This window comes from Pseudophryne corroboree, chromosome 4 (assembly GCF_028390025.1).
Source record: "Pseudophryne corroboree isolate aPseCor3 chromosome 4, aPseCor3.hap2, whole genome shotgun sequence".
Lineage (NCBI taxonomy): Eukaryota > Metazoa > Chordata > Amphibia > Anura > Myobatrachidae > Pseudophryne > Pseudophryne corroboree.
The window spans coordinates 887,688,596-887,760,684 of record NC_086447.1 but is presented as its reverse complement, the minus strand read 5'-3'; the positions used below and the strand labels follow the sequence as shown (position 1 = coordinate 887,760,684).

The window sequence follows — 72,089 nt, the reverse complement described above, 5'->3', positions numbered from 1 at the left end:
CATATCACTGACAACACTAAAATAACATCATAAAGGGGGTCATTCCAAGTTGATCACTAGCTGAAAATGTTCGCTGCGCAGCGATGGTGAAAAAAAGCCACTTCTACGCATGCGTATGCGGCGCAATGCACACACGCAACGTACTTTCACAACGGCTGATGTAGTTTTACACAAGGTCTAGTGAAGCTTTTCAGTTGCAATGGCCGCCGCAGAGTGATTGACAGGAAGAGGGCATTTCTGGGTGGCAACTGACCGTTTTCAGGGAGTGTTTGGAAAAACGCAGGCGTGCCAGGAAAAAGGCAGGCGTGGCTGGGCGAACGCAGGGCGTGTTTGTGACGTCAAATCCGGAACTGAATGGTCTGAAGTCATCGCAAGCGCTGAGTAGGTCTGGAGCTACTCTAAATCTGCACTTTTTTTTTGTAGCCATTCTACGATGGAAGCGATCACACTATTGCAAAGCTAATATATACTCCCAGAGGGCGGCGGCATAGCGTTTGCACGGCAGCGAAAAACTGCTAGCGAGTGATCAACTCGGAATGACCCCCAATAACCACACACCCACCCAATCCAACTACAAGTTACCCTCCAACTGTACCTTTATATCCGGTACAGTACCTTTTTTTATGGTCTGTGCCGGCAAAAAGGGCTTTGTACTGATTTTATGCTCACTAAGGGGGTCATTCCGAGTTGATCGCTAGCTGCTGTTGTTCGCAGCGCAGCGATCATGCAAAAAAACTGCATTTCTGCGCATGCGTATGGGCCGCAGTGCGCATGCGCGAAGTACTTTCACACAAAACGATGCAGTTTCAAACAAGGCCGAGTGAATCTTTGCAGTCGCTCTGATGATTGGTGAGTGATTGACATGAATGGGGCGTTTCTGGGAGGTAACTGACCATTTTCCAGACGTGTGCTAAAAAACGCAGGCGTGTCAGATGAGAACGCAGGCATGCCTGGGGAAACGGGGGAGTGGCTGGCCAAACGCAGGGCGTGTATGTGACGTCAAAACAGGAATTAAATAGTCTGAAGTGATCGCAAGGTAGGAGTAGGTCTGGAGCTACTCAGAACCTGCATGAAAATATTTTGGAGCAGTTCAGCGAACCTTTCGATCGCACTTCTGCTAAGCTAAGATACAAGATATAAGATGTCCCTTTTCCTAATTTGTACCGGTTTTTGAGTGTTCAATGTTGGAGGGTATGCACCCCCCACCCAACCTCACCCCATATACTTACCTCAGCAGGAAGAACTTGAAAGATCTCTAGTCTCTGCACAGTGTGTACATTAGAAAGCTCAGGACCACTGGAGAGGAGACAGCCCATGGGTGGAGAAAAGTGAAGAGACTTGGGGAGGATACTGTGATGCTAGTGTATTAGAATGCTTAATATTTGTAGACACTCCCTTAGTAGTATGTGTAAGCCTGAATCTTCAGTGATGGTCCCTGGGACCAGGGGGATGCTGGGAAGTGGGTGGTCCAGTGTGCAGTGTGCCTGGAGTTGGTGATAGAATAAAACAGCACAGCAGTGAACTCACATGTCTCTGTGTCCTTATGACTGGATTTACAAACATATGAAAAAAACATGGTGTCAGAAGAAGTTTAACTTGGACTGATAGTGCTCTCAGAGTGTGAAAGAATCCTGCAGCAGTCTGTAAGGCTGTGATAATCAGTGTCTGCAAAGCCTGCCGTGTGCCCCTCTCTTCAAATAGTGAGTAACCATGATAAACTGGCTCCTCCAACCGGCATGCTGATGTCTGGTAACTTGTCTGAAAACTGGAAAAGACTTAAGCAAAGGTTTAATATATATCTTGCTGCATGTGGAGCTGATACAGAGGCTGACAAAACTAAGGCATCAATTTTCCTCCATGTGATAAGAGAGGATGTGCTGGACATTTATAATAGTTTTCAGTTTGATGAGGGGCAGAATATGGTGCTATCTTCTATAATGCAAAAGTTTGAAGATAACTTTGTGCCAAGGAAAAATGTGACATATGAAAGATGTAAGTTTTTCACATGTGATCAGAAGTCTGGAGATGGATTTGATCATTATGTTACAGAGCTGCAATCACTCAGTAAAACCTGTGAGTTTGGTGATTTAAAGGGTTCACTGATTAGAGATCGTATTGTCTGTGGAATACCTGATAATAGACTCAGAGAGAGACTGCTGAGAGAGCAAGACCTAACACTTGACAAGGCAGTGATTATGTGTAGATCTGCAGAAATAACTAGATTTCAAGCCAAAATGTTACACAAGGAAGTTGATGCTGCTGTCCATGTAGTGCAGAAAACAGAGCCAAGCAAATCTCCATTCTCAAGAATGAAGCAGTCTAAGCCACAGTCTAACAAGGAAATGTGTAGTAGATGTGGAAATGCTCACAATCCTAAAATGTGCTCGGCTTATGGTAAAACCTGCATGAAATGTGGTAGACTTAATTACTTTGCCAAATGCTGTAAAATGAAAAGAGAAACCAAAGTGCATGCTATTAAACAGAGGAATTCTTTGTGGATTGCATTGAACTTTGCAGTGCAGATAAGAAAGAATGGATTGTCCCTTTAACTGTTAACAAGATTGTCATTCCCTTTAAGCTTGATACTGGCGCGCAGGTGAATTTAATATTGTTTCAAGACTATAAGACTTTTAGAGTAAAACCTAAAATTCATCCAGCCAAAGTGAAAGTTACAGGGTACACTGGGGAGGAAACTTCTGTGAAAGGTACATGCTTAGTGACACTGAAATATAAGGGACAACAGTTTAAAACAGCTCTATTGATTGTGGATAAAAATGTGCAACCGATTCTAGGATTAAGTTCCTGTGAGAAACTAAGCTTGCTAAAGAAAGTTTTTATGGTGACATCACAAGTAGAAGATGACTGCAAATCGATGTTTACAGAATACAGAGACTTGTTTGAAGGTCTAGGTTGTTTGCCTGGAGAGCATAAAATAAATATAGACACGCAAGTTTCTTCAGTGATACACCCCTGTAGAAAAGTGCCATTTGCGCTGAGAGAAAAACTGAAACAAGAGTTAAATTGTATGGAAGCCTTGGGTGTGATACAGAAAGCTGATGAGCCTACTGAATGGGTAAGCTCCTTAGTAATTGTTGAAAAGAAAAATGGACAACTCAGAATATGTCTAGACGCCAGAGATGAAATCATGTCGCAATTTGCGGGAGCAAAATGGTTCAGTAAATTGGACGCATCATCAGGATTCTGGCAAATGAAGCTAGATGAGTCCAGCTCAAAGCTTTGCACATTTAATACACCAGAAGGTAGATACTGATTTCTTCGACTACCATATAGAATATTGTCTGCTCCAGAAGTATAACACAAAAAGATACACATGATTTTTGAACATATTCCAGGTATTGAAACATTGGGGTAAATTTACTAAGGTGAGAGATTTTTAGAACGGGTGATGTTGCCCATAGCAACCAATCAGATTATAGCTATTATCTGCTAGAAGCAGCTAGATAAATGGTAAGTAGAATCTGATTGGTTGCCATGGGCAACATCACCAGTTCTATAAATCGCCCACCTTAGTAAATTTACCCCATTGATGGATGAATGGGGATCTACAAAGGAAGAACATGATTCTAGATTGAGACAGGTAATGGAACTTGTCAAGAAAGCGAATCTAAAGCTAAACAAGGACAAATGTGAATTTGGCGTGAATACACTTAAGCTTTATGGGTGACGTGGTCTCGGATCAAGGTGTAAAACCAGACCCAAGGAAAATATCAGCCATAGTGAACATGGAATGTCCTAACAACAAAGACGACGTCAGGAGATTCCTAGGAATGATTACTTACTTAGGAAAGTTTATTTCTTAACTCTCTGAACGAACAGCCTCTCTTAGATGGTTGTTGGACAAAGATAACGAGTGGATGTGGTCACATGAACAAGAAGAAAGTTGGCAAAACTCGAAACAGATCATTACAGAGCAACCAGTGCTAAAATTCTTTGATCCTGCGAAAAGAATAAGAGTTTCAGTAGATGCTTCACAATTTGGCCTAGGCTCAGTGCTGTTACAAGAACATGAGGATACATGGCATTATGCATCAAGAGCACTGACAAGTGCTGAAACAAGGTATACTCAGATAGAAAAAGAACTTCTAGCGATCACATATGCATGTGAGCGATTTCATCAGTTTGTGTATGGTCAAACATTTACAGTGGAAACTGACCACAAGCCAATGGTAGCTATCATGACTAAATCATTACATGACTGTCCCATTAGAATTCAATGAATGCTTATCAGACTACAGAAATATGATGTACACTTGCTGTACTGTCCCGGCAAATACATGTACATTGCTGATACACTTTCTCGTGCTGTTGACAAAAGTGAAGGTTCCAAAAGTCTGATGGATGAAGAGATAGAAGCCTATGTTAATTTGATCGTAGCTTCTCTACCAGTGTCTCTTGCAAGACAAGAACAGATTAGGAAAGAAACTGAGACAGATGACACAATGAAAGGGTTGAAAGATATCATTCTGAAAGGTTGGCCAGCAGAAAAACATGCATGCCCGCTGTCTATCCATGATTATTGGATGTACCGCAGTGACCTTACAGTTGTTGATGGTATTATTTACAAAGGCAATAGGTTTGTCATACCTGCACAACTAAGAAAAACTATGCTGTGCTAGATACATCAAGGCCACTTAGGAGAAGAAAAATGTAAGTGGAGAGTGCGTGACACTATGTATTGGCCAAGAATGAACCAAGACATATCACAGACTACAGCTACATGTGAATTATGTCTTACGTATAGACCAAAACAACAAGTCGAGCCACTGAGTCCTCACACAGTGCCAGAGAGACCGTACCAGAAAGTTGGCGCAGATTTGTTTGATTGTAATGGGAAAACGTACATTGTTGTGACTGATTATTACTCTAACTACCTTGAGGTGAAGACACTACATACAACTACTAGTAAAGCCATAATCAATTGCATGAACTCAATCTTTGCAAGGCATGGTGTTCCTATGGAAGTGTTCACTGACAATGGTCCTTAGTTTTCCAGTGCTGAATTTAGACAATTTGCTGATGAGTGGGAATTTGTCCATACTATGTCAAGTTCCCACTATCCATACTCAAATGGGTTGGTGGAAAGTTCAGTAAAAACTGTAAAGAAAGCAATTGTTAGACCTCTTCTTAAAAAATCTAATTTAGATCCCGACTGCATGACCAACTTTAGACCGGTATCAAACCTTCCTTTTCTAGGAAAGGTTATTGAGAAAGTGGTTGCAAATCATCTGGAAACCTGCCTGACAACCCATGATATCTATGATCCATTCCAATCAGGATTCAGGAGAAGACATAGCACTGATACAGCCCTGGTGTGTGTGTTAAATGATCTTCTGATGGCAAGAGACAGAGGTGACTGTTCAATATTAATCCTTCTGGATCTCTCTGCAGCATTTGATACCGTGGACCATGGGCTTCTGATTGAGCATCTGATACATTTTTGTGGACTGGATGGCACAGTCATAAATTGGTTCAAATCATTTCTCACAGGCAGGTCACAGAGAGTATCATCTGGATTATACTCATCACCACCAGTGCCATTGCCATGTGGTGTCCCACAAGGTTTTATACTATCCCCCATGCTTTTTGCAGTATACATGCTCCCTCTGGGTGAAATAATCAGGCGCCATGGGCTAGTCTACCACTGCTATGCAGATGATACACAACTGTACTTGTCCTTTGCTCCGGGCACTGATAACCCAATAGCAACCCTAAATGGCTGTCTAGTTGAACTCCAGGAGTGGATGAGTGCTAGTTGGCTGCGACTGAACCCAGATAAAACAGAAGTCCTTATGATAGGACCACAGCATCAAAGGACAAGACTGCAGCATAGCCAACCAACTGGATTTACACTCAGGGATTCGGAATTGCAAACCACTGATCGTGTGCGGAATCTTGGCACTGTCCTGGATGGTGGCTTGACATATAAACATCAGATATCAGCAACAATCGAATCCTCATTCTTTCACCTGAGGAACATAGCCAGAATCAAGCACTTAATTCCCTCAGATGATCTGCCAAAAGTCATCCACGCATTTGTATCATCTCGATTAGACTAATGTAATGCCCTCTACCTTGGTCTCCCAGCAAAAGAAGTGCACCGCTTACAGCTGGTGTAAAACACAGCTGCTAGGCTGTTAACCAACCAGCCCCATTCTAGCCACATAACACCCATACTCTACTCCTTTCACTGGCTGCCTGTAAGATGGCGAATCATCTTCAAGATTGGCTTACTGAGTTTCAAAGCACTACATGACCAGGGCCCAAGGTACCTGAAGCAGATACTGACCCCATACTTCCCCACTCGATTACTGCGATCTGTAGATGACGGACTTTTAGCAGTAGCTAGAATCTCCCGTAATTCATCTGGGGGTCGAGCTTTTAGTCATGCGGCTCCGACTCTATGGAACGTACTTCCAAGCACAGTGCATCTGTATCTGTTAAGCGCCTTGAGTCCTATTGGAGAAAGAGCGCTATATAAATAAAATAATAATAATTATTATTATTAAGAGCCTCATGAAAAAAGCTCAAGAAGGTAAAGAAGATTTCTACAAAAGTCTTTTAATCTACCGCAGTACACCTTTACAGAATGGACTTTCTCCTGCACAAATGCTAATGAGGAGGATTAGAGCAAATCTCCCGATACATGATGAACTGCTTAATACACATCACTCAGCGTTAGTCAGACTGAGTAAGGAACGTCAACAGGCGAAACAGAAACTGTTCCATGACAGGCGAACAAAAAGCTTATCTGATCTAAAATCGGGTGACCAAGTCCATCTCAGAGATCACGAGAAAGGTATTTGGGTGCAGAAAGGTATTGTGCAAGCACAAGTAGCACTAAGATATTATACTATACGTACAGAGCGTGGAACGGAAGTAAGAAGAAATCGGGTGGATTTAAGATCTCAACCTAACCATAATGAAGACAACATGACTGAAGAATACCCTTCATCTGACATGTATGATGATCCTGATAATGGTGAACCAACCACGATGGTAGAAAGGTCCAACATGGTCGATGAAACACAGACTGTGTATGAAAGACCCAAAAGGGAAATACACAGACCTGAGAGACTTGAAACGTATTAGATGATGTTCTAAATATGACGTTGTTAATTGTTGCATTGAAGCGTACAGGGCTTACCTTTAAAGAAAAGAGGATGTGATGTTAGTGTATTAGAATGCTTAATATTTGTAGACACTCCCTTACTAACATGTGTAAGCCTGAATCTTCAGTGATGGTCCCTGGGACCAGGGGATGCTGGGAAGTGGGTGGTCCAGTGTGCAGTGTGTCTGGAGTTGGTGATGGAATAAAACAGCACAGCAGTGAACTCACATGTCTCTGTGTCCTTATGACTGGATTTACAAACATATGAACAAAACAGAGACTGAGCAAGGATAGTGAATGTCACAACTGAGGGCCTGAGCTGACGGGAGGCAGCCTCAGTTGTAGGGGCTGAGATGTAACGGAACCTGGGAGGTTGTATCAGACCCCTAGACATGTAAGTAACATGTAGAATAACTGCCCGAAGGCGTGACCACGACAACCAGGATAAAAGTCAATGATGTTTATTATGACAAACTCCGTAACACAGCAGCAGTAAAAGGAAACATAAAAGTCAACAGAGGATAAATACAATTCCTGGGTACTACAGGGTGGCAAGGGCCACAGGCACTGGTAGTGTGAGACAGTTCTTATAATCTTCTAGTTGGAAAGTCCTTACCAGGCCTGACTGTAGCAATGGAGAGAACCCAGGATCGTACCAGCTGGTGTTCCAGGAAAGGCTGGGCTGCTGAAGATAAAACGGCTGCTGTGGATACTGGCTGGAACCAGACTGTTGTTGGTACGGAGTGGATACTGGCTGGAACCAGTTAAATAATAAACGAACTTGAGAGCGATGAAATAATAATGAGGTTTGGAGTTTGAGAGCGGTGAAATAATAATACCGGTGGAGAGTGGTAAACTGCAGAAAGGACACCGGCCCTTTAAGAGAAGCTGTACACTGCTGGAAGCTGGGCTGGAAGCAGGTGATTGTTGTAGCTGTGGTGAAATAATAATACCGGTGGAGAGTGGTAAACTGCAGAAAGGACACCGGCCCTTTAAGAGAAGCTGTACACTGCTGGAAGCTGGGCTGGAAGCAGGTGATTGTTGTAGCTGTGGTGAAATAATAATACCGGTGGAGAGTGGTAAACTGCAGAAAGGACACCGGCCCTTTAAGAGAAGCTGTACACTGCTGGAAGCTGGGCTGGAAGCAGGTGATTGTTGTAGCTGGAAACAGGTGAGTCCAGAATGGATCGGAGAGTCAGGCTACACCGCAGATGGAATGCTGGTGCGGGTCTCTATAGCAGAAATCTGGAGACAGGAGCTGGAACCTGGAAGACAACCACAGGAGAGAGACAAACTGGAACTAGGTTAGACAACCAAAGCACTGACGCCTTCCTTGCTCAGGCACAGCTTACTTATACCTGCAGCAAGGAAGGGGTTGGCTAGGCAATTATGCAAATCAACAATACAGACAGCAGATTGGTGGAAATGATCAGATGACAAAATCCAAGATGGCTGCGCCCATGCAGACACTTGGAGGGAAGTTTGGTTTGTAATCCATGTGAGAATTGAAACAGTAATGGCGACGCCGGCCACAGGAGACAGGAGACGCCAGACTGACAAGCGCACATTTAACCACACGGGCACAGCGGAGGCCGCGGCTGATGAAATCACCACTCTGACATTCTGCATGTGGAAACTCAGGAACAGCGGGATCCGGTCCTGGAACGCTGAGCCAGCCTTAGGAGGCATCTGAAGGGTAAGTAATGGCGTCCAGATACCTGGATCGTGACAGCACCCCCCCCTTTAGGAGTGGCCCAAGGACACTTCTTAGGCTTTAAAGGAAACTTTGCGTGGAAATTTCGGACCAAGGCAGGAGCATGGACGTCCGAGGCATTGGTCCAAGAGCGTTCTTCAGGACCATAGCCCTTCCAGTCAATGAGGTATTGTAACTGACCGTAACGGAAACGTGAGTCCAAAATCTTGGCCACCTCGTACTCGACTCCCCGTTGAGTCTGAACTTTGGGAGCTGGAGGAAGTGCGGAATGAAACCGATTCAGGATCAGCGGTTTCAACAAAGAAACATGAAATGTCCTGGGTATTTTCAAAAAGGATGGTAACTGTAACCTGTAGGCAACAGGATTGATGACTTGTTCAATCTTGAAGGGTCCGATGTAGCGAGGTGCAAATTTCATGCTGGGAACTCTCAACCTCAAATTCTTCGTGGACAGCCACACACGATCACCCACCTTGAGAGCAGGAACCGCTCTACGCTTCCTATCGGCAAACTTCTTATACCTGAATGAGGCTTTAAGCAGGGCTGCGCGGACGTTCCTCCAGTTATTTGAAAACTGACGCAAGGTGACATCCACTGCTGGAACAGAAGTTGCGGGAAGCGGTTGGAATTCTGGGACTTTAGGGTGGAATCCATAATTAATGAAGAATGGTGTAGAAGAAGATGAGGAATGGTATTGATTGTTGTGGCTGAACTCGGCCCAAGGAAGGAGTTGAACCCAGTCATCTTGAGAGGAAGACACATATATACGGAGGAAGGCCTCCAAGTCCTGATTCACCCTCTCGGTTTGACCATTGGTCTGAGGATGGTAAGCCGTGGAAAACTTTAACTTGACTTGGAGGGCTTGACACAAACTTCGCCAAAATTTGGCTACAAATTGTACTCCACGATCCGAGATGATCTCTTCAGGAAGACCGTGAAGTCGGAAGATCTCTTGTATAAACACTTGAGCCAACTTGGAAGCTGACGGAAGACCGGTGAGAGGGATGAAATGTGCCATCTTGGTGAACCGGTCAACTACCACCCAGATGGTATTAAACTTGTTGCAGATAGGTAGATCGGAAACAAAGTCCATCGACAAATGGGTCCATGGTCGACGGGGAACAGATAATGGAACCAGTTGCCCCGCAGGCGACTGGCGGGAGACTTTGTGTTGGGCACACTTTGGGCAGGAGGCAATAAATTCCATAACGTCCTTCTTCAGAGTTGGCCACCAGTAGGACCTAGAAATAAATTCAAGGGTTTTCTGAATGCCTGTATGTCCAGCAAAACGGGAAGCATGGGCCCAATGCATGAGCTTCTTCCTTAGAACTGGCTTAACAAAACTTTTCCCTGGTGGAGGCGTAGAGTCCATCCCTACCGTGGAGAATGCCAACGGATTAATAATAGGATGCTTGTCTGCAGACTCGGACTCATTTTCTTGCTCCCATGAGCGGGAAAGGGCATCGGCCTTACGATTCTGAGAACCCGGACAGAACTGAAGTTTAAAGTCAAACCTAGAGAAGAAAAGTGCCCATCTGGCCTGACGAGGATTCAGACATTGTGCGCCTTTGAGATATAAAAGATTTTTGTGGTCGGTAAGTATGGTGATTGAGTGGGAAGCACCCTCCAACAGGTATCTCCACTCCTCCAGAGCGAGCTTGATGGCTAGCAACTCCTGATCGCCAATGGCATAGTTGCGCTCAGCTGGGGAGAACTTCCGGGAGAAGAAACTGCAAGGATGTAGATGTCCATCTTTGGCCCTCTGGGATAACACTGCTCCTACTCCAACGGAGGAGGCATCTACCTCTAAGATAAAAGGAGAGTCGGTGTCGGGCTGTTTCAGAACTGGTGCAGAGATGAACCGTTGCTTCAGAAGGTGAAAGGCCTGTGTAGCTTCCTCAGACCACTTGGACGGATTAGCACCTTTCTTGGTTAATGCAGTGATAGGCGCCACAATGGTGGAAAAGTCTCGTATAAATTTTCTATAATAATTGGCGAACCCTAAGAACCTCTGGACCCCTTTGAGGCTTAAGGGTATAGGCCAATTCTGGATTGCTTGGAGTTTCTCAGGATCCATCTCTAGTCCGGAACCGGACACAATGTAACCTAGAAACGGAATGGTTTTAACTTCAAACACACACTTCTCCAATTTACAATAGAGGTGATTGACACGGAGACGGGAAAGAACCTCTTTTACCCAGAAACGATGATCTTCGAGATTATTAGCAAAGATGAGGATGTCGTCTAGATAAACCACGACATGGCGGTACAAGATGTCCCTGAAGATCTCATTCACGAAGTGCTGGAAGACTGCTGGAGCGTTGCTCAATCCGAAGGGCATGACGAGGTACTCATAATGTCCATCACGGGTGTTAAAGGCGGTCTTCCACTCGTCACCCTCACGGATTCGGATGAGATTGTAGGCACCCCTCAAGTCCAGCTTTGTGAAAATGGTTGCACCACTAACTCTATCAAAGAGCTCGGTAATCAGGGGTAAAGGGTATCGGTTCTTGACGGTAATGTCGTTCAGACCTCTGTAGTCGATGCACGGACGCAGACCACCGTCTTTCTTCTTAGCGAAGAAGAAGCCTGCGCCGGCTGGAGAAGAAGATGGTCGGATGAAACCCTTCGCCAGGTTCTCTTTGATGTACTCTTCCATGGAGTGTGTCTCAGGCAGAGACAACGGATAAGTTCGGCCTCGCGGTGGAACCTTCCCTGGAATGAGGTCGATTGGGCAGTCCCATTCTCTATGAGGAGGAAGGATATCAGCAGAGGCTTTACTGAACACGTCCGTGAAGTCTTGATATGGAAGAGGCGGAACATCAGATGACCTGGGGAAGGAAGAACAAACAGGAAGAACTTTGGCTAAACAAGTCTCAGCACAGGAGGGACCCCATGCCAGTATTTGCGTAGTCGTCCAGTCAATTGATGGGTTGTGGAGACGGAGCCATGGAAGGCCTAAAACCACTGGATGTGTGGCTCTTGGAATCACTAAAAAAGAAATATACTCAGAATGAAGAACTCCCACTCTCAGACGAACTGGAGGAGTCCTTAAGGAAATGACTGCGTCAAAAATCTTGCTGCCATCCACGGCAGTCAAAGAGATGGACGAGGACAGTCTCTCGGTGGGTAGGGACCACCGTTTAACATAAGCTTCGGTTATGAAATTCCCAGCTGCTCCAGAATCAAGGAGGGCAATGACGTTCCTGTAACGTTGAGCAATTTGGAGCGACACTGGGAGGTTACAGTCATGAGGAGATGGAGAGGAGATCATTACTCCTAGCCGGCCCTCTCCTTGGCGAGCTAGGATCTGGAGTTTCCCGGACGTTTGGGACAGGCATTGATAGTGTGCGACGGAGCTGCACAGTAGAGACAGAGAGACTCAGAGAGACGTCTTCGGCACTCAGCGGGAGATAGACGGGAACGACTAATTTGCATAGGCTCATCCTTGGATGGAGATGGTTGACGAGGAGGAGGAGCAGAAGATTTAGGAGTAGATGATCTTCCTCGCTCGGTTGCTCTCTCTCTGAAACGTAGATCAACCTTCGTGCAAAGAGAAATTAGCTCATCCAACTTAGAGGGCAAGTCTCTGGTAGCTAACTCATCCTTGATGCGTTCTGATAAGCCATGTCAGAATGCAGCATACAGGGCCTCGTCGTTCCATGCCAGTTCGGATGCCAGGATTTTAAACTGTATAAGATACTGTCCCACAGTACGTGTTCCCTGGCGTAAACGAAGAATCTCAGATGAAGCAGATGTTATCCGGCCTGGCTCGTCGAAGATGCGCCTGAATGTAGCTACAAAGTCAGTATAGGAGGATAGCAGGGGATCAGACTTCTCCCATAAAGGTGATGCCCAGTCAAGGGCTGAGCCACTGAGAAGGGAGATGATATAGGCAATTTTGGTACGGTCACTGAAGAAATTGCCAGGTAGAAGCTCAAAGTGGATTTCACATTGATTGAGAAATCCCCTGCAGAACCTTGGAGATCCATCAAATTTTGCTGGCGTTGGAAGATGAAGATGTGGACTGGAAATGGGTAAGGTGGGTGGGGTTACAGCTGGTGTCACTGTAGTGGATGCACCGGACGTGCCAGGTCCACGGAGGGTCGTTTGAATCCCATCCAGCCGTGTAGAGAGATCCTGGAGACAGCAGATGATGTGGCCTTGTGCAGCCTCCTGATGTTCAAGTCGGGCTGCCAGTTCTTGCATCGGCCTGGCTGCTTGATCCTGGTCTCCGGCTGGATTCATTAGGTCAGTGCTTACTGTCACAACTAAGGGCCTGAGCTGACGGGAGGCAGCCTCAGTTGTAGGGGCTGAGATGTAACGGAACCTGGGAGGTTGTATCAGACCCCTAGACATGTAAGTAACATGTAGAATAACTGCCCGAAGGCGTGACCACGACAACCAGGATAAAAGTCAATGATGTTTATTATGACAAACTCCGTAACACAGCAGCAGTAAAAGGAAACATAAAAGTCAACAGAGGATAAATACAATTCCTGGGTACTACAGGGTGGCAAGGGCCACAGGCACTGGTAGTGTGAGACAGTTCTTATAATCTTCTAGTTGGAAAGTCCTTACCAGGCCTGACTGTAGCAATGGAGAGAACCCAGGATCGTACCAGCTGGTGTTCCAGGAAAGGCTGGGCTGCTGAAGATAAAACGGCTGCTGTGGATACTGGCTGGAACCAGACTGTTGTTGGTACGGAGTGGATACTGGCTGGAACCAGTTAAATAATAAACGAACTTGAGAGCGATGAAATAATAATGAGGTTGGAGTTTGAGAGCGGTGAAATAATAATACCGGTGGAGAGTGGTAAACTGCAGAAAGGACACCGGCCCTTTAAGAGAAGCTGTACACTGCTGGAAGCTGAGCTGGAAGCAGGTGATTGTTGTAGCTGTGGTGAAATAATAATACCGGTGGAGAGTGGTAAACTGCAGAAAGGACACCGGCCCTTTAAGAGAAGCTGTACACTGCTGGAAGCTGGGCTGGAAGCAGGTGATTGTTGTAGCTGTGGTGAAATAATAATACCGGTGGAGAGTGGTAAACTGCAGAAAGGACACCGGCCCTTTAAGAGAAGCTGTACACTGCTGGAAGCTGGGCTGGAAGCAGGTGATTGTTGTAGCTGGAAACAGGTGAGTCCAGAATGGATCGGAGAGTCAGGCTACACCGCAGATGGAATGCTGGTGCGGGTCTCTATAGCAGAAGTCTGGAGACAGGAGCTGGAACCTGGAAGACAACCACAGGAGAGAGACAAACTGGAACTAGGTTAGACAACCAAAGCACTGACGCCTTCCTTGCTCAGGCACAGCTTACTTATACCTGCAGCAAGGAAGGGGTTGGCTAGGCAATTATGCAAATCAACAATACAGACAGCAGATTGGTGGAAATGATCAGATGACAAAATCCAAGATGGCTGCGCCCATGCAGACACTTGGAGGGAAGTTTGGTTTGTAATCCATGTGAGAATTGAAACAGTAATGGCGACGCCGGCCACAGGAGACAGGAGACGCCAGACTGACAAGCGCACATTTAACCACGCGGGCACAGCGGAGGCCGCGGCTGATGAAATCACCACTCTGACATTCTGCATGTGGAAACTCAGGAACAGCGGGATCCGGTCCTGGAACGCTGAGCCAGCCTTAGGAGGCATCTGAAGGGTAAGTAATGGCGTCCAGATACCCGGATCGTGACAGTGAACTGGTATAGGAGGGAAGGGGGCGGAACCTCAGGTCAAGGAGGCTAGAGATAAGTTAAAGATGAGAGTAGGCGGAGCCTCGGGGGAGAAGGAGCAGAGCATCGGTATGGGCTGAGAGAGTGATTGCCATCGGGAGGGGGCAGGGTGGTCTAGTCTCTCACAGCCAGCACACAGTGTACACTGACACGGAGCACCAGGCCAGCCAGTCAGCTACAGCTGTGGCACGGTATGAAAGAGGGACCCTGTACGAGAGCAGCATCTGCCCAATGCCAGTATGTCCCCTGCGCTCACCCGGCACAGTGCGGTACCACTGGTTCTACATCCGCAGCCCCTTGCCAGAAACATCTGTGGGCGGGCCCTCCAGTCTGTATGGATGAATTGTGATTTCTTTATGCTGCCGGCGCCGCTGCCTCTAATATAGTGTGAAAGGTGCAGCGCAGCCGGCAGCAGCAGTCATGTAGTACAGCAGCAGAGCAGGGAGAGCACATCTCCATTCCGGCGCATCCCTGAGCAGGTAGCGCCGGCTCTGAGTTCTAGCTATCATTTATCTAGTACAGTCTATAAAATCATAGCTAAAAGCTGGTTACTATGGGCAACTTCTCCATATGTCCTCCTTAGGAGGTTTGATACATCTCTCCCTTATTGGTTGATTTATTAACATTATTAAGACTAAGGGTACTGTATTTTCACATCCTTTTCACATTATTTTAGTATCACTTAAATGTAGTAAAGGGCTTTTGGAGCAGTTTTTGTGGAAAACTGCTCCGAACCCTTTCATTTACTCTCTTTAGTAACCAGATCACATTTCTCATACTTATAATGGGAATGAAGAGCACGTGCGAATAGCGCAAGCGAGCGTAAAATTCTAGGCTGTTAGGATTGCATGGGCTTTACACAATGTTTAGGTTACTTAACAGTTAATAGGCTTGGGAGGGTTGGTCTTAATTAGAATAGTGGGAGTGTAGGGAGGAGCTAGCAGACATTTTGTGTGAGACAGGATATGCTTTCGGCCTCTTTTTCTCAGGATTTTCAAGCAGAAGGACCTCTGCTCCTGTGAGTTCCTCTTTTAATTAATTACTTATCTCCAAAATCCTTTTTCTCCACTCATCTTTATTCTTTCACTTATTCCTATCTATTCTTTAGCCTCTTTATTATCTCTTCTTTCTTTTATTCCCTCACTATCCCCCTTTTTTCATTCTTCTCCTCATGGCCGCTCGCCCACGCAGACGGGCGCACCCCCCTGCTCGCTACCTAGTCCCAGGGTCTGGTGCGGCGTCAGCGGTATCTTCCGCGCTGGGCCACCGCCAGTCCCTCAGCCCTGCCCTGCTAACTGCAGCCGCATCCGCACCCGCGGATGCTTCCCCTGGCGGCTACTTCCACCGGAGGTCCCGCGGCGCACTCGCGTGGGCTCCGGCGGATCGCTGCTACAGGCGGCGCTTCTTCCTCCCCAGCCCCCTCAGCCGCGCAGGGCATGCGGGACGGAACGGTGGCGCGGGCGCGCGGCCTGACACAGGGGGATACTACCCCTGGGGGTGCTGGGACTGCCTCCAGGCGCAGAGGCACACGCAGCACCACCCGGACACTGGCCGCAGGTGGGGGGCAAGGCGGGTCCACTGAGGGGAATAATTTGTCAGCCTCCAGGGGCTCGTCTCCCCCCACTACTGTTCAACCCATTCCCGCTGATAGGCCCCTACGGGAACGCGGGAGGCATCCGGCAGCGGCACGTGCGCTCTTCTTGCCACGCGGCCCCCGGGCACGGTGTGCCGGGAGGCGCGGTGCTGCTGCGCCCAGCCTGGGGGAGAACGCATTGTTGTATGCTCGCCCTGCATTAGGTGCCCTCCGTCCGGTTGGCAGCCCCCTCGCGGTTGTTGCCCGGTCCCGGGTGGGCACTGGGCGCAGTACGAGAAGCACAGCTTCAGGTACTGCGCATCCAGCTGGTGCTGCGGGGCCTTTGGCCGCCGCCACACCTGTGACCAGCAGCGGGGTCCTCCCTATTGCTCCTGCGACAGTGGCCGCTCCTGCAGACGGGGACACGGCTGTTTCTGCACTGCTGGTATCGGTTATAGGGATTCTTACTCCCCTGTTGACAGCTCGGTCATCATCAAGTGGCTCGGCGGGCCAGTTCGGTGACTTGCGGTCTGCACTCACCCCACTGGTCGCTCAGCTGATGTCGTTATGCGCCGCTCCCCCTTCTGTGGCAGGTCAGCAGCCGCTTGTTTCTACTGGGCCCGGTGTGCAGGCGCCTGCACTTAACCACTTGCCAGGCTCTTCCCTGGCACTTTCTGTTCCCTCTCCTCTTGCAGATCCGGTGGATATGCCGGAGAGTGATTCCAGCGACAGCGACCAGTCTTCTGCATCGGCTGCCACGAGACGGGCCTCCCAGGCATCCCCGTCCGGTGAGGCTAATGGTAATGGCGTTTTGGGTCAGCAGGGTGCCGGGGCTGGGACTGCGAGGGGCAAAGATCAGGCGAAGGTTGCCAAGGGTAAATGCCATAGGCACGGGCATTCCCACAAGCGCAGTAAGCGATCGCGCCACCGAAGGCATGGTAGAAGTAGCAGCAGTCCGGAAGAGGGCAGCCCCAGCGACGTCGTGCGTTGCCCGTATACCAAGGTTATGCGGGGTCTCCGCCCACTCATACGGGATCGTATCAATAGCGGGTCTTACGTGGATGTCTTCGCATTAACATCCAAGTCCCGCAAGGCTTTGTTGGCGGCCAAGAAAAAGAGTGTGATAGGTGAGGACGCATATCGGTCCTATGTTAACTGGCTCAAGGGGTTCTACACTCGCCCGGAAGAGGCCATGAACATCGTGCGCTACCTGCACATGATTCATGGTCTATTCCTCTCTAACAGGCCTCTCACCTGGCTTCGGTATGACACCGAGTTCAGGCGTAAACAGCACGGTCTCCATTTCCTGGCTTTCGGTGTCAAAGATGTGGAAGTATGGCTTGAGGTTACGGAGGGCTCCCTCAAGCTTCCGGAAGCCTCTACGGCCCAGCCCGTTAGCACGTCCACTAGGGGCTCCTTTCGGGCCACCGCGGGACGAGGGTCCAAAGGTCGTTGTTTTGCCTTTAACAAAGGCAATTGCGGATCTGGGTCCAAATGTCGCTTCCGGCACAGCTGCCTACGCTGCGGAGCCTCCCACCCGGCTAAGGAATGTCCCAAGCCTGCCGGTGCGGGTCCGGGTGGCAGATCCACCGGCGTTACTAGTGATAAATAAAGCTCCCTCCCCTGTCCGGCTGGACACCATGCGCAAATGGCTTACTTGGTACCCACTTCGCCCTCAGGCCCAATTTTTTGCTGGAAGGTTTTACCGAGGGATTTCGCCTCCCCATTAGCAGCGAGGTCCCTTACTCAGCTCCTCGGAACTTGCGCTCGGCCAGAGAGCTTCCCCTCGTTCTGCAACGTAAAGTGGCCAAGAAAGTGCAGCTGGGACGCATGGCCGGCCCCTTTGCGGCACCTCCTTTGCCGAATTTGGTTTTATCCCCAGTTGGAGTGGTCCCTAAGAAAACCCCTGGCAAATTTAGGCTAATCCAGCACCTGTCCTACCCCCATGGCGCGTCTGCTAACGATGCGATCCCCGAGGCGATATCCTCGGTTACGTATCAATCGTTTGATGACGCTTTGAAATTAGTCCGGGCAGCGGGCCCCCATGCGTTATTGGGTAAAGTTGATGTGGAATCTGCATTTCGTCTTTTGCCATTGCACCCTGATTCGTTTCGTTTCATGGGCTTTAGGCTGGACGACGGTTTTTACATCGACAAATTCCTACCCATGTGTTGCTCAGTCTCCTGTGCTTTTTTCTAGGCTTTTAGTTAATTTCTCCATTGGTGCGTTTGCGCTGGGACGGGGGAACCGGGAGTCGCACATTATCTGGACGATTTCCTGTGCATCGGGCCTTCCGGCTCGGACAGGTGTGCTCGGCTGCTCTTCTCCTTGAAAGCACTTTTTTCCGAGTTCGGGGTACCTATCGCTCCGGATAACTGTGAGGGTACTTGCACCCGCCTCTCGTATCTAGGCATCGAACTGGATACGGAGGCGGGATGCTGTCGATTCCCCTTAGACAATGTTGCCAAGCTGCGTGTGTGTATTGAGCGGGCATTGGCGGGGGGCAAGGTTACTTTGCGCCAGTGCCAATCCCTTCTCGGCCTTTTCAATTTTGCATGCAGGGTCATTCCCATGGGTAGAATTTTTTGTCGCAAATTGGAGCGGGCGACGGCTGGCGCTCGTAAGCCGCATCACTTCATTAGATTGTCATCCGAGATTTGCAGGGACCTGCGAGTTTGGGATGTCTTTCTGCATGAGTTTAATGGCATAGACATTTGGCTGTCTGATGCAGTCCACAGTCCAGGTATCCAGTTGTTCACCGACGCGTCGGGTTCCTGGGGATACGGTGCGTCCCTCGATGGTACTTGGTCCGCTGCCCCTTGGCCGGTCTGCTGGTTCCGGCAGGGCTTAACCCGCAACCTTTTGTTGCTGGAACTGTTTCCCATTGTCGTTGCATTGAAGCTGTGGGGGGAGCGGATCAAAGACCAGCACGTAGTCTTCTGGTGTGACAATCTGGGCGTGGTTCAGGCGATCAATGGGCAGCGATCTTCCTTGCTTCCAGTTCTTCGCTTGTTGGCCCGCCTGGTCTTGCTCTGTTTGCGTCTGAATGTTCACTTCGTTGCGTGGCACGTCCCAGGGGTTGACAACAGCATTGCCGATGCTCTCTCCAGACAACAGTGGGCTCGGTTTCGCGCGTTGGCCCTTGCTGCAGCGCTTACAGGTGACATATGCCCTTCTCATTGCTGGCAGGTTATATGGCTGGGATAACGGCTTTGGCCAGACAGTCGGTGGCTCCAGCCACGCTGGTGAAATATCGGGCGGCGTTCCATTGATGGGAGTCATTCATTGCGCACAGGCGAAACGAAGGTAAGCCTTCCTTTTGACTACTGTTGGCTTTTGTCTGGCGTCTGTACGAAGCTGGAAGGTCGCGCGCTGTTGTCAACCAGATGCTGGCAGTTATCTCCTTTTTTCTGTGCTTACAGGGTAGCCATGATTTCACTAAAAGCTTTTTGGTGAGACGCTGTTTGCAGGGCTGGGCTCGTGACTCCCCGGTGTCTGTGGACAACAGGCGTCCTATATCGGTTGCGCTGCTGGGTCGCCTGATGGAGGTCTTACCATCCGTTTGCGATTCTCAGTATGAGGTGTTGCTTTTCCGGCTTGCCTTTGCTATGGCTTTTTACGGAGCCTTTCGAATTGGTGGCACCTTCCAAGTCCGCGGCCCCTCCTTTGCTTGAGTCCCAGGTGTGGCTGTCGGATGCGTTAATGTGCAAATGAAGCCGTTCTAAGACGGATCAGTTGGGGCGTGGGCATTGGATTACCTTGCCCGCCTGCCCCAACACTAGCATCTGCCCCGTAACCTTGGCACGCGTGTATGGTGACTCCCGGCCACGTGGTGGCGGAGCGTGGCTTGTCCACCTCGATGGGTCACCTTTGACGTTATACCAATTCCGGTGGGTATTTAAGCAATGCATCCTTGCGTTGGGATTGTCGCCATCACTGTATGGTACACATTCCTTTTGTATTGGTGCTGCGACAACAGCCGCCTCATTGGGTTTTTCTGAGACTGAGATTAAAGCGCTTGGTCGATGGAAATCCAATGCTTACAAGCGCTGTGTCAGGTGATTCAATTGTCCAGTTTACGGCAGGCCTTCTTCTGGTTTGCCTCAAATTTTTCTTGTTCTCCTTGGTTTCTTTTTAGTTCACTCGTGGGCCGACGGGATGGCGTGCCGGCGGGTCGGTGTTGGGGGGCCCTCGCCATCCGCTACATTTTTGGCGGGCTGCGGGGGTACCTTGGCTCTGACTCGTTGGCCCGTCTTTTCGTCTCTCCTCGACTGGACTTGACCTGTAGCCTTTTTTGGCCACTCGTCACCGTTGGATTTTGCCCTGTTTTTCTCCTGAGATCACAGAGGATGCTATTGGCCTGCGCCCTCTGCGGCAGGTTTTGCAGGTTTTCACTTCGGGACAGGTCGTTCCCCTCCCCTCCCTGCCCCTTACTCGTTATTAGGACGCCCATTTCAGTGGACCTGATGGCGTCTCTTTTTGTTGATGAGGGCATTTGTTTAGGTTGGAAGGTAGTTCCCTAGTTCTTTATAGGTCAGTTTTAGTTAGTTATTGTTAGTCAGGGTATGGTGGCGGCACCGGCTCCTTACAGGCCGGTGTGTGGCGGGAAAGAACATCAGTTACAGTGGCTATTGCGCAGCTGTTTGTGGGTGCGCTCTTTGCCCAATACATCGTATACTCTGGCCCTCCTTACCGGGGGTCATTGGGGCTCGGCTGTCTGGCCGGCCCTATTATGGTGTATTGGGGAGAGAGTTGGAAACTCAGCACTTATTGGCGTAAGCCAATGAGATAAAGAAGTCATGTCGTGGACATGCGTAGCAGCAATAAGTCGTAAGGTCACTGTTGGTCTGGCCGTTCTTTCTTATTGCCACCATACTTAGTTTAAATATATCATAATAAATAACGGTTGACTGATTTTAATGGCATTTCAGTGGTCTGTGTCGTTATTTCTCTGTGTAATTTATTTCTAGATAAGTTAAGTTAGTTCACAGTCATTTGTAAGGTTATTGTGTAATGATGTCATGCGGTCCGACATGAGATGATAGAAGCTTTAATGCCATCTGACCAAATCTAAAAATGTTAAAAAAAAATACAGCAGCGAGCCCTGTGATAATAACGCTATCCTGAGACAGCGTTTTCAGAGGGCTCACTGCGATCCTGCCTCCCACAGACAGAGACAGCTGTGCGGGGAGCCGGCAGTGTGATCAGCTCTGTGTGACTGAGTGACGCCCCCTGCTGCATTACCATATTACAGCTGTCGCTGCTGCTTCCATGTAACTGGCAGCGATAGCACCTCCAACCCCATCTCAATCAGGCCCATTAAGCGCAGAACCTCTCTATGGGCGGGATGTACTATCCTTTGCCCCCGCGTTAAGTGCTGTTTTCTCTCCGTTCACACTCACCGCTCCGATGCTCGCCGCTTCCCCTTAACTCCCCCGTCTGCTTTCTTATTTCCTTCTCCCTCCTCTTCACCGCCGCGGCCACGAAGTTCTACTATCGCAGCGCTCCCCCTCACTCACCTTTTTTTTGGGGGGGGGCATGCGCACATAGCCTTTCTGTACGGATCCTGGAGGCTTCCTGCGCCGCAGCTGCAGCTTCCGGCCTTGCGCATGCGCCAACCCCCATGGGGAGCGAGAGGAGAACTCCGTGGCTGCGGCGGTGAAGAGGAGGGAGAGGGAAATAAGAAAGCAGTCGGGGGAGTTAAGGGGAACCGGCGAGCAGCGGAGCGTGAGTGTGAACGGAGAGAAAACAGCACTTAACGCGGGGGCAAAGGATAGTACAACCCACCCTATACCTTGTATTGTGTTCACTTTTCTTGGTAGAAAGGTATTTTAGTGTCCACATACTCAGCTGTTTCTATCATGTGTTTATTACATACTTGCCTGATCTCCCAGAAGCTGCGGGAGGCTCCCGGTTTTTGGGGGTAACCCCCGCTCCCCCGCAAGAGTAGACAAGTCTCCCGCATCCTGCTCACACCCTAGTGATTCAGGCAGGATGGAGAGATAATCTCCCCTATTCGTGGGTCCGTCGGGTGGGGAAGGATTTAAAATGACACAAATCGTGACATTTTAGCCCTGCACCGAATCGCAGCATTTTCCGATGTGGGGGCGGGGCTTGATGATGTCACAGTCTGTCCTTTCTGCCCCCCCACCCCACCCCCTCCCGGAGAGTAGAAATCTAATGTAGGCAAGTATGGTTTATTATATTATTTTATTTTTATTATTCATGAATATTTCTGGCCTCTTATGATCATTCATTAGCACCTGAACGCATCAGTGTTTGACTATTTCTCTAGCAAAGTCAATGAAATGACAGGAACTTGGCTACAATAGGAACCTACCCCACTTTATCTCTCTGAGAGGTTCTGCACATCTCGTTGTACTGTATGTGCGTCGCTATCACACGTCTGGCACACGTGGCTTTACGAATAGCAGTGACTTGATCCGAACGGTGGATTCTAGGTGGTGGGTGCTGGACTGATTGTCTTCCCTCACGTCTCGGTATGAAGTCTGGAACCCAAGTCATCACATCCAAACCACACAGAGCTTATCGCAGGCAAGCAAAATCCCTCACTGGAAAAGCGAGCGTCTGGCCTCTGGTCATTATTTGTTCTGGAGGGGAGATAATCACACAGTATAACATGACAAGTAAAACAAAGTGCTTAAAATTCCCAAGTGAGTGAGATAAACTGTTTATTTCTGTTTTATTTCGGATTTGACAATTTTTATTGCACAATAATACCCTACTAATAGCCTGCGCAGCTGCCAGAGAGAATTTTTTATAGTGAAGAGTTTAAACCGCAGAGCAAGCTGGAAACCGGCCTAATGAAACTGGCTCTCTTTTAACCCTCTAGAACAAGGTGACACGTAGTGGTGCCACTGATTGGGCTGCAGTTCTAGTTCCACATCCACAGACTTAAGCTGGGTTCCGGCGGCACGGCTGAAGGATCAATGGGCCTAATTCAGACCTGATCGCAGCAGCAAATTTGTTAGAAAATGGACAAAACAATGGGGGGAATTCAGACCAGATCGCTAGGCTGCGTTGTCTCACAGCCTGCAATCATATCCGAACTGCGCATGCGTATGCACCGCAATTCGTAGACAGATGGCAACAACGGGGATCGCCGCCCGGCGATGGGATTCTGCAAGGAATCCGATCGCACAGGCGTATGCAAGGAGAGGGTGTTTGTGGGTGGCAATTGACCGTTTTCAGGGAGTGGTTGCAAAACCGCAGGCGCGTCCAAGCGTTTGCAGGGAGGGATCCTGATGTCAATTCCGGTCCCGGACAGGCTGAAGTGATCGCAGCAGCTGAGTAAGTCCTGGGCTGTGCAGAGACTGCACAAGATCTGTTTGTATAGCTCGGCTACACATGCGATCGCATACTTGCACAGCTAAAATACCCTCCCCCTGTAGGCGGCGACTATCTGGTCGCAGCAGTGCAAAAAACGCCTGCTAGCGATCAGGTCTGAATTAGGCCCAATGTGCACTGCAGGGGGGGGGGGGGGCAGATATAACATGGGCAGAGAGAGTTAGATTTGGGTGGGTTATATTGTTTCTGTGCAGGGTAAATACTGGCCGCTTCATTTTTACACTGCAATTTAGATTTCAGTTTGAACACACCCCATCCAAATTACCCCCCCCCCCCCCCCCCCCCCCCCCGCTGCAGTGCACATGGGGGGTTATTTTGTAGAGATGAGCGCCGGAAATTTTTCGGGTTTTGTGTTTTGGTTTTGGGTTCGGTTCCGCGGCCGTGTTTTGGGTTCGAACGCGTATTGGCAAAACCTCACCGAATTTTTTTTGTCGGATTCGGGTGTGTTTTGGATTCGGGTGTTTTTTTTTTAAAAACACTAAAAAACAGCTTAAATCATAGAATTTGGGGGTCATTTTGATCCCAAAGTATTATTAACCTCAAAAACCATAATTTACACTCATTTTCAGTCCATTCTGAATACCTCACACCTCACAATATTATTTTTAGTCCTAAAATTTGCACCTAGGTCGCTGGATGACTAAGCTGGGCGACCCTAGTGGCCGACACAAACACCGGGCCCATCTAGGAGTGGCACTGCAGTGTCACGCAGGATGTCCCTTCCAAAAAACCCTCCCCAAACAGCACATGACGCAAAGAAAAAAAGAGGCGCAATGAGGTAGCTGACTGTGTGAGTAAGATAAGCGACCCTAGTGGCCGACACAAACACCGGGCCCATCTAGGAGTGGCACTGCAGTGTCACGCAGGATGTCCCTTCCAAAAAACCCTCCCCAAACAGCACATGACGCAAAGAAAAAAAGAGGCGCAATGAGGTAGCTGACTGTGTGAGTAAGATAAGCGACCCTAGTGGCCGACACAAACACCGGGCCCATCTAGGAGTGGCACTGCAGTGTCACGCAGGATGTCCCTTCCAAAAAACCCTCCCCAAACAGCACATGACGCAAAGAAAAATTAAAGAAAAAAGAGGTGCAAGATGGAATTGTCCTTGGGCCCTCCCACCCACCCTTATGTTGTATAAACAGGACATGCACACTTTAACCAACCCATCATTTCAGTGACAGGGTCTGCCACACGACTGTGACTGATATGACGGGTTGGTTTGGACCCCCACCAAAAAAGAAGCAATTAATCTCTCCTTGCACAAACTGGCTCTACAGAGGCAAGATGTCCACCTCATCATCATCCTCCGATATATCACCGTGTACATCCCCCTCCTCACAGATTATCAATTCGTCCCCACTGGAATCCACCATCTCAGCTCCCTGTGTACTTTGTGGAGGCAATTGCTGCTGGTCAATGTCTCCGCGGAGGAATTGATTATAATTCATTTTAATGAACATCATCTTCTCCACATTTTCTGGATGTAACCTCGTACGCCGATTGCTGACAAGGTGAGCGGCGGCACTAAACACTCTTTCGGAGTACACACTTGTGGGAGGGCAACTTAGGTAGAATAAAGCCAGTTTGTGCAAGGGCCTCCAAATTGCCTCTTTTTCCTGCCAGTATAAGTACGGACTGTGTGACGTGCCTACTTGGATGCGGTCACTCATATAATCCTCCACCATTCTTTCAATGGTGAGAGAATCATATGCAGTGACAGTAGACGACATGTCCGTAATTGTTGTCAGGTCCTTCAGTCCGGACCAGATGTCAGCATCAGCAGTCGCTCCAGACTGCCCTGCATCACCGCCAGCGGGTGGGCTCGGAATTCTGAGCCTTTTCCTCGCACCCCCAGTTGCGGGAGAATGTGAAGGAGGAGATGTTGACAGGTCGCGTTCCGCTTGACTTGACAATTTTCTCACCAGCAGGTCTTTCAACCCCAGCAGACTTGTGTCTGCCGGAAAGAGAGATCCAAGGTAGGTTTTAAATCTAGGATCGAGCACGGTGGCCAAAATGTAGTGCTCTGATTTCAACAGATTGACCACCCGTGAATCCTGGTTAAGCGAATTAAGGGCTTCATCCACAAGTCCCACATGCCTAGCGGAATCGCTCCGTGTTAGCTCCTCCTTCAATGTCTCCAGCTTCTTCTGCAAAAGCCTGATGAGGGGAATGACCTGACTCAGGCTGGCAGTGTCTGAACTGACTTCACGTGTGGCAAGTTCAAAGGGCATCAGAACCTTGCACAACGTTGAAATCATTCTCCACTGCGCTTGAGACAGGTGCATTCCACCTCCTATATCGTGGTCAGATGTATAGGCTTGAATGGCCTTTTGCTGCTCCTCCAACCTCTGAAGCATATAGAGGGTTGAATTCCACCTCGTTACCACTTCTTGCTTCAGATGATGGCAGGGCAGGTTCAGGCGTTTTTGGTGTTGCTCCAGTCTTCTGTACGTGGTGCCTGTACGCCGAAAGTGTCCCGCAATTCTTCTGGCCACCGACAGCATTTCTTGCACGCCCCTGTCGTTTTTTAAAAAATTCTGCACCACCAAATTCAAGGTATGTGCAAAACATGGGACGTGCTGGAATTTGCCCATATTTAATGCACACACAATATTGCTGGCGTTGTCCGATGCCACAAATCCACAGGAGAGTCCAATTGGGGTAAGCCATTCCGCGATGATCTTCCTCAGTTGCCGTAAGAGGTTTTCAGCTGTGTGCGTATTCTGGAAACCGGTGATACAAAGCGTAGCCTGCCTAGGAAAGAGTTGGCGTTTGCGAGATCCTGCTACTGGTGCCGCTGCTGCTGTTCTTGCGGCGGGAGTCCATACATCTACCCAGTGGGCTGTCACAGTCATATAGTCCTGACCCTGCCCTGCTCCACTTGTCCACATGTCCGTGGTTAAGTGGACATTGGGTACAGCTGCATTTTTTAGGACACTGGTGACTCTTTTTCTGAGGTCTGTGTACATTTTCGGTATCGCCTGCCTAGAGAAATGGAACCTAGATGGTATTTGGTACCGGGGACACAGTACCTCCAACAAGTCTCTAATTGGCTCTGCAGTAATGATGGATACCGGAACCACGTTTCTCACCACCCAGGATGCCAAGGCCTCAGTTATCCGCTTTGCAGTAGGATGACTGCTGTGATATTTCATCTTCCTCGCAAAGGACTGTTGAACAGTCAATTGCTTACTGGAAGTAGTACAAGTGGGCTTACGACTTCCCCTCTGGGATGACCATCGACTCCCAGCAGCAACAACAGCAGCGCCAGCAGCAGTAGGCGTTACACGCAAGGATGCATCGGAGGAATCCCAGGCAGGAGAGGAATCGTCAGAATTGCCAGTGACATGGCCTGTAGGACTATTGGCATTCCTGGGGAAGGAGGAAATTGACACTGAGGGAGTTGGTGGGGTGGTTTGCGGGAGCTTGGTTACAAGAGGAAGGGATTTACTGGTCAGTGGACTGCTTCCGCTGTCACCCAAAGTTTTTGTACTTGTCACTGACTTATTATGAATGCGCTGCAGGTGACGTATAAGGGAGGATGTTCCGAGGTGGTTAACGTCCTTACCCCTACTTATTACAGCTTGACAAAGGCAACACACGGCTTGACACCTGTTGTCCGCATTTCTGTTGAAATACCTCCACACCGAAGAGCTGATTTTTTTGGTATTTTCACCAGGCATGTCAACGGCCATATTCCTCCCACGGACAACAGGTGTCTCCCCGGGTGCCTGACTTAAACAAACCACCTCACCATCAGAATCCTCCTGGTCAATTTCCTCCCCAGCGCCAGCAACACCCATATCCTCCTCATCCTGGTGTACTTCAACACTGACATCTTCAATCTGACTATCAGGAACTGGACTGCGGGTGCTCCTTCCAGCACTTGCAGGGGGCGTGCAAATGGTGGAAGGCGCATGCTCTTCACGTCCAGTGTTGGGAAGGTCAGGCATCGCAACCGACACAATTGGACTCTCCTTGTGGATTTGGGATTTCGAAGAACGCACAGTTCTTTGCTGTGCTTTTTCCAGCTTGAGTCTTTTCATTTTTCTAGCGAGAGGCTGAGTGCTTCCATCCTCATGTGAAGCTGAACCACTAGCCATGAACATAGGCCAGGGCCTCAGCCGTTCCTTGCCACTCCGTGTGGTAAATGGCATATTGGCAAGTTTACGCTTCTCCTCCGACAATTTTATTTTAGGTTTTGGAGTCCTTTTTTACTGATATTTGGTGTTTTGGATTTGACATGCTCTGTACTATGACATTGGGCATCGGCCTTGGCAGACGACGTTGCTGGCATTTCATCGTCTCGGCCATGACTAGTGGCAGCAGCTTCAGCACGAGGTGGAAGTGGATCTTGATCTTTCCCTAATTTTGGAACCTCAACATTTTTGTTCTCCATATTTTAATAGGCACAACTAAAAGGCACCTCAGGTAAACAATGGAGATGGATGGATACTAGTATACAATTATGGATGGACTGCCGAGTGCCGACACAGAGGTAGCTACAGCCGTGGACTACCGTACTGTACTGTGTCTGCTGCTAATATAGACTGGATGATAATGAGATGTAGTATGTATAAAGAAGGAAAAAAAAACCACGGGTAGGTGGTATACAATTATGGATGGACTGCCGAGTGCCGACACAGAGGTAGCTACAGCCGTGGACTACCGTACTGTACTGTGTCTGCTACTAATATAGACTGGATGATAATGAGATGTAGTATGTATAAAGAAGAAAGAAAAAAAAACCACGGGTAGGTGGTATACAATTATGGACGGACTGCCGAGTGCCGACACAGAGGTAGCTACAGCCGTGGACTACCGTACTGTACTGTGTCTGCTGCTAATATAGACTGGTTGATAATGAGATGTAGTATGTATAAAGAAGAAAGAAAAAAAAACCACGGGTAGGTGGTATACAATTATGGATGGACTGCCGAGTGCCGACACAGAGGTAGCTACAGCCGTGGACTACCGTACTGTACTGTGTCTGCTGCTAATATAGACTGGATGATAATGAGATGTAGTATGTATAAAGAAGAAAGAAAAAAAAACCACGGGTAGGTGGTATACAATTATGGACGGACTGCCGAGTGCCGACACAGAGGTAGCTACAGCCGTGGACTACCGTACTGTACTGTGTCTGCTGCTAATATAGACTGGATGATAATGAGATGTAGTATGTATAAAGAAGAAAGAAAAAAAACCACGGGTAGGTGGTATACAATTATGGATGGACTGCCGAGTGCCGACACAGAGGTAGCTACAGCCGTGGACTACCGTACTGTACTGTGTCTGCTGCTAATATAGACTGGATGATAATGAGATGTAGTATGTATAAAGAAGGGAAAAAAACCACGGGTAGGTGGTATACAATTATGGATGGACTGCCGAGTGCCGACACAGAGGTAGCTACAGCCGTGGACTACCGTACTGTACTGTGTCTGCTGCTAATATAGACTGGTTGATAATGAGATGTAGTATGTATAAAGAAGAAAGAAAAAAAACCACGGGTAGGTGGTATACAATTATGGACGGACTGCCGAGTGCCGACACAGAGGTAGCTACAGCCGTGGACTACCGTACTGTACTGTGTCTGCTGCTAATATAGACTGGATGATAATGAGATGTAGTATGTATAAAGAAGAAAAAAAAAACCACGGGTAGGTGGTATACAATTATGGATGGACTGCCGAGTGCCGACACAGAAGTAGCTACAGCCGTGGACTACCGTACTGTACTGTGTCTGCTGCTAATATAGACTGGATGATAATGAGATGTAGTATTTATAAAGAAGAAAGAAAAAAAAAACATGGGTAGGTGGTATACAATTATGGACGGACTGCCGAGTGCCGACACAGAGGTAGCTACAGCCGTGGACTACCGTACTGTACTGTGTCTGCTGCTAATATAGACTGGTTGATAATGAGATGTAGTATGTATAAAGAGGAAAGAAAAAAAAACCACGGGTAGGTGGAATACAATTATGGATGGACTGCCGAGTGCTGACACAGAGGTAGCTACAGCTGTGGACTACCGTACTGTACTGTGTCTGCTGCTAATATAGACTGGATGATAATGAGATGTAGTATGTATAAAGAAGGAAAAAAAAACACGGGTAGGTGGTATACAATTATGGATGGACTGCCGAGTGCCGACACAGAGGTAGCTACAGCCGTGGACTACCGTACTGTACTGTGTCTGCTGCTAATATAGACTGGATGATAATGAGATGTAGTATGTATAAAGAAGAAAGAAAAAAAAAACCACGGGTAGGTGGTATACAATTATGGATGGACTGCCGAGTGCCGACACAGAGGTAGCTACAGCCGTGAACTACCGTACTGTGTCTGCTGGACAGGTATATATTATATAATGACGGACCTGCTGGACACTGTCTGTCAGCAGAATGAGTTTTTTATAGAATAAAAAAACACCACACAAGTCACACGACGAGTGTTTAACTTTTTCAGGCAATCACAATATAGTATACTATACTGGTGGTCAGTGTGGTCAGGTCACTGGTCAGTCACACTGGCAGTGGCACTCCTGCAGCAAAAGTGTGCACTGTTTAATTTTAATAATATGTACTCCTGGCTCCTGCTATAACCTATAACTGCTCCCCAGTCTCCCCCACAATTAAGCTGTGTGAGCACAGTCAGATATTATACATAGATGATGCAGCACACTGGGCTGAGCACAGATATGGTATGTGACTGAGTCACTGTGTATCGTTTTTTTCAGGCAGAGAACGGATTATATTAAATAAAACTGCACTGGTGGTCACTGGTCAGTGGTCAGTCACTAGTAAACTCTGCACTCTCTAGTACTCCTAAGCTCCAGTAAATCAAGTGTCTCTGTCTCAATCTCACTCTCTCTCTTCTAATCTAAATGGAGAGGACGCCAGCCACGTCCTCTCCCTATCAATCTCAATGCACGTGTGAAAATGGCGGCGACGCGCGGCTCCTTATATAGAATCCGAGTCTCGCGATAGAATCCGAGCCTCGCGAGAATCCGACAGCGTCATGATGACGTTCGGGCGCGCTCGGGTTAACCGAGCAAGGCGGGAAGATCCGAGTCGCTCGGATCCGTGTAAAAAAAGCTGAAGTTCGGGCGGGTTCGGATTCCGAGGAACCGAACCCGCTCATCTCTACTGTATTACTGACCGGACGCCTGGGTTAATCAAGGGTGCCACTGCCACCGGCTTTCAAACTCCTGGCTCCACCTCCATGTACAAAAACAGCGTGATGTGATGTGATTACGACATGCTGCTCGCACGTCCACCCGCCACACCTGCCACATGCCCACCTCTCTCCTTCTATGCTATGCCAATGCCAGCCACTGATGAGGATCAGTTTACAGCCAGCGTTCATCTTAGGAAGACAAATTCAATACTGGCAGGCGATTGACAGCAGCTTTGACACGTCACTTGTTTTTCCAGCCGCAGCAGTACTAGTCTGCGACTGTCAGTGTCAGTGAGTGACTGACTTGTAAGTAAGCTGCTGCAGCTTGCAGGGGAAAGAGAGGGGGAGCCAGACCAGGCTGAGGAGGAGCAGTGTAATTGCAGTGAGTGCCGTCAGGGGTGACAATGTATCTGCTTTATTAGGATTGGTACAAGGGAGGATATTTTATATTGTGTTGACCGTCAATAGATGGTGCTAGACACGCCCCAAAAGGCGGTGCTAGACACACCCCTCCGGCGGTGCACCCCCTAATAAAATGTGCTGCGCACACCTGTGCACGTATCGGTTCTTCGCTGCGGAGCGAACGGGTTGGAACTGCGGCTGCGCGGTGCCCGCATTGCACACACTCGTCATTGCCCAGCACCGGCAGTCACCAGACAATGACGCCAGGACCGAAGAAAGCGATTGCAGGACCAATCGCAAGAAGATTGACAGCGGGAAGGAGGATCGGGGCATCTACTCACCGTTTCACGGGCGTGGTAAGACGAACAGAGGCGTGTCCAGGTGTTTGGAAGGCATCACAGCCGGGACCTTCATTGCTGGATCGGTCGTACTGAGTAAGTAGCTGCAGGGCTGGTCTTGTTCTGCACAAAACTTTTTAGCATAGCAGGGCTGCACAAGCGATCGCAGCCCTGCTATGCTAAAATACACCCCCCAGGAGCATGGGGTCATTAAAGATATTTTCAGATCTGCCTGCAGTGTAGGCAGATCATAAGACGCGACGAATGACCCTCGGGGGCGCGCAATAGTCCATACACACTGGATAATGTGCACAATATGTCGATCTGATCTGTGGATGTGTACCCAGTTTTACACATAGGGGATAATTCTGAGTTGATCGCATCAGGAACTTTGTTAGCAGTTGGGCAAAACCATGTGCACTGCAGGGGAGGCAGATCTAACATGTGCAGAGAGACCTAGATTTGGGTTGGTTATTGTTTCTGTGCAGGGTAAATACTGGCTGCTTTATCTTTACACTGCAATTTAGATTGCAGATTGAACACACCCCACCTAAATCTAACTCTCTCTGCACATGTTACATCTGCCCCCCCTGCAGTGCACATGGTTTTGCCCAACTGCTAACAAAGATCCTGCTGCGATCAACTCAGAATTACCCCCCATAGTGTGCCCAAATAGTAATATAGGCCCTATTCAGGTTCACACGCAAATGTTCTGAAATTGCTATTTGGCAATTTCAGCACTTCTGCGCATACGCACACACCGCTGCGCACATGTGCAAGGTCCTAAACTGCGATCTGTAAGACCTGGAGGAGGGCGGGAACAGAGCGTTGTCGTTGTATTTTGTGGGCGTCGACACTCTGTACTATGGGCGCGGTTCAGACAGCGGAGGCGCATCTGGTCCGTTGGAGGGGCAGACTGTGGCGGCTGCAACCCAAAAGATGGCCGCCCTCTGACTGCCTACGCAAGCAGGGGACTACCTTAATCAGGCAAGTGAGTCGCTTATACATTGCAGTGTATACGCATGCGCAGTTTGGACCTGATCGCCCGCTGTGCGAAAATGCAGCTTTAGCGATCAGGTCTGAATTACCCCCAAATGAGAGTGCGGCGAGGCACCGGTGCTTGCATGGACCAGCACAACAGAAGATTTTGAAGGTCATTCCGAGTTGATCGCTAGCTGCAGTTCGTGTTAAAAACGGCTAATCTGCGCATGCGTAGGCACCGCAATGTGCACGCGCATCGTACGGGTACAAAGTCCATTGCGGTTTTGCACTGGTTCTAGCAATGATTCCAATCGCACAGACGGCCGCAAGGTGATTGACAGAAAGAGGGCGTTTCTGGGTATCAACTGACCGTTTTCAGGGAGTGCTTAGAAAAACACAAGCACGTCGGGGAAAACTCAGGCGTGGCTGGGCGTTCGCTGGGAGGGTGTGTGACGTCAAAAAGCCGCCCCTCTGTCATTAGAATCAACGCACACAAAGAGTAACTACAAGGCTGGTCTTGTTTTGCACAAAAAGATTTTGCAGGCGCTCTGCTGCACAGGCGTTCGTACACTCGCCATTGGGCGGCGACAATGCGTTTGCACGGCTGTTCAAAACTGCTAGCGAGCGAACAACTCAGAATGACCCCCCTTCATGTATAACTCTATACAGCTATCCTGCTAACCTAGGGGATGCTTCATACATTCTCCCCATGCCGCTGAGATGAGATGATGACTTAGCATTCTTATTGGTGGAAATGAAATGTAAACTGCAGGTGACTCACGTTATTTTGAATTCATTCGTAAATTGATCTGAGTTGTATAAATTGCAGTTATGGGTGAATGGGAGAAAGTAGCTGTAATTACTCCTCAGATCTCATTCCATAATAGCTCCGTAGCAGGACAGTGTAATTGCTGCACTTACTGATGGCTCCTGTAATGACACAAGTACAGCAACACTGATGAATGAGCTCCTTGTTGCTCACGCCTAGAGGACTGCACGCTGTCCTGACAGACGGCTCCTGTACTACAGTGCTGTAATACTACATGACCCAGTGTGCTGGCTGCCAGCGACTGCTGGGATAGGTCATTTCACAGCACAGCTGGGTGAGAGCCATAGGTTGCCTACCTCTGCTGCGTGAGAGCCATGGGCTGACTACCTCTGCTGTGTGAGAGCCATGGGCTGACTACCTCTGCTGTGTGAGAGCCATGGGCTGACTACCTCTGCTGGGTGAGAGCCATAGGTTTCCTCCCTCTGCTGTGTGAGAGCCATGGGTTACACATCTCTTCTGTGTGAGAGACATGGGCTAGCTACCTTTGCTGTGTGAGAGACATAAGTTCCTACCTCTGGTGTGTGAGAACCATGAGTTGCCTACATCTGCTGTGTGAGAGCCATGGGCAGCCTACTTCTGTTGTGTGAGAGCCATGGGCAGCCTACTTCTGCTGGTTGAGAGACATGGGCGACCTACCTCTGCTAGGTGAGAACCATAGGTCACATACCTCTGTTGGGTGAGAACATGGGTTTCCTGCCTCTGCTGTGTGAGAGACATGGGTTGATACCTCTGCTGTGTCAGAGACATGGGTTGATACCTCTGCTGTGTCAGAGACATGGGTTGATACCTCTGCTGTGTCAGAGACATGGGCTGCGTACCTCTGCTGTATGAGAGTGACATGGGCTACCTACCTCTGCTGGGTGAGAGCCATGGGCTGCCCACATCTCCAGGTTGAGAGCCATGGGCTGCATACCTCTGCAGGTTGAGAGACATGAGCTGCCTACCTCTGCTGGGTGACAGCCATGGGCTTCCTACCTTTGCTGAGTGAGAGACATGGGTTGCGTACCTCTGCTGGCTGAGAGACATGGGTTTCCTACCTCTGCTGGGTGACAGATATGGGCTGCCTACCTTTGCTGGGTGAGAGCCATGGGCTGCCTACCTTTGCTGAGTGAGAGACATGGGTTGCCTACCTCTGCTGGCTGAGAGACATGGGTTGCCTACCTCCGCTGGGTGATGGCCATGGGCTGCCTACCTTTGCTGAGTGAGAGACATGGGTTGCCTACCTCTGCTGGCTGAGAGACATGGGTTGCCTACCTCCGCTGGGTGATGGCCATGTGCTGCCTACCTTTGCTGAGTGAGAGACATGAGTTGCCTACCTCTGCTGTGTGGGAGACATGGGCCAGGGTGTAATGGGAGTCAAGTTTGAGCAAAGTTTGTGAAATGTCAGATTTTGCTGCAAAAGTTGTACATTTTGCAAACTAGGTCAATGTCATAGCGTCCGAGTACATGAAAAGTTGGATGTTTTCTACCAAGAATAAGAGCAATTGGTTAAAAGTCAGATCCAGATGTTTTCCCCATGCTAAACATACAAGTCGGCCAATGTAATGGAGTCTCACACAAAGTAGCTCCACCAATTCGGACATATACTGAGCTGTTTTGTTTTTTGGGTGAGTTTTATACAGTATGTCAGTGTTGGAAATCAATTACAAGTAGAGATGTGCGATGGGCACTTTTCGTGTTCTGTGTATTGGTTTTTGGTTCTAATTCCCCGCTCGTGTTCTGGATCTGTATTGATTTTGACAAAACCAACCTTTCGTGTTTTGGTTTTGGATCTGGATGATTTTTTTAAAAACCATAAAAACAGCTTAAAATACAGAATGTGGGTATACTGTAAATTTGATCCTACAGTATTATTTACCTTGATAACATTCATTTCTACTCATTTCCAGTCTATTCTGAACACCTCACAACTCACAATATTGTTTTTAGGCCACATGGTTGCACCGAGGTGGCTGTATGACTAAGCTAAGCGACACAAGTGTGCGGCACAAACACCTGACCCATCTAGGAGTGGCACTGCAGTGGCAGGCAGGATGACACTATTCAAAAACTAGGCCCCAAACAGCACATCATGCAAAGAAGAAAAAGAAGTGCAATGAGGTGGCTGTATGACTAAGCTAAGCGACACCAGTGTGTGGCACAAACACCTGGCCCATCTAGTAGTGGCACTGCAGTGGCAGGCAGGATGGCACTTAAAAAAAGTAGGCCCCAAACAGCACATGATGCAAAGAAAAAGAGATGCAAAGACTAAGCTAAGCGACACAAGTGTGCAGCACAAACAACATGGGACGTGCTGGAATTTGCACAGATGTAATACACAAACAATATTGGTGGCACAGGAGAGCGTACCCCTAAACCACACACACACACAGACACACACGGCAAAGCCTGTAAAATTAATTTGAATAAAAATCACCCTTTTATTTGGAGCTATTATAATAATATGCAGCACAGGCGAGTGTACCCCTACACCACATAGGGCAAACCCTGTAAAAATTATTTGGATAATAACATAAGTAATGTATATAACCCTTTTATATGGAGTAAATAATATACAGCACCACCACTAGACTTATGGAATATCAAGACAGCACCACTGGACTGGACTTATACGGCAGTACCCCTGGACTTATACGGCAATACCACTGGACTTATACGGCAGTACCACTGGACTTATACGGCAGTAACCCTAGACTTATACGGCAGTACCCCTGGACTTATAAGGCAGTACCCTTGGACTTGTACGGCAGTGTCAGACATGATGGCACTTAAAATAACTAGTCCCCAAACAGCAAATGATGCACAGAAGAAAAAGAGGTGCAGGATGGAATTGTCCTTGGGCCCTCCCATCCACCCTTATGTTGTATAAACAGGACATGCACACCTTAACAAACCAATAATTTCAGCGACAAAAAGAAGCAATCAATCTCTCCTTGCACAAACTGGCTCTACAGAGGCAAGATATTGACCTCATCCTCATCCTCCGATTCCTCACCCCTTTCAGTGTGTACATCCTCCTCCTCACAGAGTATTCATTTGTCCCCACTGGAATCAACCATCACAGGTCCCTGTGTACTTTCTGAAGGCAATTGCTGGTCAAGGTCTTCCTGGAGGAATATATAATTAATTTTGATGAACATCATCTTCTCCACATTTTGTGGATGTAACCTCCTACGCCGATCACTGAAAAGGTTACCGGCGGCACTAAACACTCTTTCGGAGTACACACAGGAGGAGGGGCAACTTAGGTAAAATAAAGCCAGTTTGTGCAAGGGCCTCCAAATTGCCTCTTTTTCCTGCCAGTATACATACGGACTGTCTGACATGCCTAATTGGATGCTTTCACTCATATAATCCTCCAACATTCTTTCAATGGTGACAGAATCATATGCAGTGACAGTAGACATGTCAATAATCGTTGGCAGGTCCTTCAGTCCGGACAAGATGTCAGCACTCACTCCTAACTGCCCTGCATCACCGCCAGTGGGTGGGCTAGGAAATCTTATTCTTTTCCTCGCAGACCCAGTTGTGGGAGAAAATGAAGGAGGAGCTGTTGACGGGTCACGTTCCGCTTGAGTTGACAATTTTCTCACCAGCAGGTCTTTGAACTTCTGCAGACTTGTGTCTGCAGGAAAGAGAGATACAACGTAGGCTTTAAACCTAGGATCGTGCACGGTGGCCAAAATGTAGTGCTCTGATTTCAACAGATTGACCACCCTTGACTCCTGGCAAAGCGAATGAAGGGCTCCATCCACAAGTCCCACCTACTTAGCGGAATCACTCCGTATTAGCTCCTCCTTCAGTTTCTCCAGCTGCTTCTGCAAAAGCCTGATCAGGGGAATGACCTGACTCAAGCTGGCAGTGTCTTAAATGATTTCACATGTGGCAAGTTTGAAGGGTTGCAGAACCTTGCACAAGACAGAAATCATTCTCCACTTGAGTCAGGTGCATTCCCCCTCCTTTGCCTATATTGTAGGTGAATGCATAGGCTTGAATTGCCTTTTGCTGCTCCTCCATCCTCTGAAGCATATAGAGTGTTGAATTCCACCTCGTTACCACCTCTTGCTTCAGATGATGGCAGGGCAGATTCAGTAGTGTTTGCTGGTGCTCCAGTCTTCGGCACATAGTGGCTCGGCACATAGTGGCTGAATGTCAAAAGTGGCCCGCAATTTTTTGGGCCACCAACAACATCTCCTGCATGCCCGTTATTTTTCCAAAAATGAATTGTATGTGCAAAACATGGGACGTGCTGGAATTTGCCCATATGTAATGCACACACAATATTGGTGGCGTTGCCCGATATTACAAATCCCCAAGAGATTCTAAGTGGGGTAAGCCATTATGCGATGATGTCCCTCAGTTTCTGTAAGTGGTTGTCAGCAGTGTGCCTCTTACAGAAAGCGGTGATACATAGCGTAGCCTGCCTAGGATCGAGTTGGCGTTTGCGAGATGCTGCTACTGGTGCCGCTGCTGTTGTTGCTGCGGGAGGCAATACATCTACCCAGTGGGCTGCCACAGCATATAGGCCCTCATTCCGAGTTGTTCGCTCGGTAAATTTCATCGCATCGCAGCGATTTTCCGCTTAGTGTGCATGCGCAATGTCCGCACTGCGACTGCGCCAAGTAATTTTGCTATGAAGGTAGTATTTTTACTCACGGCTTTTTCTTCGCTCCGGCGATCGTAGTGTGATTGACAGGAAATGGGTGTTTCTGGGCGGAAACAGGCCGTTTTATGGGCGTGTGGGAAAAAACGCTACCGTTTCCGGAAAAAACGCGGGAGTGGCTGGAGAAACGGAGGAGTGTCTGGGCGAACGCTGGGTGTGTTTGTGACGTCAAACCAGGAATGACAAGCACTGAACTGATCGCAGATGCCGAGTAAGTCTGAAGCTACTCTGAAACTGCTAAGAAGTTTGTAATCGCAATATTGCGAATCTTTCGTTCGCAATTTTAAGAAGCTAAGATTCACTCCCAGTAGGCGGCGGCTTAGCGTGAGCAACTCTGCTAAAATCGCCTTGCGAGCGAACAACTCGGAATGACCACCATAGTCCTTAGTCTGCCCTGTTCCACTTGTCCACATGTCCGTGGTTAAGTGGACAGTGGGTACAACTACATTTTTTAGGACACTGAGGACACTTTTTCTGATGTCTCTGTACATTCTCTGTATCGCCTGCCTAATGAAGTGGAACCCAGATGGGATTTGGTACCGGAGGGACACTACCTCCATCAATTCTCTAAGTCCCATTGAACTAATGGCGGACACCGGATGCTAACACCAAAATAGCTGTCAAGGCCTCAGATATCCACTTTGCAACAGGATGACTGCTGTCATATTTCATCTTCCTCACAAAGGACTGTTGGACAGTCAATTGCTTACTGGAAGTAGTACAAGTGGGCTTACGACTTCCTCTCTGGGATGACGATCGACTCCCAGCAGCAACAACAGCAGCAGCAGCAGCAGTAAGCGTACCACTCAAGGATCCTCCGGAGGAATCCCGGTTAGGAGAGGACTCCTCAGTCTTGCCAGTGACATAACCTGCAGGACTACTGACTACTGATGAATGCGCAGCAGGTGACGTATAAGGGAGGATGTTCCTAGGTGGTAAATGTCCTTACCTCTACTTATTACGGATTGACAGAGGCAATACACGGCTTGACACCTGTTGTCCGGATTTGTGGAGAAATAATTCCACACTGAAGAAGTGGCTTTTTTGGTATTTTGCCCAGGCATCACAATGGGCTTATTCATCCCACAGACAACCACTGTCTCCCCGGGTGCCTGACTTAAACAAACCACATCACAATCAGAATCCTCATCGTCAACTTCCTCCTCAGCGCCAGCAACACCCATATCCTCATCCTGGTGTACTTCAACAGTGACATCTTCAATTTGAATATCAGAAACTGGACTGTGGGTGCTACTTCCAGCACTTGCAGAGGGCGTGCAAATGGTGAAAGGAGCCACCTTTTCCCATCCAGTGTTGGGAAGGTCAGGCATCGCAACCGCCAACACACTTGGACTCTCCTTGGGGATTTGTGATACCATCTTAGAATGCACAGTTCTTTGCTGTGCTTTTTCCAGCTTAACTTATTTCATTTTTCTCGTGAGAGGATGAGGGCTTCCATCGTCATGTGAAGTTGAACCACTAGTCATGAACATAGGCCAGGGCCTTAGCCGTTCCTTGCCACTCCGTGTCGTAAATGGCATATTGGCAAGTTTATGTTTCTCCTCATACCATTTAAATTTATTTTTTTAGGTCTTTTTACTGAACCTTGGCTTTTTGGATTTTACATGCCCCCTACTATCACATTGGGCATCGGCGTTGGCAAACGACGTTGATGGCATTTCATCGTCTATGTCGTGACTAGTGGCAGCAGCTTCAGCACTAGGAGGAAGTGGTTCTTGATCTTTCACTATTTTTCCTCCAAATTTTTGTTCTCCATTATTTTTCTGGAGTTATATAACACAATATGCGGCACAGGACAGCGTACCCCTACACCACACAGGGCAAACCCTGTAAAAATTATTTGGATTCAGTATTAATAACCCCTTTATTTGGAGTATATAATATACAGCACAGGACAGAACAACTGGACTTATACAGCAATACCACTGGACTGGATTTATACGGCAGTATCACTGGACTTATACGCCAGTATCACTGGAATTTTACGGCAGTATCACTGAAATTATACGGCAGTATCACTGGAATTGTACGGCAGCACCACTGGACTTATATGGCAGTACCACTGGACTGGATTTATATGGCAGTATCCCTGGATTTATACGCCAGTACCACTGGAATTATAAGGCAGTATAACTGGAATTATACGGCACTACCACTGGACTTATACGGCAGTACCGCTGGACTGGATTTATATGGCAGTACCACTGGATATATACGGCAGTACCACTGGACATATACGGCAGTGTCACTGGAATTATATGGCAGTACCACTACCACTGGACATATATGGCAGTATCACTGGACTGGATTTATACGCCAGTACTACTGGATTTATACGCCAGTACTACTGGATTTATACAGAAGAACCACTGGACATATATGGCAGTATCACTGGAATTATATTGAAGTACCTCTGGACATATACGGTAGTATCACTGGACTGGATTTATACGGCAGTACCACAAGACATATTTGGCAGCACCACTGGACATATATGGCAGTATCATTGGACATATACGGCAGTATCACTGGACTGGATTTATATGGCAGTACCACTGGATTTATATGGCAGCATCACTGGACTTATAAGGCAGTATCACTGGACTGGATTTATACGGCAGTACCACAGGACATATACGGCTGTACCACTAGATATATATGGCAGTATCACTGAACATATACGCCAGTACTCCCGGAATTATAAGGCAGTATCACTGGACTTATACGGCAGTATCACTGAAATTATATGGCAGTACCACTGGAATTATACGGCAATACTACTGGATTTATATGGCAGTATCGCTGGACTGTTTTTATACGGCAGTATCAATTGACTTATACACCAGTACCACTAAAATTATATGGCAGTATCACTGGATTTATACGGCAGTATCACTGGACTGGATTTATACGCCAGTACCACTGGATTTATATGGCAGTACCACTGGACATATACAGCAGTATCACTGGAATTATATGGCAGTACCACTGGACATATACGGCAGTATCAATGGACTGGATTTATACGGCAGAACCACTGGATTTATACGGTAGTATCATTGGACTTATAGGGCAGTATCCCTGGACTGGATTTATACGGCAGTACCACTGGACATATTCGGCAGTACCACTGGGCATATTCAGCAGTATCACTGGACATATACGGCAGTATCACTGGACTGGATTTATACGCCAGTACCACTGGATTTATTCGGCAGTACCACTGGACATATAGTTTCACTGGAATTATATAGCCGTACCACTGGACATATACGGCATTATCACTGGATTTATACGGCAGTACCACTGGACATATACGGTAGGATCACTGGATTTATATGGCAGTATCACTGGACTGGCTTTATACGCCATTAGCACTGGATTTATATGGCAGTATCACTGGACTTATACGGCAGTATCACTGTACATATACAGCAGTATCACTGGACATATATGGCAGTATAACTGGACTGGATTTATATGCCAGTACCACTGGATTTATACAGCAGTACCACTGGACATATACGGCAGTTGCACTGGAATTATATGGCAGTAACACTGGATATATACAACAGTATCACTGTATTTATACAGCAGTACCACTGGACATAAACGGCAGGATCACTGGACTTATACAGCAGTATCACAGGACTGTATTTATACGCCAGCACCACTGGACTTATATGGCAGTACCACTGGACATATACGGCAGTATCACTGGACTGGATTTATACGCCAGTAGCACTGGATTTATACGGCAGTATCATTGGACTTATAGTGCAGTATCACTGGACTGGATTTATACGGCAGTACCAGTGGACATATACGGCAGTATCACTGGACATATAGGGCAGTATCACTGGACTGGATTTATACAGCAGTATCACTGGAATTATACGGCAGTACCACTGGACATATACAGCAGTTTCACTGGAATTATATGGCAGTATTACTGGACATATACGGCATTATCACTGGATTTATACGGCAGTACCACTGAACGTATACGGCAGGATCACTGGATTTATACGGCAGTATCACTGGACTGGATTTATACGCCATTACCACTGGATTTATATGGCAGTATCACTGGACGTATACGGCAGTGTCACTGGACTGGATTTATATGCCAGTACCACTGGATTTATACAGCAGTACCACTGGACATATACGGCAGTTTCACTGGAATTATATGGCAGTACCACTGGACATATACAACAGTATCACTGGATTTATACGGCAGTACCACTGGACATATACAGCAGGATCACTGGACTTATACAGCAGTATCACTGGACTGTATTTATACGCCAGCACCACTGGACTTATACGGCAGTACCACTGGACATATACGCCAGTATCATTGGACTGGATTTATACGCCAGTACCACTGGATTTATACGGCAGTATCATTGGACCTATAGGGCAGTATCACCTGACTGGATTTATACGGCAGTATCACTGGACATATACGGCAGTATCACTGGACATATAGGGCAGTATCACTGGACTGGATTTATACAGCATTATCACTGGAATTATACGGCAGTACCACTGGACATATACAGCAGTTTCACAGCAGTGATAATGCCGTATTACTGGACATATACGCCATTATCACTGGATTTATACGGCAGTACCACTGGACATATACGGCAGTATCACTGGATTTATACGGCAGTACCACTGGACATATACGGCAGTATCACTGGACTTATACGGCAGTACCACTGGACTTATACAGCAGCACAGGGACACCACCACTGGGCTGATGCAGGACAACACAGCACCACTGCAATGGACTGGACTTATACAGCAGCATTGGACATATGGCAGCAGAGGACACAACCACTGTGACTGGACTGATGCGGCATAAGACACTACAATGGACTGAGCAGCACAAGACAGCTCTGGAATTGCCACCCCTCTGTCCCTCCTGCACAGACACTGAGTACGGAGACATGTCCTCTCGCTACACTCTCCAATTCTGGAGTGAAAATGGCGGCGACGCACGGCTCCTTATATGGAATCCAAAACCTGCAAGAATCCAACAGCGGGATGATGACGTTTCGCCTCGTTCTGGTTTCCGAGTCAGGCGGGAAAACCCAAGCCGGGCTCGGATAGTGAAGTTAGGGGGGGGGGTTCGCTTCTCAGAGAACCGAACTCACTCATCTCTAATTACAAGTATACAGTTACAGCACATTGACAAAAAAATAAACATTTTTAAAATGATTTCTAACCTTAAAATCAAACAAAAATACTTTGATCTTTCTAAATAGTCTGTATATGGTACATGTCATTTTTGCACATTTCCTCCCATAAAATGGATGCAATAGGACACACAGGCAGATCCTTCTGATTAAAATAATATGCAGCATGCCTATATTCTGTGTGTATCTGCATACTAAATGTTATGCTACAGTGTATTCCAGCCAAACACTGTAACATAATTTGGTATGCTGATACAGCTGCAATTACACACACAATATAGCCACACATATCATTTTATTTCAGGTGTGAGATGCTTCAATCATAGGACTTTTGGGTGCCACTGGGTGACTTTCTCCTGTGCAACTGTTATACCTAAAGACAAATACGCTTGGTCTGAAAAAGTTGGATGCTTCCTGGTCTAAATCCAGCCAGAAGTCGGATTCGATTTGCAATTGGAGCTCAAAGGATGCACACTATTACACTGGCTGAGTTCCCAGAAAAGTCATACATTATTTATAATATCCAACTTTTTCCCAGACGGTAAACTCCCATGACATCCCAGCTTTGTGTTGCCTACCTCTGCTAGGTGAGACATGGATTACATACTGTACCTTTGCTATGTAAGAGACATGGGTTGATGTGAGAGACATGGGTTGCCTACCTCTGCTGTGTGAGAGACATGGGTTGCAAACTCTTGCAATGTGAGACACATGGGTTGACTACCTCTGCTGTGTGAGAGACATGGCTTGCCTACCTCTGCTATATGAGAGACATGGGTTGCCTACCCCTGCTGTGTGAGAGACATGGGTCGTCTTCCTCTGCTATGTGAGAGACATAGGTTGCCTACCCCTGCTGTGTGAGAGACATGGCTTGCCTACCTCTGCTATGTGAGAGACATGGGTTGCCTACCCCTGCTGTGTGAGAGACATGGGTCGCCTACCTCTGCTCTGTAAGAGACATGGGTCGCATTCCCCTGCTGTGTGAGAGACATGGGTTACATACCTCCGCTGTGTGAGAGACATGGGTTGTTCCCTCTGCTATGTGAGAGACATGGGTTGCCTACCTCTGCTATGTGAGACACATGGGCCGCCTACCTCTGCTGTGTAAGAGACATGGGTCGCCTACCTCTGCTATGTGAGAGACATGGGTTACCTACCTCTGCTATGTGAGAGACATGGGTTGCCTACCTCTGCTGTTTGAGAGACATGGGTTGCCTACCTCTGCTAAGTAAGAGACATGGGTTGCCTACCCCTGCTTTGTGAGAGACATGGGTTGCCTACCCCTGCTATGTGAGAGACATGGGTTACATACCTCTGCTGTTTGAGAGACATGGGTTACCTACCTTTGCTGTGTGAGAGACATGGGTTGCCTACCTCTGCTATGTAAGAGAGATGGGTTGCCTACCCCTGCTATGTGAGAGACATGGGTTGCCTACCTCTGCTGTGTGAGAGACATGGGCTGCCTACCTCTGCTATGTGAGAGATATGGGTTGCCTACCTCCGCTGTTTGAGAGACATGGCTGACCTACCTCTGCTATGTGAGAGACATGGGTTACCTACCTCTGCTGTTTGAGAGACATGGGTTGCCTACCTCTGCTATGTAAGAGACATGGGTTGCCTACCCCTGCTATGTGAGAGACATGGGTTACCTACCCCTGCTGTGTGAGAGACATGGGTCGCCTACCTCTGCTATGTAAGAGACATGGGTTGCCTACCCCTGCTATGTGAGAGACATGGGTTGCCTACCCCTGCTATGTGAGAGACATGGGATACCTACCTCTGCTGTGTGAGAGACATGGGTTGCCTACCTCTGCTATGTAAGAGACATGGGTTGCCTACCCCTGCTATGTGAGACATGGGTTACATACCTCTGCTGTGTGAGAGACATGGGTTGCCTACCCCTGCTATGTGAGAGACATGGGATACCTACCTCTGCTGTGTGAGAGACATGGGTTGCCTACCCCTGCTATGTGAAAGACATGGGTTGCCTACCTCTGCTGTGTGAGAGACATGGGTTGCCTACCTCTACTGTGTGAGAGACATGGGGTGCTTACCACTGCTGTGTGAGAGACATGGGTTGCCTACCCCTGCTATGTGAGAGACATGGGGTGCCTACCTCTGCTGTGTGAGAGACATGGGTTGCCTACCCCTGCTATGTGAGAGACATGGGGTGCCTACCTCTGCTGTGTGAGAGACATGGGTTGCCTACCTCTACTGTGTGAGAGACATGGGTTGCCTACCCCTGCTATGTGAGAGACATGGGGTGCCTACCTCTGCTGTGTGAGAGACATGGGTTGCCTACCCCTGCTGTGTGAGAGACATGGGTTGCCTACCTCCGCTGTGTGAGAGACATGGGTTGCCTACCTCCGCTGTGTGAGATACATGGGTTGCCTACCTCTGCTGTGTGAGAGACATGGGTTGCCTACCCCTGCTGTGTGAGAGACATGGGTTGCCTACCTCTGCTGTGTGAGAGACATGGGTTGCCTACCTCCGCTGTGTGAGATACATGGGTTGCCTACCCCTGCTGTGTGAGAGACATGGGGTGCTTACCACTGCTGTGTGAGAGACATGGGTTGCCTACCTCTACTGTGTGAGAGACATGGGTTGCCTACCCCTGCTGTGTGAGAGACATGGGTTGCCTACCTCTACTGTGTGAGAGACATGGGTTGCCTACCTCCGCTGTGTGAGATACATGGGTTGCCTACCTCCGCTGTGTGAGAGACATGGGGTGCTTACCACTGCTGTGTGAGAGACATGGGTTGCCTACCTCTACTGTGCGAGAGACATGGGTTGCCTACCTCCGCTGTGTGAGAGACATGGGTTGCCTACCTCCGCTGTGTGAGAGACATGGGTTGCCTACCTCCGCTGTGTGAGAGACATGGGTTGCCTACCTCTACTGTGTGAGAGACATGGGTTGCCTACCTCTACTGTGTGAGAGACATGGGTTGCCTACCCCTGCTGTGTGAGAGACATGGGTTGCCTACCTCCGCTGTGTGAGAGACATGGGTTGCCTACCTCCGCTGTGTGCTAGACATGGGCTGCCTACCTCCGCTGTGTGAGAGACATGGGTTGCCTACCTCCGCTGTGTGAGAGACATGGGTTGCCTACCTCCGCTGTGTGAGATACATGGGTTGCCTACCTCTGCTGTGTGAGAGACATGGGTTGCCTACCTCTACTGTGTGAGAGACATGGGTTGCCTACCCCTGCTGTGTGAGAGACATGGGCTGCCTACCTCCGCTGTGTGAGAGACATGGGTTGCCTACCTCCGCTGTGTGAGAGACATGGGCTGCCTACCTCCGCTGTGTGAGAGACATGGGTTGCCTACCTCCGCTGTGTGAGAGACATGGGTTGCCTACCTCCGCTGTGTGAGAGACATGGGTTGCCTACCTCCGCTGTGTGAGAGACATGGGCTGCCTACCTCCGCTGTGTGAGAGACATGGGTTGCCTACCTCCGCTGTGTGAGAGACATGGGTTGCCTACCTCCGCTGTGTGAGAGACATGGGTTGCCTACCTCTGCTGTGTGAGAGACATGGGTTGCCTACCTCTGCTGTGTGAGAGACATGGGTTGCCTACCTCTGCTATGTGAGAGACATGGGTTGCCTACCTCTGCTATGTGAGAGACATGGGTTGCTCCCTCTGCTGTGTGAGAGACATGGGTTGCCTACCTCTGCTGTGTGAGAGACATGGGTTGCTCCCTCTGCTGTGTGAGAGACATGGGTTGCGTACCTCAGCTGTGTTTCTGCCCCTCTGTGAACATACCTCTCTCTGTGATGTCAGAGCATCTTCTGTACAGATGGAAGAAAGTGTCATTCAGTCACACTCAGTGTGTGTGTGCTCAGCCCCATCCTTTCATTCACATTTCCTAAATCCGGCATGTAACACAGCCCCTCGTAGAGACAGTCATCCAAACCTGCCCTGCGGCGCTGACTCATGACTCGTCTCACCGCCACTTTATAAAACAGAAGCTCTAAATCCATTGGGATTTGTGCTTGTTTTGAGTCCATCTACTGGTACCTAATAACCAACTCTGAGAGGACAGACCTGTAGCTGTAATGTGAATACTTTAAGCAGGAAGAGATAGTCCATGTAATAACTTAGTAGTGCTCTCATGAAATGAATTCCCCTATGTCACTTACTTGGCATTACAAAGAATAACATTCATCTGTGTGATCTCTCTGCTGTTATTACAATGTTAGGATATAGGGCCAGGGTATGTACAATAGAACTCTCCAAAGATTCTGCCGCTGTCAGAGACTAAAATTTCATTGTGATATAATCCAGGAACCAACCTATAAACTGTAACCTTTCCGCGTGTCAGATATCCTCCTTTAGTTTGATGATCTCTTCAGAATGTTTGTCCCTGTTCCTTGTTCAGATAGGAGAATGCGTACTGATATATCTGGCAGATTATTGCATATTTGGAAACAAACCATATTGCCAAAAATGGATTTGCTCTCAACCTGATAAAGTTCAACTCCACTTTGTAAAACAAGGATGCGGTCAGGATGCCGTCACAATCCTGGTGCTGGAATTCCGAAATGCGGCCATAATGCTGATGCCGGAACGCCGACGGTATGTGGTGACTGTCAGTGTTAGCCCGAACAGGTGGTAAGGGTTAGGGGCAGTGGGGGAGGATAAGTATACTTACCTGGCCCCTGTCAGGATTCTGACCTCCGGGATGCCACGCATAAACGTTTCTATAATGGGTGCAGTGTGTGCAGTGCACACGGGCCCCACACCGCACACACCGTCCCCATATATTATACCTACCACTCCGGAGTCCCGTGGCACTCCATGTGCGGGCATAAATCACTCGGAAGTGATTTGCGCATGCACACTAGAGATGTCCCCGGGAACAAGGCATGGGCGCCATGTTTCCGGAGACCTGCGCATGCGCAGTAGACTCTGCCATTATGCCAGAGTCTACTTGCTGCCAGGGAGCAGTGGGCCCGCGACGGAAGCTGCACGCAGGTCCCCTCCTCTCTTAAAACTCCCCTGATGCCACAGTCGGTTTTCTGATAGCCGGCATCCCGAGCGCAGGTAAATCATATCACACCCATATAACAATATATAGGGGTATAGTCAATTGAGGTCGGATCCATTCCGACATGCATTTGTCGGATTGGATCCGACAAGGGCTATTCAATGCCCATCTCAATTCGACTTTAAAAAAGTAGAATTGAGATGAGGGACCGGAGAGGGGGTGAGCCGCGGGTAGACGGGGAGAACCGCGGGCAGACGGGGGACAGCAGCGCTGCAGGAGGATGTGGCACAGCTGCCAGACCTCACAGCAGCGTCCAACCGGCTCCAGCAAGCGGGACCTCACTTGCTGGAGCCGGGTGGATGCTGCCGTGAGCGGCGGCTATGACACATCCTCCTGCAGCGCTGTAGCGCTGCTCTCCCCCGTCTGTCCACGGCTCTCCCCTGTTTGCCCGCGGCTCTCCCCCCTCTCCTCCTCTCAAGTCCCTCATCTCAGTTCGACTTTTTTTTAAGTCGGACTGAGATGGTCGGAAACGGAGCCAAAACCTGTTGAATTTGGCCCCGTTTCCCTCAGAAGCTCGCGGATCGGCAGCTATACCGCCAATTCACGTACTATTCGACAAGTGGAATTCCCTGACTTGTCGAATAAAAATGCTGGGGACTGAATAGGTCGGAACCCCAAGACGGCAATTTAGACCTTAATTGAATATACCCCATAGTGTATATAACATATAAGTGATATAGGGGACTATTTACTAAGCCTTGGACGGAGATAAAGTGGAGAGAGATAAAGTACCAACCAACCAGCTCCTAACTGACATTTTTCAAACACAGCCTGTGACATGACAGTTAGGAGCTGATTGGCTGGTACTCTGGGGGTCATTCCGAGTTGATCGCTCGCTGCCAATTTTCGCAGCGCAGCGATCAGGTGAAAAAACTGCATTTCTGCGCATGCGTATGTCCCGCAATGCGCACGCGCGACGTATGGGTACAAAGCCCTTTGAGGTTGTGCTCGGGTTCTAGCAAAATTTTTCTTCGCACTGGCGGCCGCTAGAAGATTGACAGGAAGAGGGCGTTTCTGGGTGTCAACTGACCGTTTTCAGGGAGTGTTTGCAAAAACGCAGGCGTGCCCGAAAAAACGCAGGCGTGGCTGGGCGTTCGCTGGGCGGGTGTATGACGTCAAATCCTGATAGGAATAGGCTGAAGTGATTGCAAGCGCTGAGTAGGTTCAGAGCTACTCAGAAACTGCACAAACTGGTTTTGCTGAGCTCGGCTGCACAAGCGTTCGCACTTCTGCTAAGCTAAAATACACTCCCCAGTGGGCGGCGGCATAGCGTTTGCATGGCTGCTAAAAACTAGCAAGCGAGCGATCAACTCGGAATGACCCCCTTTATCTCCATCGACTTTATTTCCATCCAAGGCTTAGTAAATAGACCCCATAATATATAAGTATTGTCTGGCACTCATGTCAGTATAATGATCTGGCACAGACTTTCCATCGATGTAGCCTCTGTCTCCTCTTACTATATTGTGTTTGGTTGCACGTGGCAACAACAAACCTCATTCTCCACAGTTTGGTGATTGACAGTCCTTGCTCCATCAGTAGTAAAGGTGGAACTGCCAACCATACAGACATGCAGCAGAGCTGTCAGGATGGACTAATTAGTGGGCAATAGATACTTCAAACTCCCTTAATTTATTTAGTACTAACAAAGGAATCACACATGGGGGCTTTTATTTTCATTAAAAAAAATGTGTTATATTTCTTATTGGTCCAAAATGCTGACGCTATGTGTATGTTGAATGGTACAAATAGCTGGCTTCTCTCAGTCTGATGACAGATCACAGTATATTGTAATCAGCTTTAAAATAAATGTAGATACGGCACAAGTTGTCTCACAGTACATCATGACATATTTATGTGTATGTTTACACATCCCTGATGAAAGAACAATTAAGGTCTGAAACATTGGAATAACTCCCTCTGTGTTATGTTTTGACCATAACAAAACTTGTGGTAGGTCCCAACCTCCCGCCTCATAAGAGGAAAGGTGGGCACTCTTGGTATACACAGTCACATGCACAGAATCCGCCTGCCAAATCCCCACCACCACACACACACACACACACACACACACACACACACTTCCCAGAGTGTAGGCCTGGGAAGTGTCACAGGCCCGATATTGGCTGCACCTACTGTACATTGCCAGTAGTTCTGCCACTTGGTCTGTTGCATTACTGGGAAAACTAATTAGCACTTGTTTGCCAGTTGTGCCATGGGCTGGTGTGTGTCAGTTCTTACTGTTTGTAAGGTAACTCTTCAGAGGCTCGTTCCAGACTCTTTTACACTCCTGCAATATGCAACAGTATTCTTATGTTCTTTTTCATAGTTTCTGTCATATGCCGTTTTACATTTCCTACTTAAAGGCAATGCACAGACGTTTGCAGGTGAGAAACGACTTCTAGGGAGGTTTCATTAAAAAAATACAAGAACTGCAGCACATTTAACTCTTTATTATACATTTTTCTAGGTGCAGTCGCTAATGCTCTCTACGCATTTAGGAAAAAAAGTTTGTTTGCAAAACAAAATGTTCCAATGCTGCCCCCTAGTGGCAATCCTATAAACTGCTGTAGGTTGTGACATTGCTAAGAGAATGCAGTAATGCACCCTCTACTATAATAAAAAAGAGTCACTGGAACGTTTTTTAAGAATGAAGCAGCAAATTGAGTGCATTTATAGAGGTTATTATAATTATTGCTATTATTATTATTATTATTATTATTAATAATAATAATAATAATCATAATTACTTTAAAGTGATTATGACACAAATTACAATAAATGAGGATAGAGATGACTCTGCCTATTTAAGCTTACAAACTAAAATAAATGAGGAACACTTGATACACACAGTGCAATAACAATTGTAGCTGGTACAGTGTGTATGGTTACTGTAAGACAAAAGCATTATCACGTAACAAGAGAAGTAATTAAATATTTATTATTTATTTATTACCAGTTATTTATATAGTGCACACATATTCCGCAGCGCTTTACACAGAAAATTTGCCCATTCACATCAGTCCCTGCTCCAGGGGAGCTTACAACCTATATTCCCTATCACATGTACATGCAGACACATTCACGCTAAGACTAGTGATGAGCAGGTTCGGTTCCTCGGAAATCCGAACCCCCCCAGAACTTCACCCATTTTACACAGTTCCGAGGCGGACTCGAATCTTCCCGCCTTGCTCGGTTAACCCGAGTGCGCCTGAACGTCATCATCCCGCTGTCGGATTCTCGCGAGATTTGTAATCTATATAAGGAGCCGCGCGTCGCCGCCATTTTCACTCGTGCATTGGAGATGATAGGGAGAGGACGTGTGCAGCGTTCTCTCAGTTGTGTTCAGTGTGCTGCAAATATCTGTGCTCAGTGTGCTGCAAATATCTGTGCTTAGTGTGCTTGCAAATATCTGTGCTCAGTGTGCTGAAAATATCTACGTTCTCTGCCTGAAAAACGCTCCATATCTGTGCTCAGTGTGCTGCAAATATCTGTGCTCAGTGTGCTTTATTGTGGGGACTGGGGTCCACCAGTATTATATAGTAGGAGGACAGTGCAGAGTTTTGCTGACCAGTGACCACCAGTATTATACGTTCTCTGCCTGAAAAACGCTCCATATCTGTGCAGCATTGTAGTATATAGTAGGAGGACAGTGCAGAATTTTGATGACCAGTGACCACCAGTATTATATCAGTACGGTACAGTAGTCCACTGCTCTACCTACCTCTGTGTCATCAAGTATACTATCCATCCATACCTGTGGTGCATTTTAGTTGTTGTGCGCAGTAGTAGGAGGACAGTGCATAATTTTGCTGACCACCAGTATATAATATATAGCAGTACGGTACAGTAGTCCACTGCTCTACCTACCTCTGTGTCGTCAAGTATACTATCCATCCATACCTGTGGTGCATTTTAGTTGTTGTGCGCAGTAGTAGGAGGACAGTGCAGAATTTTGCTGACCACCAGTATATAATATATAGCAGTACGGTACAGTAGTCCACTGCTCTACCTACCTCTGTGTCGTCAAGTATACTATCCATCCAGCGACCTTGGTGCACCTCTTTTTTTCTTTGCATCATGTGCTGTTTGGGGACTATTTTTTGAAGTGCCATCCTGTCTGACACTGCAGTGCCACTCCTAGATGGGCCAGTTGTTTGTGTCGGCCACTTGGGTCACTTAGCTTAACCATCCAGTGACCTTGGTGCACCTCTTTTTTTCTTTGCATCATGTGCTGTTTGGGGACTATTTTTTAAATCTGCCATCCTGTCTGACACTGCAGTGCCACTCCTAGATGGGCCAGGTGTTTGTGTCGGCCACTTGGGTCGCTTAGCTTAACCATCCAGCGACCTTGGTGCACCCCTTTTTTCTTTGCATCATGTGCTGTTTGGGGACTATTTTTTAAATCTGCCATCCTGTCTGACACTGCAGTGCCACTCCTAGATGGGCCAGGTGTTTGTGTCGGCCACTTGGGTCGCTTAGCTTAGCCACACAGCTACCTCATTGCACCTCTTTTTTTCTTTGCATCATGTGCTGTTTGGGGACTATTTTTTAAATCTGCCATCCTGTCTGACACTGCAGTGCCACTCCTAGATGGGCCAGTTGTTTGTGTCGGCCACTTGGGTCGCTTAGCTTAGTCACACAGCGACCTTGGTGCACCTCTTTTTTTCTTTGCATCATGTGCTGTTTGGGGACTATTTTTCAAATCTGCCATCCTGTCTGACACTGCAGTGCCACTCCTAGATGGGCCAGGTGTTTGTGTCGGCCACTTGGGTCGCTTAGCTTAGTCACACAGCGACCTTGGTGCACCTCTTTTTTTCTTTGCATCATGTGCTGTTTGGGGACTATTTTTTGAAGTGCCATCCTGTCTGACACTGCAGTGCCACTCCTAGATGGGCCAGGTGTTTGTGTCGGCCACTTGGGTCGCTTAGCTTAGTCATTCAGCGACCTCGGTGCAAATTTTAGGACTAAAAATAATATTGTGAGGTGTGAGGTGCTCAGAATAGACTGGAAATGAGTGGAAATTATGGTTATTGAGGTTAATATATTATTAACTTAATAACACTATGGGATCAAAATGACCCTCAAATTCTATGATTTAAGCTGTTTTTGAGGGTTTTTTGTAAAAAAAACACCCGAATCCAAAACACACCCGAATCCGACAAAAAAAAATTCAGGGAGGTTTTGCCAAAACGCGTCCGAATCCAAAACACGGCCGCGGAACCAAATCCAAAACCAAAACCCGAAAAATGTCCGATGCACATCACTAGCTAAGACTAATATTTGTTGGGTGCCAGTATATTTTTGGATTGTGGGAGTAAACCAGAATTCCCGAAGGAAACCCATGCAAGCATTTGGAGAATATACAAACTCCACACAGTTAGGGCCATGGTGGGAATCAAACCCATGACCTCAGCGCTGTGAGGCAGTAATGCTAACCATTACATCATCTGCTGTCATCCAGAACAGTCTTTGATGAGTAAGTTTTATATTTTTAATATTCAAGCATGATCCTTTACTGTCAGAATGCCAGCGTATTCCACATTCAGGGAGTTAAAGGAACACTCACAAAAAACACAGAGATATGCAGATATATACAATTAACAGGCAGGGAGAGAATGTGTTTCTCTACAGATCACTATAGATCATTATAGGACACACTATGTTAGGATCAGATCTGGAAGAGGCACTTTTGCGGATTTATTTTAAATGTGCGGACAGATTTCTAGTTGAGAGTCTGAAAGAGGTGGGAGCTGGGAAAGAGGTGGGAGCTGGGAAAGAGGTGGGAGGCGGGAGCTGGCGAGATGGAGAAGTGAGGAGATGAAGAGATTGGGAGATGGAGGGATGGGGTTATATAGATATGGGGAGATTGTTATAGATGGGGTGATGGGGAAATTGGGGGATACAGAACAATGGGGAGATGGAGCGTTGGGGAGATGGAAATATGAAGAAATGAAGAGATGAAAGATGTGGAGATTGGTGAGATGGTGAAATGGAGACATGGAAATATTATAAAGAGAGTTGGAGATGAAGGTATTGAAGAGATTGATGAAGATGGAGGGAGATGGAGAGTTTGGGGAGGAGAGGAAGAGATGGCTAGATAAGAGAAGTTGAAATGGAGAGATGCAGATATAGAGATATGGGAAGATGGAGAGATGAAATTTGGGGAGAAGGAAAGATAAAGAAATGGGGAGATGGAGAAATGGTGTGACAAAGTGAAGGAGATTGGGTGAGAGGAAGAGATGGAAAGATTGGGAGATGGAGAGATGAGATTGGGGAGATGGTGGGATAGGAAATGGAGAGATGGAAAGATTGGGAGATGGAGACATAGGAGAGGGAGAGATTGAAATATTAGCAGATGGAGAGATGAGATTGGAAAGATGGAAAAGAAATGGAGAGAAGAGAACTGAAAAGGAAAAGAGATGAGAAGATTGAGGGTTATAAGAGATGGGCATCCGGGAGAAGCACAGATAGAGTTCAGAGTTGGAGAATGAAGAGACAGGGAGATGGGGAGAATGAAGGTTGGGGGGATGGAGAGATTGTGGTTGATGAGATTAACGGAGATGTAAAATGAAGAGATTGATGAAAATAGAGGGAGATGGAGAGTTTGGGGAGGAGAGGAAGAGATTGAGAGATAGGAGATGGGCATGCAGAGATAAAGATACGGCAAGATGGAAAGATGGGATATGGCAAGAAGGAGAGATAAAGAAATGGGGAGATGGAGGAATGGGGTGATGAAGTAAAGGAAATTGGTGAGAGGAAGAGATGGAAAGATTGGGAGACGGAGAGATTAGATTGGGGAGACAGAAGGACAGGAAAGGAAGAGATGGAAAGATTGGAGATAGAGATATGAGAGGGAAAGATGGAATGATTAGCAGATGGAGAGATGAGATTGGAGAGATGGGAAAGAGAGAAATGAAGAGAAGAGAGATGGAAAGAAAAAGAGATGAGAAGATTGAGGGTTATGAGAGATGGGGATGCGGGAGATGGACAGATAGAGATCAGAGATGGGGAAGGAAGAGACAGAGAGATTGGGAGAATTAGCGTTGGGGGGACGGGGAGATGGAGAGATTGGGGGAAATGGAGGAATAGAGAGTTGGAGAGATGAGGAGATTGTGGGTGATGGGGAGATGGAGAGATGGACAGATAAATAAAAAGGGAGATGGAGTGATGGACGGATGAATAGACAGGGAGATGGAATGATGGACTTAGATGGAATGATCTGCCACTTGATCTACAGTGCTCTAATCTTCTCATAAAAATATAAATGTTTCAAAAAATATTCCAAATCAGGGAGAAGATAGGAAAATCATGTAAATATATTATTATTATTATTATTATTATTATTATGTTACCTTGGTTTTAAAGGACTTTTTCCACTAAATATTTCTCACCACTGTTTATGTGGGGGCTCCAGGGGCCTGCGTTAGGTACTGCAGTAAAAGTCCAGATGTGTGACTCACATGTGGGATTCATAAACTGTATATAACCCTAGTTTCAGGCACAGGAAGAGTTAATATAGAGAAAATTAGAGAGATCTGCAAGGGGCACTTCCTTTAAAAGGAAACCATTTGCAGCTATAAAGTGGGGAGAGGGGGCCTTGAATTAATGACCGCAATGTTACCTTGGCTGACACCAGACGGAGGAGTGGGATTGGTGTTTCTGGAAGCGTAGCAGTAAAACATCTTACTATAACGCAGCCGGCATACACTGGGCCTGATTCAGAAGTGGAGGCAATGCTTCTGTTTGTGGCTATGAGTGGTTTATTTAAGACTGCACATGAGTCGCAGCCGCACCGCACACGCGATTAATTAGCGATGGCGGTCGCAGCGAGGATTTATTCACTGTCAAGTGATTGACAGTCAGTGTGCATTTATGGGAGCTAACGGGGGGATGGTTTGTCAAATGTGGGCGTGTTGCTAGCGTTTACTGGGTGAGGTCCAGTCAGCGACTGCAACGTTGTAGTTCTACCGGCCCCGGCATCTTACTTCCAACAGTCATTCTGAACAACGCTGGGGATGCCTATAAGACTTTCTACATAAGCGCCGGCGGTGGCCATCTCTGAACAAATCCCCATGGCTGCGGCCCGCAGTCACCACAGTCTGACTTTTGACATTCTGAAGTCGACATAACCTACCACATCCCAAAATCTAGGTATGGTTATAAGAACACAGAATGGAAAGGATGAGCATGACCGTGGGTCCAGGACCCTGCAAAACCTACAGCAACATTTTCACCCAGGACCACCATACAGTGGTGGCACAGGGGTTGGTGACACCAAGTGCAGCCAATAATCCCCCCCCCCACCCAGCCACTCCCCCTCGCATGTCTGAAAAGGGATATGGTCTCACAAGAAGGGGTGCGGCCTAGTAGGAAGTAATAGCCTGCAAGTTAAAGGCGCAAGGACTTAAAGCAACAATAGTTTGAAAGATGAAATGAACCAGGTTTTGCCACAATTATTGTCTTCGGGCAAAATGGCCGGGATTGCGTACGCAAACCCAAATCTAATGGTTTGTGGTCTGTGCAGGTGCAAGACCCGTGCTGCAACATTTGGGGGGCGGCGCGGGGGCGGCTACTGCCACTATTTTTCAAAACTCGGACGTTTTGTTTGTTTTGTAGGCCTGCCGCATCCGGTCTGTGCCATCGGAAGCAGGTTTCCTGGACCTGCTGGAACGGATCTGCCGGCCTCTCTGAGTAAGTTTCAGATTACGTAGACTGACCGAAGGCTGCTACCACAGACTCAGACACAGCACTCAGATCACACAGATGCCTCCAAGAGTCATCTGTCTCCTGCAAACGCCTCCTACTGCATTTTACATTTAATTTGTATGGAATTGCACAGCCGCTTCCCTGCGCAATTCTATACAAATCTTATTCAGGCCCTCTGTCCGTTAGAGCTTATGGGTCCATGTGCTGAGCCTTGGAAGCGATAAAGTGGATGGAGCTAGATCTAGGGCAGATGTATTAAGCCTAGAGAAGTTATAAAGTGGTGATAACGCACCAGCCAATCAGATCCTAAGGGGTACATTTACTGAGATGGGTATTCTATTTAAGATGGGATGTTGTCCATAGCAACCAATCAGATTTCAGGTATTATCTTCTAGAAGGTGCTAGATAAATGAGAAGTAGATTCTGATTGGTTGCTATGGGCAACATCCCATCTTAAATAGAAATCCCATCTTAGTAAATTTGGGGTCTATTCATGAAGCAGTGAAAATCATGGAGAAGTGAGCCAGTGGAGAAGTTGCCCATGTCAACCAATCAGTATTGAAGTAACATTTATAATTTATATACTAATTGTACGGAGCAGCTGATTGGTTGCCATGTCAGTATACCAACAGCGGCCGTCAGTATACCAACAGCGGCATCCCAGCCACCAGTATGCCAGCAGCGGGGCAAGCGCTAGAAAGCCCCTTGTGGGATCGCTGCGATCGCCATGCTGTGGACACGGTGGCTCTCAGGGGTCGCCACAGGTTATATTCTCCCTCTATGGGTGTCATGGATATCCACAGAGGGAGAATAGCCTGTTTTCCAGGTTTCCAGCGTCGGCATTTCACCGCTTGTTGGAATTCCGGCATCTGACTTGTGATCACCGGGATTCCGACTGGCGGTGTGTTACCTGCTTCCCTATACACCTGCCCCATAGTACCAGCTAATCAGCTCCTAACTGTCATTTTTTAAACACAGCTTGAAACATGGCCGGTAGGAGCTGATTGGCCGGTACTTTATCTCCATCCACTTTGTCTCTCTCCAAGGCTTAGTACTTAGGGGGTAATTCCAAGTTGATCGTAGCAGCAAAGTTGTTAGCAGTTGGACAAAACCATGGGGGTCATTCCGAGTTGTTCGCTCGCAAACTGCTTTTAGCAGCTTTGCACACGCTAAGCCGCCGCCTACTGGGAGTGAATCTTAGCATAGTAAAATTGCGAATGAAAGATTCTCAAAATTGCGATTACACACCTCTTAGCAGTTTCTGAGAAGCTCCAGACTTACTCGGCATCTGCGATCAGTTCAGTGCTTGTCGTTCCTGGTTTGACATCACAAACACACCCAGCGTTCGCCCAGACACTCCTCCGTTTCTCTAGCCACTCCCGCGTTTTTCCCAGAAACGGTAGCGTTTTTTCACACACACCCATAAAAAGGCCAGTTTCCGCCCAGAAACACCCACTTCCTGTCAATCACATTACGATCACCACAACGAAGAAAAAACCGTGAGTAAAATTCTTAACTGCATAGCAAATTTACTTGGCGCAGTCGCACTGCAGACATTGCGCATGCGCATTCGCGACTAATCGCTCCGTTGCGAGAAAAAAATAACGAGCGAACAACTCGGAATGACCCCCTATGTGCACTGCAGGGGAGGCAGATATAACATGTGCAGAGAGAGTTAGATTTGGGTGGGGTGTGTTCAATCTGCAATCTAATTTGCAGTGTAAAAATAAAGCAGCCAGTATTTACCCTGCACTGAAACAAAAACAAACCACCCAAATCTAACTCTCTCTGCACATGTTATATCTGCCTCCCCTACAGTGCACATGGGGGGTAATTCTGAGTTGATCGCAGCAGGATTTTTTTTAGCAGTTGGGCAAAACCATGTGCACTGCAGGGGAGGCAGATATAACATGTGCAGAGAGAGATAGATTTGGGTGTGGTGAGTTCAATCTGCAATATAAATTGCAGTGTAAAAATAAAGCAGCCAGTATTTACTCCCAGAGTATGGAGGAAGAATGGAGAGGCACACAATTCAAGATGCTTGAAGTCCAGTGTGAAGTTTCCACAGTCTGTGTTGATTTGGGGAGCCATGTCATTTGCTGGTGTTGGTCCACTGTGCTTTATTAAGTCCAGAGTCAACGCAGCCATCTACCAGGACATTGCCAAGATGCAATGCAGCCGAATACTTGGCATTGCCAAGAGAAAGATATGAGACCGAACAATGCAGAAGAGCTGAAGGCCGCTACTGAAGCATCCTGGTCTTCCATAACACCTCAGCAGTGCCAGAGGCTGATAGAATCCATGCCACGCCGCATTGAGGCAGTAATTCATGCAAAAGGGTCCCAAACCAAGTACTGAGTACATATGCATGATTATACTTTTCAGAGGGCCGACATTTCTGTATTTAAAATCCTTTTTTTATTGATTTTATGTAATATTCCAATTTCTGAGATTTTGGATTTGGGGTTATCTTAAGCTGTAAGCCATAATCATCAAAATTATAACAAATAAAGGTTTGAAATATCTCACTTTGCATGTAATGGGGGAGATTCAACAGAACAACAACCCGTATGCAAAAAATCTAAAACAATGGCACAGGTATATAGACGATCTCCTTTTTATATGGGAAGGATCAGAAGCGCAATTAAAAGACTTATTGGAGTATATAAATCAAAATGAATATGGGTTGGAGTTTACCTCAACATTCAGCAAAGATCGCATAGTATATCTGGATCTGGAAATGTACATTCAGAACAATAGTATACAAACATGTATACATACAAAAAAGGTTAGCGGGAACACCGCCCTCGACATCAAGAGTAATCACCATCACTCATGGCTACAAAACATCCCGGGAGGACAATTCAGAAGAATACGGAGGAATTGTTCAGATAAGTAGATCTTCCAAAAACAAGCACAAGAAATGAAACGAAAATTCAAAGAGAAGGGTTACAATGAAGAGATGTTGGAGCAAGAGTTAAACAAAGTAGAAGGCATGAACAGAGAAACAATGCTTCAATACAAACAAAAAGAAATAAAAACAGAACATCAATTGTCATTCATAACTTAGTATAGCAGTGACCACTATTTAATAGAGAAAATGCTGTAAAAACATTGGCATTTTCTGAATCTTGATGATCAATTAAATAAAATCCTTCCAAAAAAAAACGAAAATAATTTATAGAAGGGCCAAAAACTTAAAACAAGACCTAACAAGAAGTTTTATCCCAATTGAAGAAAAGAAAACAAAAATTGGAACAAAAGGCTATTTTCATTGTCTACAATGCAATGCATGTAGAACTACGAAAAAGAAAGGAACTAAACCGATAACAAAGTTCAAATCAAATAAAACAAATAAGGAATCCGAACTTCAAAGTCAAATAACCTGCAGTACTGAGGGAGTGATTTATTTGATTGAATGCCCATGTGGCTACCAATACGTAGGTCAAACGAAGAGAAAATGAAGCATTCGCATCTCGGAACATCTTTATAACATTAGAAAAGGATTAACAACTCACAGTGTGTCTCAACACTATCTAGAATATCATAATAAACATGCCTCTAACCTTTTATTTATGGGCATACAAAAAGTCCCAAAAAATTGGAGAGGAGGAAACAGCACAGCAGAATTACTAAGGAATGAGACAAAATGGATACACCATCTAAAAACTCTGCAACCAAATGGACTCAATATAGACATAAATTTAAAAACTTTTTTAGAATAAATTAAATACCCGTATTCTTATAAATGTATTCTTATATATTTTATATATGTAAAGATATCGTTTTAAAATAATTTTTTGAATTTTTATATATTAACATCACATAATCCACTCTATACACTAAATCCCCATATTGATACCAGTAAAACAAAAAGCATGAGGTTGCCACCAAATAACGACATCACTTCCTGTTTGGAAACAAAGGACTTCCGTTTTTTAATGTTTAACAAATAAAGTTTTTTTAATTGATATCCAATAAATAGAGTGCCCCATGCAGCATATTCTATCCATGACTAAGTGCTGAGGCATGAAACGCGTTGGACCGTGTGACCGGAAGTACGACATTGCCGCGACCGGAAGTGCTCCGCACTCGCAATTCGACCGTGCATCCAGTGAAGCAGGAGCTTGGAAACCAGCCACGGGAGCCAGAAGACATCATTACAGCAAGGTAGAGACAGGGAAAGCTAGCTTATAACTACCTGCTGAGGACACCCCAGAAGGCCTATATATGGAATCCAAACATACTGTTTAAGAACAAAAATTTCCAGACACTCACCCCACTAACTCAAAAAAGAGCTGTAAACATACTGGTATCTTCCCCTTCCCCCTCCCCCTCCCCTTCTTTTCACAGCGCTCTGATATATATATATAAGCTTTGTAAGCAGGCCTCTGGGAGGGGATACGTTCAATTTGCCGGCTGTCGGGATCCCGGCGGTCAGGATCCCGGCGGTCAGGATACCGATGCCGGAATACCAACAGCCGACATTGGCGCCAGCCAAAATCCCGTCAAAACAGGACTTTTCCAACTCGTGAGTGTCCACCGAGCCCATAGCATGACGAGCGCAGAGAGCCCATAAGAGGACTCTCTGCGCTTGCCCCACTGCCGGCATTCTGGCGTGCGGGATGCCACTGTTGGGATATGGACAGCCGGCACCCCGCCCGCCGATAAATCATACTGAATCCTCTTGGAGATATAGAAGGCAAATAGACAAAGTCAGTATGGTTGGGCTGGGTTAACGCAATTTGTAGCCTCATGCCACTACCGCCACTGCATGAGGAAGTGATGGATCAATGTGCAAATGGTATGAGGTGTGTCATCAGGCATTGGTGGGTGGAGCATAGTAAAATAGCATGTGACTGGAGATGGCCATTGGAAAGGACCGTCAAATTGTTGCAGCATTGGCGCCATCACAACATCACTTTACGATGGTAAATAATAATCACCTGTTAACCAAAGCATGGTATAATGGTGTGCATGCCCAGTGGACAGCTGTAGCATATGCAAAATGGAATTTTACAATGGACAGATTTTCTGATTCCTGGTGTACATGGCAGGAGTGAAGTCAGCTGCAAGAAGAAAGAAGCCTGCTATGGTGGCATCCATCACATCCCAGCATCGAATGGCAAAAGCATCTCCGCCGCATCGGAAACATCTATGGTTGCTAACCATCGGTTGACAATGGCTATGACACCACAGGCCTCCAACACCGCTGTGCAATTTGTATCATCACGCAGCAATGACTGAGCTGAGTCATGATGCTCTCATCTTTTCCCATTCCTCTCACCATGTAGGAGAATTACAGATCTTCTCAGGACTCTGGGGGGACATTACTGGAGTGTTGCATTGCATGCCCCTAACTTTACAATAATCAGTGACAGGGCCGGTGGGGGGGGAGACACGTGCCCCAGGTGTCGGATCTGAGGGGGTTTTGAGGCAGTCGGAGACAAAGTGTAACCTGAAATCAGGTGTTTACAGTTGCATACAGACTAGGTATTTTACAGGCCATGAACTTTGGTGAGAATGCCCCCCACTCCACCCCCAAAATGGCTGCCGCCATTGGTGGAGACATTCTTCAAATAGAACCAATTACAACAACAAGGATCTACTCAGCTCCTATGTAGTACAGGACTGCTTTCATATTCCACAGCGGGCAAGTGTAGATGGATGGCACATGCGCAGATGTGTGGAAAAACCCATTGGCATTCATTGAGCATGTGTGACCGTCCAGGTGCCAGGGGACAGAGGGCGCCTCTAGTGTTTAGTTAGGGCGCATGTGCAAACAGCAGACCTGGAAGTGCCTAGAACTCTGCAAGCCGGCGCCAAATTACTGCCTTGCCCCGGGTGACAAAACAGTCAGTCCTATCAGTGTATAGATGTAGTCTATCTAGTGGACTGATTTTTTTATTTGCCTGCACCAAAAGGGCATTTTAACATATACAAATATTATTGACAGATAATCTCTGGAATGACTGTAAATCCACAAAGTGCATCCTCCTAGGTGTCCTTCCAGAGAACATGCGTTTATTTGGTGACACAAGAGGAAGACAGTGGACCCAACTTCCCATGCCCCACGAAAAGGGTCAAATCCGAATCCACGTAATCTCTCTGCGGCTGAAGGTGTTTTCATCCATATGAGGAGAATCGCATCATCATCATCATTTGTCAGGTGCCACAGAACTCTACAACAAATCATACAAAATACAAATCTGAGATCAAAGACAAATGAGTGAGCCAGTAAGATCTGCTTATCTTCAACTCATATCTATATTCAGCAACATACACGTCCCGACTCCTTCCCTTACGTCCAGCATCTGGAAGGACGTGCACCATGGCCGTCTCCCACTGAACGTGAAAGGGTTAAACCGCTGTAAAACTGCAGACTCCTGCTGTGATCTCACTTTAGCCTCACACAGCGAGTAATTGCTCCACCGAAGGCGAGATACATGTGTCACCGTCACCGTTTCATGTCATCTGCCCCCTGGTGGGATAATGTGACCACAAGGAGGAAACAGCTCTTACATGAGAACCTCAAGCAGATGAAAACAATATGACCATGGCCCAGACTGGGGTTACTAGAGTACAGATATCAGCTCCAGAGATCAGACTGCTGGGGAAAGAATATTCTGTCTGAATTAGGGTGTCATGTGGGAGAATCCGCAGTGCCCCGGATCTCTGATATGTGAGCTCAAAGGCCTGTTGTTTGTTTTTTTCCATTGCTTTCAGTGTCTAATGAACCCTACACACTGGCAGATAAAATGCACGATATGAACGTCCTCGTTCACTAATGAACGAGAACAACTCATTCATATCGTGCAGTGTGTAGGCACCAACGATTAACGATGCGCGGCCCCGCGCTCGTTAATCGTTGGTGCCCCGTCGCTTTTGCACGCAGGCCAATATGGATGAGATTGTCCATATTAGCATGCAGTGCTATGGAGCCGGGTAACAGGGTGAGTGAAGAAACTACAGTACTCCCCCCTGCTGCCGGGTCACCCGTTGGCTGTATCCGTCGTTGGGCAGCTCGGCGGTGGATCGGTAAGTTTGTAGGGCCCTTAAAAGAAACAGCGCAGGAAACCTCACAATAAGTGTTTCATAAGAACCCAAGAGTTGCCAGTTGCCAGGGGACGGATCATTGGAGATGTGCTCAGCTACCTACTGGCATAAGGATACTGGGGTTCAGTAGGATATCCCAATGGATGGGATGCCGAAAGCCCCTCTAAAAGTACCCTAACCCTCACCTTCCCCCTACCCTAATGCTAACCCTTCTTGTGGGTGCCTAACCCTAACCCTCCCTTCCCGGCTGCCTAGCCCTAACCCTCCTCGATTGGTGCCTTACCCTAACCTCCGCTTCTACTTGCATAACCCTAACCTTCCTAGTTCCTTCACCCTAACCTCCCCTTCTAAGGGGTCTATTTATGAAAATTATTTTTACTAAAATAAAGTGAAAAGGGTGTGAAAACACCCCTTTCACATTATTTTAGTTTCACTTGAATGTATTAAAGGGCATTTGGAGCAATTGTCATGAAAAACTGCTCCAAACCCTTTAATTTGCTTTTTTTTAGTAACCCACATCGCATTCCCCATACTTATATGGGAAATGTGATGTGGCCGAATTTACAAAAAAAAAATGTGAAAAAATACCGCAGTGTGCCCTGTGATAATCTCGCCAGCTCAGGCTGGCGAGTTCACAGGGCAGCACTGCGAAAAGCACCGTTTTGCCCAGATTTCTCTGCCCCTGGCAGAGAAAGCTGAGCGGGGACCCGGCAGAGTGATCAGCTCTGTGTGTCTGATGAACACACATAGCTGATCACAGTGTAGAAAAAACAAAACAAAACAAAAAACCATACTCACCTGTCCAGGGAGTCGGTGTCCGCTGCTTCGGTGAGCGCTGCTGGGCGCCGGATCCCCCATGTGCTGCAAAGTGACCCCGGTGCAGTAAAGTGACGCTGCAAAGCGGCAGCGCACTTTACAGCACCGGGGATTACCACAGCGCACAGGATCTGGTGCCGGACAGCCCAGCAGAAACAGCGTGGACCGGCTCCCTGGACTGATGAGTATATATATATGTCTGGGGGGGGAAAGGACCAGCGGCGCGCGGGGATAGTCGCGCCGGGAGGGGTCAGGCGGGCGGTGTCGGCAGGGGCAGCGCATGCGCAGCAGGACATCGTGGGTATTTTTTTCCGAGAAATACTCCGATGATGCTGCGGAGTATCATCGCAGGGACAGAGCTTGACCGCAAGCTTTGTCCCTGCACGTGATAATTGATACATCCTTGCGATGTAGTCAATTATCGCAGTGCGAGTTGGGGCGACTTTATCACCTGTCATCCGCATCCTGGATGCGGATGGTGATAAATAGGCCCCTAAGTGCCTAACCCTAACTTTCCTAGTTCCTTCACCCAAACCCCCCTTCTAATGACTAAAGCTAACCCCCCTCCCCCTCCCCCGCGGCGCTGGAACTACGATTGGTATTCCAGCTGTCGGTATTTTGACGGCAGGATCCCAACCCCCGGTCGGTATTTCAATGCCTGGTTTATGCCGTCGGTCGGTATTCGACCGCCGAGATCCCGTCATGCGGCATTTTAACTGAATCCCGGATACTGAATAGAAATATAAAGAGTTTCCGGATATCTGGGAGCTGCATGCCGGTCCGCTTTGCAGGCGAATATTGCGATTTATAGCAACTGAACATGCGTCGAAGCCTGCATGGCAGCTGGGAGCAGCTATGTGTCATATGTATCTCAGCCGCGTCTCCGGGGTGTTCATACATAGGATAAGTGTGAACCAAGAATAGGACTGGTGCAAACGCGCACTGATAGCCATGACTGACACAAGCAGATGCATAGGGCTTGTATGACCGAATACATATGGACAACTCTGCATACAGATGAGTTGCCCACTTGTTTTTGTTTGTTTTTTTGCTTTTAGTCGGGCCAATATCTGAGTATCACTGCCACAGTTAAATTATTTTTAGCAAGTTATGCAATATGGGATTGTTCCTATGAATGGAGAAAGGGGTCCTATTGGTTGTTATCTGTGTCTTTGAATCATCAGTGTTGCAGACTGCGAGGGAGCAGGAAGCAGAGGCATGCACTACCAGATAACTAGCAGACAGCCTGGGCCTGCGGTGAGGCTGTGACATATTTCATCATCTCACCACATATTTTCGTAAGTTTCCAGTGGTTTGTACTTCAGTATATCATGTAATTTACTCTCCTATTTCCTATCTATTGGTCTGAGGTCGGGGAAAGTGGATGTGATCAAGCACACGTCTGCCAGGATGGGCTGTGTTACATAGGAGGGAGATGAGAGACTACTGCTCTGTGCTGGTGCGTAACTAGAAGGTCTGGACTGGCAATCTGGCAATTCTGACACTCTCCAGTAGGGTGGCCAATCCCAGGATCGGGATCAGCGGGATCCCGGGATTTAGGCTAAAAATAAGCCGGGATTCAATCCTGGGATTGGAAGCTCCAAACCTGGGGATTGCTGGATCAGGCGTCCCTTTAATGCCTGGCAGTGTTGAGCGTCCCCAGGACGCTCAACGCTGCCCGGCTCCCCCTTCGCAGTGTGACCTCTGACTCTGAGGTCACGCTGCACAGTCACCCGCCGCTGATCCCGATGGTACGGCGGCCGTCACTCGCCACCTACTCCCGGCTCCCCATGCAGTCACCGCGTCTGAAGGAAATTTCCCACGCACCCGCCACAGCAGTTTGGTGAGTTGATTTATGTTGGACAGGCGGACACAGGAAGAAAGTCAATACCGAGTATCCCGGGAATTGGCCACCCTACTTTCCATTGCTGCATTGATAGAATTGGTGGGCTGAGTTCATTAACTTTTCCTACAAAATACTAAACACTGCCAACCAAAATACCCTGCAATATAACATGGAGTAAAATTGAGGTGCTTAGCATAATTTTGGCAAAAAAATATGGGCCCACCAACCCGCAACCAGGGAACTCATCTGGTGGGTCCCTAACATTCCTAAGGTTGAAGTCTAAAGCACGGGACCCCCCCCCCCCCCCCACCCCCCCACAGGCCAGCACAGCCCAACCGCCTAAAAGCATCACACTAGTGAGAGGTTTAAGTGTTAAAAGATGTAACATTAGTCACTGGACAGGACCCGGAAGAATGGGGAGAGTGTCTGGGGGTAGTCCAGCATATCTGGGCGTGCTTGACCCGCCCCCAGTGTGATGAAAATGGGGAAGTACCATGAGGCCACACCTAGATCCCATAAGGCCACATCAACTTTTCCAGATAAGTGCAGGGCCTATTTAGCGCTCTGGCTATCTCCAACCCTAGTGATGACACCACATTGTGTTCAATTGCCCGATGTTTTAATTTTACACATGCTTCAGGGATGCACTGTGCATGTGTCAGAGATTATCGCCCTGGGACGCATATCTGTGTCAAAAGGGCATGTTCCTTTTTCGACGGACATTATGAGAAGCCACGGGGCTGCTCTAATGTCCAAAGGTGCGGCCGATGTCCTATGGATGGTGCGTCTTTTGTGCGGCATCTCAATAGGATGCCCATCGGTTGTGACATTAGCACAAATGTAGCCACCTGTCAATCAGGCTCTTAATGACCGTATTTCATGTGCAGTATTATTGTAGTGTATCTGTGGGGCAGTAACCACAATAAGGGTTCATACATCTTTTGCAATCTGCTTGTTGTATATGTGGCCATAGCGTTCTGCTTATAAATTCTCTGATAGTGCTGCTAGATGCAGTGTGACATATCACTATGGGTGACCCATGCAGTGGTGCCGAGAGGCAGGGGGAGAGGGTACAAATTACCCGGGCCCAGGCTGCTGGAGGGGCCCCGGGTTGTTAATCCCCTCTCCCCGGATACCTGTACTGCAGCGTCATCTTCCTGAAGATATCTTCGGGAAGATGGTGCTGCACATAGAAAGCAAAGACTCTGGCACCTCTTTTCTCTCTAGTGGCCGGCATCATCTTTCTAAATATCACTGGGAAGATGGCGCTGGCTGGGGAGGAGGGACCCACTTTCAGATCAAGAAAGGTAGGAAGCGGGTGCCCTCCCCCCACCCCCCTATGTTAAAACGGTACCCCCCTTGTAAGCGGCCCTACATTTATTTTATTATTCACAAATTTTCAAACGTGGCTTATTAAGTGGACATAACCATGCCCACTTAATAAGCCACGCCCCCAAGCTTTTACCGAGGCCCGGCGTGGCTCTCAATGGCCCTGGACCCATGCACTGGGTACTATGCTGCTAGGAAGCCTCATTCAGTGCATCCTCCGATGCTCCAGCACTGTAGTGAAGGTGGAATGGCATCCGCCAACTGGCCTGCATAGGAGATTTTTATTGCAGACATGCTGGGATGCCTCATTCTGTAATGCTTACCGGGACTACCTCATGGAAAATAAATAATCATTAAGAATATGGGTTAGGGTAGGGTAGGGTGGGGTGGGAGATCACAGTATTAGTATTTATCTCCTTGGGTCTTATTCGGAGTCAGGAGTCTATTCATGAAGCAGTGAAAAGAGCGGAGAAGTAATCCTGTGGAGAATTTACCCATGGCAACCAATCAGCTGTTCCGTACAATTGTATAGTATGCAAATTATAAATGTTACTTCAATGCTGATTGGTTGCCATGGGCAACTTCTCCATTGGCTCACTTCTCCACACTTTTCATAGCTTTATGAATAGACCCCTCAGTCTCAAATCACAATTTGTGATTTTTTTTAAAGGAAAGCTGCATCTCTGCAACCTGTTACTTGCCAGTGGCGTCTGCAAAACTCCAGCTATGACTCCCGCCCCCTTGTCGTATTCACCTGAGATGCAATAGGATTGCCACTGGAGGCGTGGCTTAACAGTACAGAAAGTGCAAATGAAGTTACTGGTCAGACAGCCCAGCTCATAAGAACCCAAGTGGCTTGGAACATCGGAATTTCTCTGCGAACCCAACATATATATATATATATATATATATATATATATATATATATTTAAAAAGTATTGTTTTCATTTCAACACTTGAATAAATGAATGTGCAGGCTTCTCCTTCCCCGATTGTGTATACTATAAATCAGTCTTTATTTCTAACAGGAAAAAAAAAAAGTCTCTGTGCAGTGTACAATTAATTAATTACTTATTACAATTGCCCCTGCTGCTTTACTACTTTGAATAAATGGGCGAATTTTCACAGCTGTGGCCAATCGGACACAGTCATCATTAGCAGCTTCACCGTCATCACTACCAATTTTACACTTACAGTAGGGATTTTTGGGCGCCCATATTAGTGTTAATTTGTGATTACACCCCCATACCACATGCTGACTGTACTTTCATTGCTACCGCACACCCACTGCAGCCGCCTTAAGCCCACGACCAGTGAATCTGCACCCATTTCAGCCCTAGTCTCAGATCCCTAGACACAGGGTGAGATGCCGGAATGCATATTTTGAGGCCAAACCTCTGAAAATGATGCACCAAGCTCCGGAATGTAATCATTTCTAGAGCTTGGACCCAGTGGGTGATGCCATCTTTGGTTGGCATTGCCCAATAAAAGCCTATGGACTTCTTTTCGCATTTCCCTCTTGAGAGAGATCCAATCAGATCCCTCCCAGCACGTGCGTCACTTGACGCGTGCGTAGAAGAACTCCATGGTCCTAAACCTGGATGACCTTCTATCGCAAAGGACCGTTCTTACACGCGCGACCCAAAAAGGGTGTGTGGCTTGCCATGGAAAGGCGTGGCCTCGGCCGAGTGGACGTGGCCAAGCACCACGGACCCCCTGCTCCCCTTCCAGCACTGAATAGATGCCGTGTGCACGCGCATGGCATCTATTCAGTGATCACCCAAAGCAGCGGGTGATCAAAGCCTCCCCCAACTGCCCCCCGCCCGCGGGACACTGCGACCCGTGGGAGGGACAGCGGGACATTGTCCGAATAGCGGGACTGTCCTGCTGAAATCGGGACAGTTGGGAGGTATGGTAAGAAGCAGAAGCTATGTTTTGAGAGTTACATAGGTGAAAGGTAATAATTCAGGTATTAAAAAGTATTACATTGGTAAACAAGAAAAAAATAATATTTAGGTGCCCAAAAAAGTGCTAGGTTAAGTGTAACAATATGATGCACCAAAGCAGCCAGGCCATACCAACCCAGGGGGACCCATGCCCCGCACTCATCCCTAAAACTGACAGACGATATACATTTACACAGGCCTTACCATTCATAGTGCCTTTTCCAATGTGCAGTCTGCAATTCCTAGAACCAAATGCTAATTAAAAATACTTTAGTAATCCAAGCTGAAGGAGTCTCCACCTTCAAGTGTACACATGTTCATAATATAGAATACATGGTGGTGGGGGAAGATGAGGGTTTAAACTCCACACCCTAATTCTAAACATAGTGATAGAAATTAACATGCTAAGACTTGTAGCCAGACCACACTAACCCAGGGGCCTAGTTAGTACTGTTTAGCACTTAGAGTGTGCACCTGCATTTTCTCTTTTTTTCTATGTGGAACTACAAGTCTTAGCATGGTAGCTCCTCTCACTGAGGCAGATGTATTAAGCCTGGAGAAGTGATAAAGAAGTGATGATAAGTGTAAGGTGATAACGCACCAGCCATTCATTACTGGTTTAAAAAATGACAGTTAGGAGCTGATTGGCTGGTGCGTTATCACCTTACACTTATCACTTCTTTATAACTGCTTTATCACTTCTCCAGGCTTAATACATCTGCCCCACTATATTTACAATTAGGGTATGCAGCCCAAGCCCCCCGCCTGATATATTCTATATTGTGTATAGATTACCAGAAATGGGGAACCAGCAAAAGCCTTTCCAGCCAGCAAAGCTTTCCAGGTTAAGCCCCCGCTGGGTGGAAACACAATATGCATACTCAGATGGCTGCTGCACATGTCCATTACTCAGCAGCCCGTCACTGGCAGAGGTAGGTTGCCAGGAACAGGGCGGATTACACCGACACCAATGAAGTGGACCCTGGACAATGAAGTGGACCCTGGATTACACCGACACCAATGAAGTGGTCCACGCCACCACCCGATGAGAAAATAACCCTGTAGCAACTAAAGGTCGCCACCGGGCCTGAAACGTGGCGAGCGCAGCAAGCCCCTGGTATTCCAGCTGTCGGGATCCTGGCGTCGGTCTCCTGCTTGCCGGGATCCAGACAGCTGGGATATGATACTGAATCCATGTGAGATCTGTAGAAGTAATATACATTATGCATCTCTCTGTGTGTGTGACAGCATCTTCCATCAGTGCACACAGTAGCAAAGTTGAAGGAACAGCAACACAATGGAAATACAGTACATGAAATCAGGCTCCGGGCACAGACACAACTGGTCACTCCTGTTTGGGCAGCAGCAATATACAGTGAGAATGAAGAATACAGGAAAGATGTGTGATAGAAATGATAATGCGATCTGATGACACGTTCTTCCATTTAGCAATAACTCTGGTAACGAAAAGGATGTGGGTTAAGGGAGAGCAGGGAAAGGAACGTGTCTGCAGGCCCGCACTGCCCTCTATCCCACTCGTCACTCATCTCCCTCTGACTGCAGAAAAGGCCAAAGAGATAAATATAATAATCCCATAAATCTTCCTCTTCCTTGGGCCACCCAGGGAGCCAGTGATGTTGTGTCTGGATTCTATGGAGAGAGCGGAGAACAGCTGTTAGGTGATCAGTAATTCCAAGAAAGTCATTGTCCACAATTCCCTGGTGTGTCACGCAGAGGACCCTCTAACTCACGTCCCGGCTTCCTTCACTCTTCTCATCTCTCAGTTCATGAAAACCGTGTGTATGAATAAAAGAGATGTAGCACGGTTCACTTTATCTACCCAGCACATCCATAAAAAACAATAATAGCAGGTCTTTCCGTTAATAAACAGCTGGAACGGCATCTGTAGACTTATAGAGCTTATCTCAGCCCAAACAGGTCTGGTCTGGAAGAGAACAGTGTCCAGATAGCCAGGCTGCTTGTAGCTGCCATCTGGGTATCATTGGCTCAGTTTTTCTCCCTGGTTAGTAGGCATTGGCATAAAGTATTCGGTATACAGTATTTGTACAAGCAAGGCATTGAGGCCAACCAGTGGCCTTCACATTATAGACACCCCTGAAAGTTCTGTATGTTCTCCAACTGCCTTCACTGTAATGAATCCAACGTGGTCTTAAACTATGATATAGCAAGATGTTGTC

General features: G+C 47.5%; 1 long non-coding RNA gene across 1 annotated transcript; it reads left to right on the top strand.

The window, feature by feature from the left end:
- Positions 1–15,564: 15,564 nt before the first annotated feature.
- Positions 15,565–68,916, top strand: LOC134911861 (uncharacterized). The gene is made up of 3 exons (XR_010176909.1): positions 15,565–15,594; positions 65,955–66,068; positions 68,616–68,916. It is a non-coding gene; the product is annotated as an uncharacterized LOC134911861 (long non-coding RNA).
- Positions 68,917–72,089: the final 3,173 nt, after the last annotated feature.